This window comes from Brienomyrus brachyistius, chromosome 20, assembly GCF_023856365.1.
Source record: "Brienomyrus brachyistius isolate T26 chromosome 20, BBRACH_0.4, whole genome shotgun sequence".
Lineage (NCBI taxonomy): Eukaryota > Metazoa > Chordata > Actinopteri > Osteoglossiformes > Mormyridae > Brienomyrus > Brienomyrus brachyistius.
Genome location: NC_064552.1, coordinates 12,953,984 through 13,026,072, shown reverse-complemented (window position 1 = coordinate 13,026,072; position 72,089 = coordinate 12,953,984). Strand labels below are relative to the sequence as shown.

At 44.7% G+C, this 72,089-nt stretch overlaps 1 protein-coding gene and 1 long non-coding RNA gene across 3 annotated transcripts; one reads left to right on the top strand and one right to left on the bottom strand.

The window, feature by feature from the left end:
* Positions 1-25,932: 25,932 nt before the first annotated feature.
* Positions 25,933-64,507, top strand: chst15 (carbohydrate (N-acetylgalactosamine 4-sulfate 6-O) sulfotransferase 15). Of its 2 annotated transcripts, none has more exons than XM_048987739.1 (8): positions 25,933-26,252; positions 51,531-52,146; positions 53,843-54,176; positions 58,200-58,343; positions 60,833-60,989; positions 61,822-61,978; positions 63,563-63,710; positions 64,072-64,507. In XM_048987739.1, the coding sequence occupies exons 2-8, from the start codon at positions 51,709-51,711 to the stop codon at positions 64,272-64,274; spliced, it is 1,581 nt and encodes a 526-aa protein (XP_048843696.1). In that variant the 5' UTR covers positions 25,933-26,252; positions 51,531-51,708; the 3' UTR covers positions 64,275-64,507. The 2 variants fall into 2 exon arrangements, with proteins under 2 accessions (XP_048843696.1, XP_048843697.1); XM_048987740.1 differs by lacking the exon at positions 25,933-26,252 and adding an exon at positions 42,285-42,470.
* On the bottom strand, positions 62,889-64,075 carry LOC125715793 (uncharacterized). The gene is made up of 2 exons (XR_007384183.1): positions 63,972-64,075; positions 62,889-63,389 (listed from the first exon to the last, which is right to left on the bottom strand). It is a non-coding gene; the product is annotated as an uncharacterized LOC125715793 (long non-coding RNA).
* Positions 64,508-72,089: the final 7,582 nt, after the last annotated feature.

Sequence of the window (72,089 nt, the reverse complement as noted above, 5' to 3'; positions counted from 1 at the left end):
ATTGAGTGAACCTTTTCATACACTGGGGAGGATTTTAGAATAGCAGAACCCGGCAAAGGTGGGGGGGGTAATAAATATCTCAACACTTGCATCCCTGGAGGTTATTTCAGGGAGGAATAATGAGGTTCCTAAACTAATATAGGTGTGGGTTAGAGAAACTATATGAAAATGTATAGGTACATTCTTACCAGCTAGGGTCCCTTCCTAAACTAATTAGCCTGTTCCCCTAGTTCCCTTGTCAAGGTCTGGTACATTTGTGTGTGTCCCCTTAACTGCCCTTGCAGCAAAACTTCACTTATTACATCACCCCCCGCTCTCTGTTTGCAGATGGTATACCCCCATAAGCATTTCATGCCACTGTTTTGGACTGAACCAAATTACAGTATGTGGGGTAGAGGCCACAAGGCCTTGGCCTGAGAGCAACGCTCACTAACACAGATTCATGTCTGAAATCACTGAGGCCCGGGGCTGGTTATTCAGTTTTGCTAAAGCATTAATCATGAGGGTCTTCCGGATCATTTTTTCCCGGTCGCTCACCAAAAAAAAAGTCACTTATCAAGAAGAATAGCTTCTGGGTGACCTTAAGGCGCTCCACCTCCAAAGTCACAACCCTGTGAAAAAGTTAGTCTGTTTGGGAAGAGATATAAATTATTATTTTTTTTTGTTCTCGAAACTTCACTTGCTTTGAAAATGTTCATAAACGGAGAAACGCCTCATTGGTGGCAGCGCTTCTGCGTGTTTTTGGGAGACGTGCCGTCCGGTTAAGGTCGCGATCAGGAAGCAAAACATAGCACCTGTCTGACAGCATTTGTTTCTTTCTACCTTCCTTGTTTCCATATAATACATGAAATTAGCGGCTGCCGGCAGTCCAGCCAACCCCACGGGAATGTGTTACATAAAACGACACGCTTTCTTTGGATTTATGCAAACTTAGAAAGTCTGCGGAAAAAGATCTAGGGCAAGAGTTAACTGCTCTCCAGCAATGTGCTGAAATTCACTCAAACGAATGCGAGTGCGGATTGCAGTCTTTCTGTGCAATACGTTTTTGTGCAATGCATCGTGGAATGTGTTTTCCAATCAAAATGTCAAAGGCAAAACTCTCCATAGTTACCAACATCCTCTTTGGAGCTACAGTATTCATTATGTGGGGTTAGGTCCTTGCAGGATCCCATTCCAAAAATTTTGGGTGACGATAGGAAGAAAGGGAATTAAAGATAGGGGCATACATTGGGTAGGGGCCATAGGGGTATGGCTACAGCTGTAAGCTGATTGGCCTCCTGAATGGTCCCTCCCCTGTCACTCACCGATTCAAAACATATCATTGGCTAATAATAAGGTTGGCGCTTCTGTATGAATCCTGGCCCTGCTAATGCCCCAACCTCAAAAAAAAAAAAAATCCTAGAATTGCCCCTGATTTCAGTACTTGGGGGCCGTAACTACCCTGCCCAGAAGATATTCTCCTAAAATTTCTCTTGGAGCAAATTTTGCTCTCTCATTGGTGACATTTAATGCAGAGTACAGCTCTGGTGTGTGGTTTCGATTCATAACAAGATAACGCTGAATGTCATAAGACAATGGGCAAATTACGAGTGACGACAAACTGCCGCGGTGCAGTTGACTCATGCCATGTCTCACTGCCGTTGTCTCCGTCTCTGACAAGTCCAGCGACTGCATGAATACAAACAGAGTCGAACATCAAACAGAACATGGGGAACTTTCTTCTGGCGAACACTCTTCAGCTCGCAAGCTGTAATTAGCGCAGGGACACGTTGACAGCCACAACAACAAGCCTCTGCTGGGGGGGGGGGGGGGGGGCTCTGATTGGAGTGGAGGCCCATTCTGTGTCCTCTGCTCGACGTGAAACCATGGTGACCACACAAATCCTTTGCTCGTCTCCTGCGATAAACAATGCCTTGAGAAATGTGTGGAGTGGTATGCATTTTTGGGCTTAACTAGACCCTCCGTCTTGGAGCTTGAACAGAAGAGAAGGAGAATATCTGACAGACATCAATCCAGAAATGCTTTAAAAGCACCATGGTAAGACTCAAGCAGAAGGACGCAGGTGGTAATTCTGCCCACCGCTGCATTTTCGCCATTCATTTTGCCCCCCATTCTCTTGTCTTCCATTAGCTGCTATTTGAGATGCTCCCACTGCGTTGACCTCGTACAGAATTCTCAGCGCATCTCCGCTGCTGTCTTACGTTCGTCCATTAGCCCATTCATGCACCTTATTTTTGGCTGAATTCCTGCACAGTACATCATCCAGAGTATAATCCCTCCAGCCTTCCACACTGACTTACTGAGGGATGAAGTCGTCTCCAGTGAAATGAACACTGTTAGTTCTCTGGCTGAACTCCGATAACAACGCAACGAAAAGTAAGACCATTGACATGCAGCATGAATGGCAGAATTCATGCCCCAGTGGACGCCTCCGAAATGCCGTGGTCCAACCAGCCGGGTCTAACCAGCCAAGAAGAAGATACCTCTGTTATTTTTACTCTTTGTCAAATACTATTTTATGTATATCACTTCTCAGTGGTCAGCATTCGCTGAATTAGGTGATTGTACTTCTCCATCTCGCTTGTCTCCAGGCCTCCCTTTCTGGAAGTTTTTTGTGGCCCAACATCCCACCGTCTGACATCTGCCTCTCCCCCACAGCTAATTACGTTGTCATGGAGACAGCGGAGCGCAGTAATGCGCCCGAGCTGTGGGAGACGTTTCTGTCGGCAGCCGCACCTGTGAGGGCTTCCAGAGATAACACGTTACCGGCCTCTGAATCCACACGTGATGGGCTGGTCCCTCATTCTGTGTGTGTGTGTATGTGTGTGTGTGTGTGCGCGCATAGAAGTGAATGAGCGGGCCCCACAAGGATAGGTATACCCGACATGGGCGTGCGTGTGTGTGTGTATGGTGATCACCGTTATGCGGTGCAGTTTCATGAATCCCCGCGCCCCCCATCATACGAGTCCAGTTTATTACAGATGGTGCATCTCTCCTCCCTCCTGCCAAAGAGGCTTCCTGCCACAAATCCCATTTCAAGACACGCAACATGTGTGTCCCCACATTTAACTCTTAAACCTGTCAAATAGTTCTTCAACGATTCAATATTATGTCAGGCTTTGTACTTATTTTTTCCCTCCATTGCTTCTTGGACAGTGTTTGCGACTCCCCTTCCTCAATTAGCCTTTGCTCGTTCCGGCTACCTCCAATGGATCGCGGAAGAGCTCAGCAGTGAAACGTTCCATGAGTGACGGTAATTGTCACTAAACTTCACCGACCCGATGTTAGATATTAAAGACAACACTTTTACTTTTGTGTGTTCAAATTAAAAACTATGCGCCACACGCACAGAAACAGACACAGGCACACACCCACACTGAGACCCATAAATCACTTTTACTTAGTTGGGTAATTCATGGGATTCATCTCCAAAATTGCCCGTCCCCAACCCACAACTAAAAATTTATAATGTCACCCGTGGTTCAAAGCAGCTGATTATCTGAGTTTAGCCCTCACACCTGAGAACAAGAGTTAACAGTTTTGAGCAGGTATCTTGGCTCCTGTAGCTTAGATCATTGCCCTCATCGTGGGAGATTCAGTCACTCTTCTGGTGGGGATTCTGCAATATTTATAGATTAAACCTGTGTTTCAGGTATTAGTGCCTATGCTTCCCAAAGCTGTCATATGACAATAGCTGTTACTGATATGTATTCTCAGCAGAGGTGACAGTGTAGTGTTGGCTGTAACTAAATTACCCCAAGTTCAAGTAAGCGAGTAAATAAATCGGAGAGAGAGATTCGTAAGTGTGTCACTGTCTTATTACCAAGGTACATAAAACGCATCACGTAAAAGATGATGGAAAAAGGAGTCAAAAATGAAGTTGGGGTGACATCAGTGGAAGCGACAGGAGCAGAATATTACTGTCATGAAGGAAGAAGAGTCAGAGGAAGCAGAGCATATGGGCCCGGTTATCTGAGGAAGCCGCTGCTGGAATCAGCCACATGGGCGGCGCCGTTATCAAACGCAAACCGGCGGAAACCCAACAGCACGACGGTGAGATCTGCAGTGTCCCGCTCTCGTGACAGACCGGTATCGTGGTATCGCCGTTCGGATGTTACCCCCCACAGTCTGTGCCCTCCCCCGCCCCCCCAACCCCCCACCTGATTACCGGCATGGAAAAAAAAAAACGTTGCCTTTCCCTGGATGCCATATCTTGTGCTCGTTTTTGAAAATAGAACTCAAGGAATGCGGAGAAAAGCTCTCGGTCCTCGTTAGTAAGGATTCTTCCCCCGAATAACCCCACATTCTTTTTGCAAGGTTTTCTAAATGGATTAGCAGGCTATTCTTTTAATTGTTTACATTTATGGTAGTTTACGGTAGCAGACTTTTATCCAAAATGATGCGTAATTGGGAAAGCAGGGTGAGACAATCCCTGGAGCAGATAGACCAGGCTCTAGAGAACATCAGTGAAATCATTCTGTCTACCATGGATTTGATCCCACAGCTTTCCGCTCACAGACACAGCATCCAAACCATCTGAGCCATCCTGACCCACCCCTGCATGTGTTTTTCATTATGCTTCAATCAGGGCTAATTATAGTATATATTTTTTAGGGTGGGCAGCGTTAGAGGGAACATAATTCATTGCTAGCCAATGATATGTTTCGAATCGAAGAGTGAAGGGGAGGGAAAACTCCAGGGGCCAATAAGCTTTCAAACGGGGCCGGTGTCACTGTGGGCCCGTCCCTGTATACGCCTCTGATGTCAGTAGCGGTAGAGATGGCTGCAGCATTGCAGATCTTCGGATGGATTCTCCTAATGACCAGCCTGGCCCACTGTCAGCATCACATTGAGCAAACAGCTGTGGTCAGCAGCGGGTCACATTCCAGTGGCGGTGCGAGCCGACCTCAGCTCAGCCAGTCATTATTTCCCCGAAACATCCTGCCCCGGCATTTGGGCCTCGCATCGGTACAAGGAGCCAGTCATCAGTGATGAAGAAGCCTGCACATAGCACGGAATGCTCCGGAACTTAGGCTGCCCTCATGCCTTTATCGATGGCTCGGGGTGAATGACTTTCAGCAGTCGCTTCCTCAGAAGGACCAGAAACTACAGAAATGACAGTTTATTTTTTCATTCTTTCTCTTCATTGGTCTCTCATCTACGGCTCCTCTACCTGGAGGTTGGGGGGGGGGAGGGGGAGATGGCAACGCTCCAGGACTTTGCCATCATGCATATCCAAAAAGGTCTGACTGGCGCAAAAAAAGTCTACATTTCCATCTCTCGTCCCGCAGCGCCCTCGTGACTGAGCCCTCGGCGCTAGCGTTAGCCAGTTAGCCAGCCTGCTCGCATTACAGCGTGAGGAATTCCTACAGTGCTGTTTCACAGGGAGGCGAGTGTTTCGCGGAAGCAACCGGAGCCCAGACTCTCAGCCAAGCTTATATTTAGGTGCGCTTTGCTGCCACGGGTGGAGGGGTGGGGGGTGGGGGGGGTGGAGGATGTGCTGGAAATAATCCCCGCGAACGAGACTCCATAAGGTCGCCCTGCAGGAGTTCTTGATGTTTCAGTAGGTCGGGAGATCCGAACATCGGCGGCCGCTGTGTGCAAACCCTGGCCTGACTCGAGACGCAGAGACGCATACGCTACACGAATTACGGCGCCCTGGTGGCAGAAGGCTGGCCAAGTTTCATGGCAGATCATGTAACCAATCAATTTATTTATTGTGCTACTTGTATAGGCAGAACCTCGAGTGACGCTTGATGTCTGTCACACTCACACTACAGGCTTCCGTTGTTTATACAAGCGGAGATACGAAACCTCCCGCAACGTCAGATCGATGTTTGCGAGACGGGGAGCAGGCCGCCTCAGAGAGGCAGGTGTGCGATGGGCCTCTTTCTACATTTTAAATTAGACTTTACCGGAGAGATGCGGAATTCAAAGAGAATTCCGAAGTCCTTCCTTCCCGCCTGCCTGCACCCCCCCCCCCCCCCCCACCACGCTTTTCACACTCCTGGCCTGAGCAGCCCGGCTCACTCGCCGTCAACCTTGGGCGTAAAATGAATTCCGGCACGTTGCCATTGTGTCTCTGCACTCCTCTTTATGTAACTCAGATGGATGACTTTCCCGTCATTTAAAAAAAAACAAGATTTCAAATGTATTTTACTGAACAGGGAGAGTCTTGCATGGGTTGAGTGTTTGGTAATAAAGCCACCCCTGTGATGGCTATACCACATTCTCTGTATTTTTCTCTTACATTTATCCAGAGCAGCTTACAACAGAGGAAAGGGTTATAGGTTTTCTGAGCTCCCTGGGGTTTGAACCCACGACCATCATAGTTTAATGTCCTACTTCTTGTTCCCCCCCTGCTCCCCACCGCTCAGGCCTCTGTGTGAGATGCCACCAGCCCCATATTAAAAATTATGTAACACACGAAGACTGTGGGTGGACAGAAGTGCAGCACAGCCAATAATTAAAGTTGAAAGACAACAATTTTGGAAAGATCTAGATGTATTTAAAGCTGCTGGTCACATACTGTGCTCTCCAAGACAAAGACTTGAATCCACGCGTACTCATTATTTCTCAGAATCTCCGCACGATTATTCCGTCGTAAACAAGGTCATCGACGTTCAAAGAAAATGCCATGGGCCGGTATGAACCTGGCTGACACACTCTGCGCTCTAATGGCAGTAAATGGAGCTCGTCTTAATGCATCTCGCCGTCTGGAAGTAAACATAAAAACACCTGAGTGATAAATCACTACAGCGACCCTGTTTTGCAGCTTCAAGAGCCACATTATTATGAGGAGGATCGACGTCGCAATCAAAGCTACATTAATTCTCATAAGAGGCAGGAGAAAGGCGGAGAGAGCGAGAGAGTCTGCATGACTTGCACTTCTCTTCTGTCAGTAGAATAATAACAGGAAGCGATAATGACCCAGAAGGCTTAGCACCATATGCACGGTGCCGCCGTTACCATGTAGAGTTCCAGCATTTTCGACGTATGTAAGAATTTAATGAGCACCTGTGTTAGCTAGCCAAGCGCCCTTGGACGGTGGCGATGCAAAAACAAGAAGCAGAGATCCGTCTTGGAGGAGGGTTCGGCAGGATTGTCTGTCCTTCCTGTGGAACAGTCAGGGCAGCAAAAACATCTCCAGGGCCACCGGCGTAGATCCAAGGCAGGAAACGGAGACGTGTGTTTTTGTTACCTCACATTTTTTTCCTCAGAAGGGGCCCGCAGATTGAAACGCAAAGACGGAGAAAGAGAGCGAAGTTATACAGCGCTGGAGGCCTGTCCGCCGCTACCATCTGAGTGACAGGTTAGTGTCCACCGATTCTGGCACAGGGTGGAGTCTGGAGCCCAGCACAGGACACCCTGGATGGGTTACCGGGGCGTGCGATCTGCCCAGTGCAGAGACGGAAGTTCACTTAACCGGTTGGAGGAAACTGGAATACGAGGAGGAGATGTGGAGAGGAACTCCACACGGGCAGCCATGGGGACAGGAAGCGAACCACCAACTCTTGCACGTATGAGGCTTCGACGCTCCCCGCCAAGCCACTGCGGTGCCTGGCCTCATTTATAAATCACAAAGTAACCAGCGAAACAAGTCATATTATGCTCTGATGGAATGTTACTTATATAAGCTGGGAGTATTTTTGGCCAGTGTTTTTCCACAGATTCATTATCTAGTTTTTTTTCTCAGATTTTTCAGGGTAATAAGTAATTATGAGTACTTCAATCGGTCAACCTACTGCCAGGGTACGGAGATGGGGGCTAATAATGTTTTTCTGGTTTGCGGTGCACCTCCCACATGTGCTGTTTGTAAATGAGGAACACTGAAGTGCAGGATTGTCTGTAATTAGACATGCAGGCTCATGAATATGCATCTGCAAAGAAGGAATCAGTCTGAAATCAGCCATGATCTTGCCATTATCCCCCCCCTGGGAGTCTTCTTCTTCCTGCCACTTAAAGTCTGTTTGTCTCCTCGCAAAACGTTTGCCCGAGTTCCTCACACGAGTTGTCGCCTTCGGTGAACGGATGACAAAATTGCCCGCAGACGTCCACAGCTTCAGAATGAATCCCGGTCCAAAATCTTACCCGCCCGTCTTCCATAACTACGTATCCAGCTCAGGAGCCTGGAGCCGGTCATGGAAAGCTTAGCGCGCAAGGCAAGGAAGAGCCTGGATGGGATGCCAGTCCGTGGTACGTGACACACACAATGGGAAATCAGGAGACATCAGTTTCCTTCAGTGCTTGTTTTTGGATTCAGTACCTGGAAGAAGCCTGTCGGCACAACAAACAACAAACTCAACACACAAACACACACTCACAGAGGGGGGCTGGGGGAGGGGGTGGGATTTAACCAATCAATGCCGCCCACTGAGCCACCTCCCCCCGGCCTAAATTAACTGACCTATTTGTGAAATTTGCATTAGGTACATATTAAGGTCATAACCTATATCCATCTGATTTGGTTACATATTCATTAGAACAGCTATAATAGGCCTCTTTCGATGTCTGATCGAGATGAAGTGAATCTCTGGCTTGGGATCTATGGCGCAATCTGTTTGGCGAAACTGGCTGTGCCCCTCCCCGGGATGATGCCGGTATGGGAGCCCAGGGAGAGGACCTTTAAAGGGGTACTCACAGAATGGGGTGGGGGGAGAGGACAGTCAGTCCTTAATGACCGCTGGAACCGGGGCGGCCAAACAGAGTGCCATTTTCAGCACCACCTCCTCACATTTTCCGTGCCGGAGCCCGGCCTGAGAAGCCAGGGAGGGCTGATTTGAAAACGCCCTTCATCACGGGGCCTGGGAATTTTTTGTAAAACCGCAGAACATGAGGCCCCGGCGGAGCGGAGTCACTGAGGCCATTCATGGACGTGACGCTCGCGGTCTGCCGTCAGGGTCCGCCTCGACGGACAAGCGGCGGCCCGCTGGAGCAGCCCTCACGCAGCCCAGCTCGCGATTTACAAACAAATAAACGAAGAAGCCATCTAGGAAAGAGGTGATTTTCCTTAAGGTTCACCTGTAGGCGTATGGATTCTTTCCGTGGTCACTGGTGAGCGCAGCTCTACAAATAACACGATGAAGGAAGGTCCTTTCTGACTGACCGAACAGGAAAAACGAATCGCTTCCCACTTATGGGACACTTAACACGTGCTGTGAATACGCTCCTGTATGCTACCCTGTCAGTCATGGACAGCCTCATAAAAAAAGAGAAAGCATGAAGGATCAAGAGCAGGTAATAAATCTGCTGGCGTTTCTGCAGAGACACCGAAGGCCGACCTCTCTTACCGACTAATGCTGATCTTCACGGGCTTTGGGTCCCGGCCAGGACCAGCTGGCGTCTTTCATACCCAGCACATTGTTCGTAAGTTATTGCTGGTATTTGTGGCTGGATGTCTTTTATAGTTACACAGCTTTTATCCGCGCTGATACTGATGGGATGTCGGCCAAGTGCGGTGGACGGAGAGGTCGGCGGAGACAACCTGTGCGCCGGAACGTTCCGCACGCAGCGAGAGGCCGCTCTTATGTTCGGCCCCTGACCGTTATCTGCATGCCTGCGTAGAAATGCGTTACTCAATCTATCAAGAAGGATGGCTCCCCCAGTCGGCAAAATCTACCAAGGTGCCCCCCCCAAAAAAAAAAAAATAAAAACCCTGACTTTGTGTGACTGATGAAATTTTGGACCTTTGGAGAAAATAACTGAGGATCCTTGATGCTCCTCACATAAACTCTTATTGGACGACTGTGACTTCTCGCTTTAGTTAACCCAGCTAACTGAGAAATCCTGATTCGTGGAACCCCCCCCCCTGCCCCCCCCCCCGTTGGATTGTACTATGAGTGCCAGGATATTTAAATCTAGGCCATGAGGTTCAGTGAGGTTCAGTGTGAGGAGGCATGTGACAGCAGTAATGATTATGACAATAGCAGCAACAACAATAGCAGCAACAACAATAGCAGCAACAACAATAACGACAGTAATAAAAATAACAACAATACGAGGCTCTTTAGGGGACAGACCTATATAACTGACCTATGTCATCTTCTGCCCTACTGAAGAAAGCTATGTATATGCCCGGATCTGACATGCAAGACTCTTTTTGAGTATTTCCTCATTTGTCTTGGTGTTCCAAATCAGGTTATTCTCAGAATCCCTGCATTTCATTTTAAATATACAGTTAAGCATCAAGAAAAGGCAGTCTATGATCTGCATGAGCATAACATCGCAGCTAAAGGTAATCAGATGTGTCATTTGAGGCGGTAAGGTGGTCACCTGCCTCTGATGGAGTCTGCCTGGGATGGAACTGTCCATTCCACACTCCCATTTAACGCACACGGCCTGCATCAGCAGCGGCGAGTGAACATCTGCTCATTCTGCAGTTTGCTCTAGATGCTGGATGGAGGTAGCCTTCGGATGGGTGTTAGGCGCCCTCGTCAAGACGGTTACGAAAACGAATGGCTTCGTTGGCTGACAGCCACCAGCAGGACCCCCCCCCCTTCACCAGCACAGTGGTTTCTTCTCCTTTTAGGTCTACCTCTTCCAACTGACGCTGATACTAGGCGAGTGAGTCATGGCACCACAGCAGCCTTTGTATTGGAAGTAGGATAGTCGGTCCAAATGTGGACAGTCAGGTATGTGGAAGGAACTCCAGCCTTCATTTGAGAAATGGGCTGATGCCAGCCACCAGTACAGGCCAGAATGATGATGAGGATTACTTCCTTAAGACTGAGGATAATGAAGTGCGAGTAATACCCATTCAGCCAGTGAAAAGGCAGCGAAGAGTGCAGGCACGTCATGTCTTAAGGAACTTCTTTCCCATCGAGGCTGAATTCCACACCGTTGGAGCCTAAGGGCCTGCTCTCGGTAAGGACAGCATTGAAGGTTTGTGATGAAAATGCCCCCAGGTCTTCACAGCCATTTTCCACAGAGAGTCATTCTGCTTTAAAAACGCTGTTGAGATTGCTGTTGGAAATGGCACTGGAAAAACCATTAAGGACGCTGCTGGAATGTTTTTGAGAATTCTCTTGGAATTTTGTTGGGAATACTGCTGAGAATGCTATGGAGAATTTCTCTGGAATTGCCATTGGGAATGGCACTGGGAATTCTACTGATAATTATATTGGGAATGTTGTTGAGAATTCTGTTGGGAATGTTGTTTAGAAGTTTCCTGAAAAAGCCATTGGAAATGGCACTGAGAATTCCATTGATAATTCTGTGGGGAATGTTGTTTAGAAGTTTCTTGGAAAAGCCATTGGGAATGGCACTGGGAATTCTATTGATAATTCTGTTAGGAATGTCAATTGCATTGAGAATGCTGCTGAGAATAGTTTGACTAGCACAGCCCAGAGGAGCCCAATACTAGGATGCCATTGTGCCACTTCACCCCCCCAATATGAGGGGTAACTCGCAGAGTGAAATCCTGACTGTGAACTCATGTCCTACTTTCTCTCTCCCAGACTCTCTCTCTCTCTCTCTCTCTCTCTCTCTCTCCCCAGACTGGCAGATCTGCACGCTACCATCTGCAAGATGCTTGGTCACCCTCCCCCCGTCGAGTAAAGTGTTTTGTTACACAGCAGAGAGTGGTCCACTATCAAAGGAACAGAGCCGGCAAAGGCAATGAATGGAACCTTTTCTGCTGGTCCTGGTCCACAATGGCCTCCTTTGAAAAGTCCTGAAATTCAGGAGAACAGCTTTATCCTCAGTGGTATGTGGGAGTCCTTTTTCCTACAGTGGTAAGAAGGGAAGACGATTTAGCTCAATCGCTGGCTTTCCAACTATGTCTAATCCCCAATGATCACAAATAATCTGAAGATACAGGACAAAAATTACATTTACTTGCTTGGCTGTGGCATTTGTTCAGATCCACAAAAAATGCATCCATTCATACACATTTTGTTAGAGTTATAGTGTTTTCCAATCTGGTCCTAGGGGACCCACAGCAGTCCGCGTTTTCACTCATTCACAGTTCCAAACTGTGGACTGTCTGGCAAGGAGCAGAAACAGGGACCGACTGTAGGTCCCCGAAGACCAGATTGGAAAACACTGCGTTAGAATATACCTTGTTTAAGGGTATCACAACGGTGCCCATCTCGAGGCCCGAAGAAGCTGATTTTGCCCTACATGCTACAGATGCTTCACGTCCACACTACCTACTGGCCCCATTTTACTTCATTGACAGAAATGTGCTGCTCCTCAGTCCCAGTGCCAAACATGCTAAAAAACAAGAGAATAAAGGGCAGCCCAGGACACTTATTGAGCTGTCTGGGTGGGAAAAAAAGTCATCTGTCAGCGAAGGGGGTGGGCCAGCACTCAGCCAACGCTGGGAAAAACACCGTGTGCCGGTCAAATGAATCAGGAAGGTCAGAGCCCATTGTGTGTGGGGAGACCATCCCTGCTAAGAGGTACTGGGACAAGGTGACAAGTAGAATCTGTTGAATATCTACACAGCTAAGAGAGCTGCTGGGAATAGCACAGGATAGTCTATTGAGAATGCTTTGGGGATGTTTATAGGAATGGCATTCGGAATGCAGCTGATAATACTGTTGGGAATGTTGTTGAGAATTCTTTTGGGAGTGTTGTTAAGAATGCTGTTGGGAATGTTGTTGAAAATGCTGTTGGGAATGCTGCGGGTAAGGCTTGCTGAGAATGCTGTTGGGAATAGCATTGGGGATGCTGTTGGTAACAGCATTGGGAATGCTGCTGAGAATGCTGTTGGGAATAGCATTGGGAATGCCGTTGGTAATGGCATTGGGAATGCTGCTGAGAATGCTGTTGGGAATGGCATTGGGAATGCTGTTGGGAACGTTGTGGAGGAGGTGAAAAGCAGAATCTTCTGAATATGCACACAGCTATGAGAGCTCGGCAAGGAGAGGTCTGGCGGTCGGCACCTGCTTCCATCTTGGCAGATGAAAGAGGCCCAGTCATGGGAGGAAGTGCGCAAATGGATGGCAATTTGCACCATGCTCTAAGGAAGTGAGACTGAGGAGAGATTTAAATGCTGCGCCGCCTGACTCTTATTAAGAAGCCAAACATTGGGTTGATGTAACATGTTGCTTCAGATGTAGCAATCCAGCCCACTAAATAAACACAGCTCCGGAATACCACACCTGGACATGTTCAGCGATGCCTCTGTTCCTGTTTTCCAGTCCATGACATCTGCCCGTTTCCCTTCACCTGACTCCGGCTGTTTCCAATTATTTCCTGTCGCCTCCTGCCTTTTCCCGTTTCCCAAATCCAAGCTGTTTCGCTGAAGGTGGAAATAAAGTCAAGTCCGCTGGCACGGGAACCCTGGGAATAACACCTGGAGGGAATGCATCCATTGCAGGCACTTCCTCCCTGTTTCCTGGATTTAAATAGGAACAATGGGTGAGGAGAGATGACCTCCGCAAGCTAGACCCCAAGGCTGCGTGCAAAAGGCTGCATTTCTGATGTAACTCGGTCGGCTGATTTATTAAAGAGAGTCCGAAGTTCGCAAATATTAATGCTGTCAGCTGTCTGTGGTCAGATTTCTCTGAAAATCAGCCACGTAGGATCAGCTCTGCCACTTTGGCTCCGGGTTTGGAGAAGTCGCATGGAAATAACAATAGGAAGCTGGTTTAACAGATGAATAAGGGGTCGCCAATGCGGGGGGGCTCAGTTTGTTTGAGAACCATCAGTGCCAGGGGGCATGTACATTATCTGCAGTGCCTCATTGGTTATGCTGTGTGTGATATCTGAGATTCAAGAAGTAGATTGGGGGGGGGGGGGGGGGGGGCAGTTAGGGATCATCATGTAGGTCATTAATGCAAAGCGACTCCTGTTCAGTAAAATGTGAGATTTCCATTTGTTTGTCATTGTCATTCTGTATTTTTGGCTGTCAGTTACATTTGCGTGGACGGCTTGGTGCCTCACTTAGCAGCATGGTGGACTCCCTCCTCCAGGGTCATGGGGTCCTGGTCACAGGTCTGCGTGTGCGGCGATTACACGTCCTGCAGTGTTTGTCTGGGTTTTCTCCTGCACTCCAGTGTCCTCTCAAAGTCATGCCCTTTACACGTGCTCTATAATGACCCATACCTGTACTCAATGAAAAATGGTTTCATTGTGATTTCTGGGAAATGTTTTTCTCGCTCAATTCAAGAACTAACTAACCTTTGTGTTAGGAAAGCGAGGATCACAGCCCCAATATGGGGTGTCCTACTCCGGGACAATATACTGGGGGGGGGTGCCCTGTTCACAGTGATGCAAGTAAAAACATCACATAGACGTTCCCTATCCACTCACACAATCATCTCAGCTGTTGTGGATGGTCTGGGAGTCTCCCGCAAATTGACAGCAGGGGCCTGTATCATGAACCAGGCTTTCTCGCTTAGTCGGATAACTTGTCGGATTTAAGGTAGTTTGGGATACCGTAAGGGGACAGAGATGAATTCCATTTAAACTGGGGTATAGGCCCTGACAGTCGCTGCCGTTCCGCTATTCAGCGGCGGTAAAATTTGCTAGCAAATTTTTGTTCCCTTACCCTGTCCCACTAGGTCGACAAATTTAATTTTACCACCAGCAGCCCCCCCCCACCCCATCACACAAGCCAGATACTGCAGTTTACGGTATTTTAAAAAGCAACGCCATTCCGGAATTTTCTAATAAAATTTTCCTAGGGGGGTGGGGGGGTTATCATAATACCAGCGAAGCCTAGCCTGTGTCCCCGCAGTTGTCTCTCATCCTCCTCCATGACATCAGTGTGCCTCAGGTGGACCCACAAGATGTACTGGGGAGATGATTTTATACAGATAAAACTTCACCTAATCCCTGCTGGGGTGGCGCTTATCTCTGCGATGCGGCTGTGATGTGGGTTTTAAGCTGCTCTTCGCTAGGGAAATCCGCAGTCTGATCTACACGTTTATGAATACACCACGAACGGGAAGAAGAAACCGGCGATCTGTCATTATAAGCCGTAATTTAACAGTGCTACCCAGCAATAATGTTTAATAAAGGTAATTTAATCCAAAAATGTCAATTAAAAACCAAGCAAACCTAGGTTTCTCAGTATATATGTTGGTAGTTAAATTCAGTGTTTCCCAACCCGGTCCTCAGGGACCCCCAGACAGTCCACGTTTTTACTCTCTCCCAGGGTCGGGTGTGATGGGAGCTAGGAGGGAGCAAAAACGTGGGCTGTTTGGGGATCCGCGAGGACTGAACTGGGAAACACTGGTGTAATTAATTGGCAAAGAAGTAACACTCCTTAGTGTATATGCATGTTCTCCATGAGCCAGATTGGTTTCCAAAGACTGCAGATAGGCTAACTGGCTTCACTAATCTGCCCATAGACTGTGTGTATGTGTGTGTGTGTGTGTGTGTATCTGTCTGTCCAGTGTGAAGCCCAGCCTTCTGCCCTATGCTACCTAACCCTGGCCAGGATGGACAGTTAGAAGATGGATGTTTATTAAGGAGAACTGAATGTGAAATAAATTGGATTTCACCTTGTACTGATCTGCCCTGAATTTTAAATAAACCTCTGTCCTTCTTAGCCAGAGTTTCTCTGACGCCTTTGTCTGACTTAAATGTTGAATCTGCTCCTACGGTCCCACACTGGTCGTCCTTAACTACGCAGATGCCGCTTATCTGCTTCACTCCCTCGCTCTTTGTATTACATATTTCTGTAATTGGACTCTGGAAAAACAACCGCGTTCATATGAAGTCCTTTGCCATGAATAATATCCCAAAATGCCACTGTGGGGGGTAGTGGGGGCCACGGGGGGCATGGTGAGTTACCAACTATCTGCCAAATAAATGGTGGCGTTTTAATACATGCCCTGGCCTGCCTGTTATTACCCTCCAGAGACCGCTTGTGTGTCACATTACAGCATTTTTGTTGGACCACTACCTGACCTAGCATCAGATTTGCTGTTGTTGCTCAGAATGCTTTGTTTGGTTTCGCTTTGCTGGGAAACATAAGACCAGGGTGAGGTCTCTCTGATTCCATTGTCGTTTATTCTGGGCTCACTGCTTCAGAAACGAACGCAGCTCAAAACCTCACGGAAACGGTGGCAAAAATGTGCACGTGAAAAAGAATCACACAGACGCAGAATACATCCATCCATCCCTTTATCTTCCTGCAGCTTATTTAGTGCAACACTGCCGGCAGACGATACATGCATTTCAAGTAATTTTAAGATAAGCGCAATATTCTTTCAGCAAACGAAATAAAGGAGAAAAACGGTACTGACATATTTTATAGTCAGGACATGTTTTACACAACAATATACAGAATAATCTGCAAAGCAAAGGAACAAGGATATTCAGGAACAAGCTTCAAAATTGTAATAGACTCGGCACTCAAAAACAGAAGACAGGCCTCCTGAAAGGAGTGATTTTTCACAAACTGTGTACTGAAAATGTGACACAAAGCTAATTAAGTTTGAAATAAACATCCAAGGCCGGGCGCAGAAAAACTGCGGCAACCTGCTTATGAACTTGAGATGAAATGAGATGGTACTTTTTCATAGGAAATCCATAAATTTAAATTGTAATAATGGATGGTTTCCACCATGACTGCAGGAATATTACACATTATTTTGATTGTGTTTTTGTTTTTTCCAGTTTTCACAAGTTGTTCATGATAGGACTTATTTGGACTTTGCAATATAAGTCAGCATATATTAAGTTTGCATTATTGTGTTACATAGTTTTACCGTCTCTCTTAAACCTGCTACTGAAATTGTAATTCCCTACAGTCTTTTCTGAGATGTTCCCCGCCTGGGGAATCTCACTTGGGAAATTGTTTGAAAGGTTTGAAAACATGTTATCTGTCATGCCCGGCTCGTCCGCTCCTCCTGTGTGCCACGCCCCCTAATTACCCACGTGTGATTTCCTGATCCTGCCCAGTCGTGTCTTGTTTCCTGCTGTCTGGTTCCGTGTATTTAAGTCCTGGTCTCCCCAGTTTGCTTTGTCTGTCATTAATGTCAGTTGAAGTCAGTCTGCGTCCAGTGTTCCCGGCTCCCCGAAGCCAGAATAAACCCCCGTTTTCCCGTATACTGTTGCCTGCCTGCTCCTTTCCCGCACGATCGCCGCTCTGCTCGCGATCGCTCACCTCGTCCCGTGACATTACCAGCTGCAATTTTTACACGTTTATTATTTATTGTGACATAAAACAGCCACTATTTCCCATCGGGATTGGTAGAATAACACAGTGCAAACTGGGATTTTCGATGAATGTATCCGAGTTAGAAAACAAGGACACCAGGAATACCACAAAATGAATAACTTCCGAATAGGAATGAATTGCTTCAAATTAGGATTGTGGTGTGGCATGACATTTAGTCCTCTGTGGAATAGGCCTTCTGGCTTCTGGTAAAAAGCTAGACCACCTAAATTTAAGATTCTGACTGGTTATGTACATAGAAGAGCATTACTTAATTTGGAAAGAAATCACACATGAAATATTATACCATTGGTCTTTGAACCTTTTCACACTACTATTATAAAGTTTATAAAGCAAGTAATGTAGCTTTATGCACTCCCGCGGCAGAGTCAACCACGCAGCCTTGCAGAGTCTGACCAGGCATAGTAAATCTGAACCACATAAAAATGCCGAGTTTACTCAGTCATAATGGATTCTAGTGCTGCTTTCAATTTGGGCTCAGCACCCTAACCAATGCCCACATGTTTGTTTTTGTGACGGATGCATGAAGTAAAAAAAAAAATCTTCATGACATCGACTTACCCTCAGAAGTTTTTAAGGACTTTTATGTATTTCTGTGTCTGTACTTCCGTACACGGTGAAAAGGTGATGAAAAGGTGATGTGGAGATGCTTTGCGTTTCCCTGAACGTCACATCATGGGGCGTTAAAAAGTGGTTAATTTCAGTGGGATTTCACTTTTGAAAAGGGCACAAAAAATATGCCCTGCATGCTTTAACTACTTCTGAGGCCAGATAGGCGCTCGACATAGATGCAGAACAATGTCTGCATTTCAAGGGACTCGCAGATATCGTTAACAAGGAAGGAGACAAGTGCATTTCAAATCTGCACTCGCTGAAAGTCGCATTTCGCTGACACTCCTGAATCCTTTTGTGTCGACTTGTTGCGCACCATAGGGTGTGGAGTTACTTTCAGGCAGCGAGCTCCGATTCCATGTAAAATTCATCTCTACATTATCTGCGTGAAGAGCATCTCCGTCTCCAGACGTGGAAAATGAGCGATGACACGCTGACGTCCGTGGAATACCTAGCTGATGCATTCCTACTGCATCTGACTGGACGTTTCCTGTGGCTTCAGGTGTCAACTATTTATGGGTTTCTCCAGGAAAACTTACCATTAATTCACACTTGCACAGAGCTGGAGATTGACTGCTGTCAGGCAGCATTCCAGCTAGCCTGGAGGACAGTGGGAATGGAATCAAACAGTAGCAAAATGCGCAGCGATAAACAGACATAGAGACTACAATCAAGCAAAACAGGTACAAAGAGACTGACAGAGGAACAGAGATGGGTATATTTGAACCAGGCTTCCCAGGAAGCAAATAGCTATACATTTGTTAATCGGATGGGGCCTGTCTGTTATCCTGATAAGTCTTTCGCATTACTCTCCCATGGGGGCGAACTGTCTTCCAACTGAAGGGAAGGCGGCTATTAAGCCCACGAGCTGGTAAACAACGCCAGCTTTTCCAGTGGGGGTTCTGTAAAATGCGACAAGGAGGACCGCATTAATCAACTCTTGGATTCCTCATGTTAACAGTTGTTTAAACAAGCGCTTGCCTGAGAGGCAGATAGAGAACACCCCGCTAATGCTGCTGAGGTCCGGTCATCACAGCACACTGCCTACCTGTTCATAAGGAGAGAGAGCGTGTTAAACGCACCAAAGCCCTTCCAGGACTGATTGGTACGATGCCTCTGATGGGCAGAAGGAGGAAGTAAACAGACCAGGAAATTTAAAGTCCAGGAAGTAAAACTCTAGACTGTGATACTGTGTCAACCAAACAGTAACTAACTCTTACTCTTTATACTCAACTGTTGGCTGAAACAAAATCACGGTCTGGATTTTCATTTTCCGGACCTGAAATTTTCGCCTCTTGAAGTAAGTCACATATTTACCCAGTTCACCCGGAATATGTCCTCAGTGATTATTCATTTATTTTTTTATCGTATGCAGCCCGGCATGGTGGTTTGGTGGTTGCCTCATACTTGTACAACCAGGGTTCAACTTTCTGCAATGGCCGTATGTGCGTGGAGTTTGTATGTTTGCATGTTGTTCGGGGGTTTCCCCAGCCAAACCAAAAACATGCTAAGGTCAGTTGGAGTTCCCAACTTGCTCTTATGTTAGGACTCCATTCTAGGGCACCAACAAGTACATGCGGGACCCAGACCCTGGCGACTGTGTGGAGGACAGACCCATCTGTCAATTACCCACTTGTCCCATGTGGGGTCATTCCGGAGTCTATCCCAGAAGCAATAGATGTGGGGAAAGTGTCGCAGAATTTGCAATCCCACAGGGTATTCTGGGTTAATACTGAGCTCAGGGAGCAACCACCATTCCAGCGAAAGTTACCGCGGATATGTTCACCAAACGTTTACATCCTTTTTATAGTGGTACACAGACAGCTTGCGTCCCCTCAAACCAGCTGGGGGAGGCATATGTACCTTCTACAGCCTGCAACTCATGCGTCTGACCACCTGCAAGCAGCCCCCACTCTACTGTAACTTTCTGCGGTTTTCGTATCCTGTCTGACAAGCGCTTCAAACTTACACTTCTGCTCAGTCTTATGAGCACAAAGTTCAAGCGTTTTGCTACACCAAGATTAACCCTTAATCCTCCTAAGCTTATATTCCTGAGTGTTAGCTGCCTGACGCACAGGTGCTCTTGCATCAGTTGCACAAAGTTAAATGTTAAAAGTTGATTACAGGACACCCCTTTAAGCAATTTTTCCTCCCAGACAAGGAATAACCCAGGATGGCACCAACCCACTGCAGATGCACAACCATCGTGATTTCAACTAATCTTTAAAACATGTGATTTCCATGTTTTTCGCAAAATCAAAAGAATCCTCCCTTCGCTGGAAGATCTCTCACAAAAACCCGGCTCCTTTGTCCCGAAATTCCCTGAGCCATTTGCTTCTGTCCTCGAGCTGAGCTGGCCATCGCACAGCAACATAAATTAATTTTAATATACATCCAAACCCTTAGGTTCCGCTTCTTTGCTAGAAGAAAATAAAATATAGTATATTAACTGCATATAAAAATTGAGTGCACTATTAAAACTTTGAAGTCAGCAGTTAAATTAACATTTTTTCGACACAAAGCAGAAATTAGTGATATTGAATGGCGGACAGGGTAATGCTGTTTGGCTTTGATTTATCCCGCAACAAAACACAGGGGACCAGCAGGGAGGTGCCCTATCACCCCACTGGGGATTTTTAAGCACAATCAAGGCTATACATTATTAATGATTATCTGATGTATGTCAAAACGCCTTATGGTGACATGCTCAGTACGGTCAGACTACGAGGGACTTTAAGTGCCTCTTGGTTTGCAATTGAGATCCCCGGAATCACCCCAGGAGATCATGTGGGAGCGTCCCATCGTGCAAACGTGACCGACCCGAGGAGGAGATGGCCCGGATTTCCGGATGGGAGATGAACCTTCTTCTTCCATCATGGAAAATCGAGCAACGGAATCTGCAGCATAAAGGCACTTATGCCGGATATTGAGGCTCAGGCAAACAAGGGGTCTTTATTACAGGACAAAAAAAATGACATAGAGACCCATTAAAATGTTGAACCCAAATCCGTGCAAAAGTAAAAGCATTTAAAGAGCCACAGCTAAGTGAAAACAGGAGATCTCACTCACCCAACCATCACCAGCAAAAAACGCCATACATTCTCTTACTAGTCTCCAGAATCCACCAGGCTGACCTTGTTTATCCTAAATTAGTATAATCTACACCAGCTGAAGTTCCTTAAATAAGGCAATTGTCAGCATGGGGCTTATGATCAATCACTATTATAAGGCTTGAGGTCAACAAGGCCTAGCACTGTGTCATTACTGTGGCTCCCACCAGCCCAGAAACAGCAAAACAAGGCATGGATGATGGGCCACACGGAGGATACAATGATGACCAGATGTTACTGTATAGAAGACGAGAAAACATCAAGCGAGCCTCTGACCTTTTTCAGACACTCAACTTAGTGTTCAGACTGCAGATCAGTGTCATAAACCACTCAACCAAATCGACCACAAGAGCGGACCGGTAAGAACGTCATCAACTCCTGTAATTTCAGCCTTAAAACTTGATGTTCGTCCAGCAACACTTTGTTGGCGAGAGAGAACCTCCTACACCAGTTCAGACGAGAAACCACAGGGGAGCCAGAGGAAAGTAAATAACTCTCCATCAAGCTCGGCGGAAGTTTTAGGAGACAACATGCGAGGAATTACAAAGGACTCCAGTCTATGGTTTTTTTCAATAATCAGGGCACAATTCTCTCACCTTGTGTCATGGAGTGGACACATTTATCATCCTGACAAGCCAGGCTTTCTTATATTAACGGCTGAGAGTTCATGGGAGTTCATTCACTCCTGCAAAGCCTTAAAAGAGACCGCCCTCCTGCCTCCCACGTCATTTTTTTGATTTGTAACAGGTACTGGGCCTCGAGCACGGCTCTGCATGCTCTCGGTACAGGACGCCTGGGAATGGTGACCCGCTGGTCTGAGCTCTTTCAATGCCAGTGCTGAAAAAACCTGTCCATTTGCAGCACTTCACCCCCTGCAACCCCGAGCCAAGCCTGCGACTCAAACATTGGCACCCGTTCAGTCAAAGTGTGTTTTTAAAATACGCTGAACTTTGCAGTGGCGAGTAACAGACCCGAGGGGAAAGTGGCTGGCATGGCAAAAAAATATATGTTTATATTTATGATGTTTTAGGTTATTGTAGAAAGCTGAGGCTGAGAACATTAAGATTTAATCAAGCATCCTGGTTCTGGCTATATTTAAACATTAAAGAAACAAAAGATGGTCTAAAATTACACCAGAGACACGGCTGAAAGTTCAGACGTATGAAGATTTTCCACCCTCACCAGCTATCGTTGAAATGGCACCCAGACACGCCAATTGTACTAGACTGACGATATATTTGCCTTTCAACACCTAGCTGCTTTTTAAATTAATTACGCTGACACTGTCTTCAGCTGCTCCATCGCTGATTGCTGCCTTTGAGTGCTTTTCATCCCTTGCCACTGTGTCAGGCACTATTTTATTTTCGTCAAGTCCAGATTCACAGGTCTGACTAACGTCTGAGGAACAAACTGGTCAGTCATCATAGCCCAACTCAACTATTTCACATTGGTGTCCCATGAAATGGACACTGAAAACAAATGTCCCATGAGTGGACACTGAAAGTGAATGTCCCACAAAATGGACACTGAAAACAAATGTCCCATGAAATGGTCACTAAAACAAATGTCCCATGAAATGGACACTGAAAACAAATGTCCCATGAAATGGACACTGAAAGTGAATGTCCCATGAAATGGTCACTAAAACAAATGTCCCATGAAATGGACACTGAAAACAAATGTCCCATGAAATGGACACTGAAAACAAATGTCCCATGAGTGGACACTGAAAACAAATGTCCCATGAAATGGACACTGAAAACAAATGTCCCATGAGTGGACACTGAAAACAAATGTCCCATGAAATGGACACTGAAAACAATAACCTGCAGAATCAGATAACCTTAAACAAAAGATTTCTTGGATATGGGATTTTGATAAGTCAAGGCTGTGGCAAAACAAAATCTCCATCACTCGGAAGTCATTCTGACATGAACAAATCGGACACCAGCTTGTCAAACCCGCAAAGATTTTTTAAAATGGGCGCATATAGATTTTTTCATTTACAATACTGACAATGGGCATCATTACCCTGTCATAAGCCCGAGTATCATCTGGAAACTAAAGACAAAGATATATCTCTGATAGCTTTACAAGCTTACTTGTAATTCTGTAAAATTCCCCCCCCCCCCCCCCCCCACAAACACACACAAGCCTCACTGACCAAGATTAATATCACAATGTCATACTTCTCCTCGGGTGTACAAGAACATAAATAGGCATCGCAAATATCTGATGCATAGCCTTTTATATTGCATTCCTCCTTTCACATATGTTAATGTAACATTGCAAAATACTAAGTATTTGTTGCCATAATGCCAAAGAACCCAACCAGCACTACAATGGCGCCTGTTAAGATGAAGAACACTGGCTTGCTGAGGATAATCTCGTAATTGCACCAGATGCGGGTCGTGGATATGTCATCGCCTCAGGCTGTTCTCTCTGTCACCATGATAGGTTCCCCCCTCCACCCCCCCCCCTCCAATTCAAACAGCTTGAGGGGTCAATAGAATGACAAGATTGCGCTTTGCATCCTTGAGAAAGCACATGCTGTAGACAAACATATACAGCCACCGGAGTATTTACCAGAAGTCTTTGTGAGATGGAGCAACGCACGATATCATCTGGCAATCACTAAGGCAGAAAGAAGACAGCCATTAAGAAAACATCATCCTTCACTCTAAATGGACTCTAATTAGCCGGAACATCACATCAGTCAGGATACATAAGTTCACACCAGTGCGATCGCGTTTACGTCCCCGGGAAATTGACATATAGCCCCGTTTTCTTCCCCCGCATACAGGACTGACTGTGAAAAAAAAGAGCTTCATCACTCATATTCAGTCCTACCTGCCTGCTTCTGTGTTTTAATCTTTCTCTTCTGCTTCTCAGTTATGAATGTTAGCAGTATAGTTTGCTATTTTAAACATGGATGCTGCACAGTAGCCAATTACAAAGAAGATTACCAGCTGAGTACTTCGGTGAACCTTCAGTAAACCATTCAGGTAGTATTTATTAAAAACACAATATACAATATAACAATTCACTTTAAAAACTACAATATGATACATAGGTGTTCCCATTTCAAATCAGAGAATAACGGTGATACACAATCGTTTTCGGCAAGCTTAATCTGCAGCAGGGTACACACTGCGCGAGACATCGTCTACTTCTTGATGCACACAAACTCTACTGGCACTGCGCGGATGACTGTCAATCACCAGTATCTGAACGTCTTTCACATTGAAAAGACATGTACACTCTACACACACCCACCAGTGCTAACAGTGCGTACAGAGACGACTACAGTTAACAGGACACAGTGCCAACAGGAATAAAGGACAATAGGGTTTAATAAAAAAAATAAAAAATAAAAAAAATAAGAACAGAGAAACATACAGTGCAAACAGGCAATTTTCTTTTCAATACTTGGAAATGCTGAAAACTGTAGATTATGAATAACGAGATCAGGTAATTAAAAAAAGCAGCTCTGTCACCCAAAGTTCGTTGCATTCTCATTCTTGGCAATAGCTGCACTGGTCTTTCCGGTTCTATGGTTGTGAAGCAAAACAGATTAGAACACCTTCTTAAGTAATGGTATTGGGAAGCTACATCACAGCTAAGACAATCCTGCACGTCCCCCCCCCCCCTCCCAAACTCAATTTTCAGCTTGTGCCCGGTTTGTAAGATAGATTTGGACTTTTTTGACCTCTTCTGGAGTTTCCATCTTTTATTTCTGTCCAAACAGTGAAAAAAATTAAATGATATAGACCATGTGGAATCAAACAAATAGAACAAAATATTGATTAAAAGGTGAAAAAGTAATTACGATCCATTGCCATCACGGATTCAGAAATATTTCTCTGGCTTATGAAGATGGAACTGAGTCAAGCAGCATCAATAATGAAACATTTCCCGCCAGAATTAATAATAACTCTGAGGTGAATTTTGTCCTCCAGACCGGGGTGTCCTGTTGAGGCTACACGGTCTGCGGGTTTTCATTTTGCTCCAGCAATGAATTGATGAAAGTCGTTGTTTTGACAGATGTTGGCTTTTATAGATATGAATCGAGCGCGGACTGTTAAGTGGGCCGATTAGCAAATTATTCCCATAGACAGTGAAAAGACAAACGTGAAAACTCAATTCGCAGCATTTTCAGGTGAGAATATATTATGTTGATAGGACAACTATTAAATTATTGTGCGCAAAAAGAATGAGGTCGTTGCATCTTATCCGAAAAATGACATTATGCATTGAATAACTGAATTAATCATTTCAGCACTTGGGCACGGTCACAGCGAACAATTTAGCAACGGATCGATTGTGGGATCTCTCACATTTGCTCTCAATTGTTTTACAATTATGCATATCACCCAAAACATAGGAGTTCTAACAGTCAATGGTGACGTTTAAAACTTTTATTCATTTAGGCCTAGTCAATAGATTTGTTAGATTTGTTTTAGATCTTTTTGAAACTAAATATAAATCTAAATATAAATCCTAAATATATTACAAAACGCATTTTACTTTGCTACTGTTACTACAACAACTTGGATTTAGGCCTACATCAAATATCATTCATTCTGTTGTTTTGTACGTATTTTAAAGAAAAACAATTGAATTAGTGTGTTACGTGCAGGTTGCGCGGAAAGTGTCAAACTTCGGCCAGTAATGGAACTAAAAGCTGCATAAGCACACTACAGATACTAGTAGATATATTTTTAAAACGTCAAGCAATTATAACGGGCGAGAGTAAATTAAAGTACTGCAGTGGTTTAATCATGCTGTTACTTAAATAGAAATCGTAAAACTTTAAAAAATGTCTACAGTCCAAATATGTGTCAGCGCCTAAATGACACATATAAGCGCTTCTTCTTTACTCTTTCGTAAATCCCAACTCGGCTCGGTGCATGAATTGTTTAGTATTGGTCTGCGTTCAGAAAGAGACGTGAATGACCTTTTTTTACATATGTGAAGTTATGAAACATTCAAGGTGACGGGAGACTTAAGTCTGTGTCAGTGATCGGTCTTTTTGTCCCGTACCGTCCCACCCCCATCCCATACCATCCCATCCCATCCCAACCCATCCCATCCCTTTTCCCTCCACGGGCGCAGTTTAAAATATCACCTCAAGAAAAACCGTGTCGGATCCGTCGCTTTAGCTCCGAGGGAAATGGACTGAGATGGCAAAGCGCCGCTAATAGACCCCAACAGAGTCTTCAGCCTTTCGCTTTTTATCAGCAGAATAAAGTTACACCACCAGTCGGACTGGCTACACGCTTCCCCGTCTTTTGTTTAAACTGGATGCGGATTAATTGCGATCGGGAAGAAAGTTATTAAAGGTTTCGTCAAATCCGATGCTGGGGACTGATGGACAGAACCCACCCTCGGAGGTATGTATTTTATATTTATTAAAATCTTATTCCGATGCGATTTATCCGTGCCTTTATTTCTGTTGTGCTTAGGAGGCTGAGTGCGGGGATGGTTGCCGGCTGCCTTCCGCTGTTGTATTGCAAGTTCAGATCCGACGTATATCGAAAACGCACAATGCTTAATATTCCCTCCACGTGTTTCTGCACGAACAGTTAAATGTCACCCAGTAAACCGGCATATTAACCTTAATTTCGTTGCGCGGTTAATCGTGCGCGTTTCGTGCGTAGCCCGTATAACAGCCTTTGAGAGGCTCGTTGTCTCCGGCGTGGGATGAAGGGCTCAGTTATACGTATCTGGAATAACTCCGAAAAATGTTGGATTGACCCGGCGAGCACAGGGATCGTTTTAACAAGGGCGACGGGGAGAGAGAAGTGGAGGCGAACTACACGTGTGGATTGTTTCTGTGTGGAGGAAGTGTCTGCTGATCTGAGCCGGGACTTCGGGCTTTGTTTGACCGGGATTCTCCGTATATACTTCCGATTTCAGCTGATGCCGGTGGTCCTCGGTATGTGAAACAGTTGCGGGTGAATAAAAATAGTACCGGTGTCCCCCCTGATAAAATAATTTCAAAGGGAGTGCGCTCTTACGGAAGTAATTATATAATAGAAATGAATCGGCACCATTGTCTAGCACTGTGCGACTTTATAAGGCGCTGGGTAGGTGGCCAAGATATCCTGACTTCACCTGTGCGCTGAGCTGCCAACTTTGTTCAGCTGGCTGCCGTGGGATTTTCAATTCAAGACAAGTCTCCACATACATTTACATGTATGCAAGAGTATTATTGCCTTGTATTTAGCCTGTAGATTTTGCAAACAACCCCAAGGCTTTTAATGCAGCTAATTTTAGGTTTATAATGGAATGATATAGATTTTACGTAAGTCTGAAAGCGTGAGTGTCAGGCCAGATGCGCGAGAGCTGGCATCCCTGTGTACTTCGCTTCCAGTACAACCTGTGTAACTTGCAATGGTCGGTCTTGAAAGTATCGGGGGTTTATCCCCTAACACCAACTCCTAACCCCCCCCCCCCCCCAATATAATCTCTGCACGCCCTTTTCCTGCAAAACATCAATTTTGCATGAGGTGAAAAGAACTGGAAGGCAAACCAGGAGAAAGAGACTAACATTTACTTACAGGACATTGGCATCCGAACTACTTTTTCCCCTAGTTAAATGTGAAATATCTCAAGGAACTTCCAGAAGTCAGACAATCAAACTTCATTGAGGGATTTCTCATAATTAATCCACCTGAATAGATGACTTACATTAGTAATACGTTTTACATGTTATCTAAGGACACATTTAAAATGTATTTTATTTATGTATTTATAATTTGAGAAGTTTGTCAAGTAAGTGATCATTCGGAACTATGAATATGCAAAATGTCCGGCCCCTGTATGACAGACTGGTGACTATCACGCTGGACCTAATTTGAACGTGCATTTAATGGCTGAAGGTCGAGCACCATTGTTCCGGTCTTGCAGGAATCTTTCCCCGAATGTGTGTTCGTGAAACGTTTTCACCTTGCCGGCACACGCCAGAGGTAATGAGGCCAAGGGGGGAATTAAAGCAGGGCAAGTTCAAGGCTGACCTTTCTTTGGTTGCAGTGAATGCTGATTGGCTCCCTGGAGTCGATGTGTTAATCTGCGTATGGGTCGATGTGAAAGGTCCGCTGACCCCTGCGTGCCGCCTGGCTATCCCTATCTTATTCATGCTGCTTCTGACAGACCTTCTTGTGTACTTGTGTTGAAAATTGGCCCCTTAGAACGACACGTCGTCCCTCTCCAGCATCTGGAAGGGTTGGGGGGGGGGAGGGGGGCACACAGAGGAGATTCAGTGAAAGGTTAAAATAATTATGCAAGTAGAACCACCGGATAATGGCTCCAATTTACGCCTGCTGTATGCGGGCTCTTCCGTCTCCCACCACCGCTCACTTTGGTGGGCCTTCCACGCTATACTGCTTTTCTGTGCTCAGGTAATGCTTTTATCCAAAGCCGCTTACAATTTATTTATTTCTCAGCTGTTTTGTTATTCTGCCGGATTTTCAGGGTAAGTACTTGGCTGTACAGCAGGGGCCCGCAGGACTTGAAACTGAAAAGTTCAGGTGCTGAGTTCACAAGATGAACTGCTCACCAGTGTCCCCGCCGGCCCCGTGTTTTACGTCGGCGATGCGTCAGTTCGTTTTCAGTTCATTCCCGTCTCCTTAATTCCTTAGTTCCTTAACAGAACTCCTAACGATGCTTGGTGCTGTCAGGAAACGGGTGATGTAACTGAGGAGGCCCGCCCCCTGGTCATAGCCCCTCAGAAACAGGCAGGTGGGCACCGTAGAGGTCATACCTGAGGCATGGGCTTAGCCAATCATGTGTGGCTCATAAGGACCGCCCCCAGTACTCAAAGCACATTTACTTACAGGACATTGGCATCAGAAGGACTTTTTCCCCTATTCCTGGTATTTACCCAAAAACAGGTGTGGCTCATCAGAAGCCAGGTAGGACTGAAAACCTACCGGACAGTAGTTCTCCAGGACCGGAGTTGGAGAGCCCTGGTTTAGAAGGTTTAGTAGGAGAACGAAACACAGACGTTGTCCTCCCCAACCTGGCAGTGTCTTTCCCTCCCTCCCTCTCTTCTCCTATCGCTTCCTCCACATCTCCTAGTCGTAATAAAGCAGGACACTTTTGGAAAATAAATGATTATAGGCTAGATCATTATGCAATGGAACAATGTGGCCCGGGCTGTATTACAGAGCGTGCTGTTTCTGAGTGCGAAGGGCAGAGTGGCAAGATGGATTTCTAAATGACAATTTGCCATTTCACGCTTTCCATCTGTTATTGATCTTTTTGTATGCGGTTCCTCCGTCGTTCAGACTGCATCAGCATTAACTCATTTTTCTTCCACGTGTGGTTGCTTACTTTTATACTCGTCAGCCGCAGGAGATGTTAAGCTGGATTGCGAGAGGGGGCACCTTGGGATGATCATTTTTAAAGGGTGCCCTTTTTTTAGTTTCACCGGTTCCGAAGGAGCAGGGGCTAAGGGAGATTTGTTGAGCGGTTGTGCTCACCTTTGCATAGGGACGCCCTTCCAGAAATTTCCACAGAAGCAAACTGGACCACAGAGTACGAAAACACTGCATGCTGCTCATCAGGAGCAGAGCACTTGGCAGTTCCCTTACAGCAATTTAATATGCTTGTTGTTATTGTTAAATATATAAATATAAATAAATTGTTCACTGTATGTTCAACAGCATGTGGACACCCCTATTAGTTATAGAAATTAAGCAATTAAGTTGCACTTATTAAAGCCACAGTCACGCAGTTTCCTGCAGCAAACATTAGCGGCAAAGTGGGTGGTTGTACAGCAGAGGTTAGTGACTTTCCACTTCGTATCATCGCTGGAGGCCATCTTTCCAACAAGTCAGTTCGTCACATTTCTGCACTGCTAAAGCTGACCTGGTCAACCGCCACTGATGTGATTGTGAAGGTCGAAACGTCCGGGAGCAAGTTCAGCTGTGAAGTACTCGGCCACACGTGCTCAGAGAAAAGGACCTGACTCAGTGTCAGTACCCAACCTGAACGGCAGCAAATCTCACCAGCAATGTCCCAGTATCTAATAGAGACCCTTCCCAGAAGAAAGCATGCTATTATAGCAACAGTGAGCCAATTAATTTAATATTAAAACCCTTGGTTTCGGAATGAGATGTCAGACAAGCTGGTGCCCATGTACTTTCGGCCATGTAGTGTAATCCTACAGCATGTATTTATGTTGAAAGTTTGGCAACCATTAATATTTGACTTCATGTCGAGGTTGAGACGTGTCTTCGAAAGTCGGGCTCTCAGTACTTTCATTTTGTATTGTAATATTAAATGAAATGATTAATTTAGTGTTTTTTTGTGCGTCGAGTGAGTGTTGTGAGAAATAGTTAAAAATGGGAAATTTGTTTTGGAGCTTGTTTTTGTTCCTGACATAGTGCTTTGGGTTTTAGTTTTTAGTCTCATTAGGAACGAGGAAAAAAATTAGTCAAAAAACACGAGGAACGCCTGACGCATTACCACGGGTCCGTGGTCCGAGTTCACAGACGTCTGCTGACAGACCGCCTCTCAATAAGGGCTCTTTACTGCTATCCGTCTCACTTCCCGGCCGGAGGTATTAATAATTAAAGGAACTTCAGGTTTTCTTTAAGGTCATTCTTTTGCTCTCAGAAGTGACCTCAAAGCCAAGAAACGAAACCAGCGTATGAATGGATAAAATACTTACTGTGATCCACTTCATGTCATGGAAATAATGATATGTTTGGTTATGGCTCCTGTTTTGTTTCTAGTTGTGCTTGTGGCGTTGTTCCCAATTAGTTTCTGCCTGACCTCTAAAAATCTTTTGAGAAACGCAACAGCAACATTGGTTGTTCAGTGCAAAGCACTTTAAGCCACTCTGTTACCACACTGTTATGCTGGAACGGGCTGCCAAACTCTGTCTTCACTGCCCCAAGTCTGCCTTTCCAGTAAACATTGCACGGCCCGCTTTTCCTCGGAATGGCCTTGGGAGGTGGTGGGGGTGTTTGCGGGGGTGGTGGGGGAGAGGGTGTAGCTGGTTGCCAAGGTCCTCTCCAGGGTCAGCCTTGTGTTTTGCAACCGGCATGCTTGGAGATTACTCACGCCCATCCTGAAGGATTCCTAACCCCCCAGTTTCTCTGAGTACAACCCCCCCACGCATGGAGATACTGTCCATGAGTCTGAGACTCTTCCCCAACCCGTAAGTTCCAGTGACCCTTTACGATCCTTGGCTTTCAATTAGGACATCTTCACGACCTATTTTGGTGCGCTTGTGGTTGAGCGTAGAAGCTCTCAGCATGACGCAAACTGTATCGATTTCACCCCAATGCCTGTCGTAGATGCGTAAAATGCAGTGCATATTGGATCGACACTTTACTGCATCTTCTCGAAGTGGACTTGCCTCATTTCTCTTGCTTTTGTACTAGTGTCCCTATTTCCTGAAACACACTACATGGAGTCAGCTCCTTAGGCCTTTGTTGTGGCACTGTCAAGGTCCCCATCAGGCTACGTATTAGGCGGTAGCCGGTAGACCCTTGGGAGGGCGGAAACGGACCCTGCCTGGATGTCCCGGTCCTGGGGTTGCCGCTTCTCCGCATGGAGAGAAAAATTGATAGCGAAGCAAGCTCTCCAGGGGGGCTAAGCCATCCGTCATCACGGCATATCTCTGGAGTACCATTTCCATCAGCCATTATACGGGCCCTTTGATAAGATTTGTGCTGTGTGTAGAGAGGCTGAGCGCGCCAAACTTACAGTTTACTGTCAGTGAAGACCTCGGGAAAGTGTTTCATCCACTAGTGCATCACTCAGAACCCAGAAATGGCAATATATTTTTTTTAAAATGCAACACTGTTCACAAACAGGGGACTATTTAAGTAAACAATTACCAATTAATAAGGTGTATTAGAAGAATTGTTGAGAAGACACTCTTTAATTTTGTTACGTGTATAATAAATTGACATATTTACACACAACCTCCGAATTTCTCTTTTGAAGGACCACACAAGTCATTGACCACTGATGTAATATATGCTGATGAGATGTCTCTGGAAGATGCTTGAGAAGCACATCTCCTGTGCTTTGATTGCTCAATGACGTCAGTGGAACAATTGAGAAGTGGTAGCTAAGCATATGTTCAGATATGTTGTGTCCGTACTTCTGGCTGTGTCTGTGTTGGGGGTCCTTACATCGGTACCCTTGTCTAGTCAGTATTCTGGCAGTTCCAAGCCCCCTGCCCCCCCAAATTTCGTTATCCAAAGCTCAACCAGTTTCATTCGCTAGAATTGCAAACCGTAGGCAACTTTCCCGATGGCTGTGGAATGGAGTCACGCTACGTGGAAACTGGCTGCTTCAGGAACAGAGGGGAGTCTCAGGTCAACTGGTAACAGAAAGTTAACGCTCTGTGGATTCGTATATATACACTCCAGTTAATTTCCGCTATCTGTTCCACACACGTGTCTCACATGGACACCGCAAGCTGTTGTGACCCTCAGTTGGAATGGAAAAGGAATGAATCTGTAAACGCATGGAAACCACCGTGGCCCCCAGGAAGATTGCATGTGGCGCAGAACTGCACTGGACTGCGGTTGCGGGTGGAATATGGGCGGCGGAGATGGTGCAGATGTGTGATGTCTGCTGCCGGCCGCGTTGTGCGCTGAGGTCTGGTTCCTGGCTTCCTGGTCGCCGCCCAACCCCACCTGCCTGCCTTGTTGGTTGATTGAGCGGCATCTGACCAAGCTGAAGGACACTGAAGGCGAGGTCTTCTTTGAAGGTGTTGCTTTTGATCTACTCCAAGCTCAGACTGAGGCAACAATCCAATTGAAATCTACAGCGATACAACACATGAAAAAGAAATAGTTTTTTTTTTTCTCAGCATTTTCAAAATTAAAAGTAGATTAGAGGTACTTCATTAATTCCCTGGGGAAGTAGGGAATTTCCCACATATACCCTCTTGATGTCCTTTCACTGTGCTGAGAAATGGGATGCATGTAATTAGTAAGAAGGAAATTGTAGTGACTAAATACTAAAGACACAGTAATTACTCTGTAAACTGTGATTTTTATGCATCTCCCTTAACAGGACTGGAACTCTGGGTTACATTCTCATAATTGCTGTGTCAACCACAGTGTTTGCTTTGCCTCTTTTTTTGTACATTTGCATAAACTGTAAATCGCTTCAGCTTTTAGGGCGTTTTCCTCCCCCAGCGAAAGTCTCCACCAGACAGCTAGTTAGTCGTCACCTGAGCCTCAATGCCGCGTCGTTTCACTGTTGTCTGACAAACAGCAAACCTGAGAGTAGCCCTCGGCTGCCGGCGTTCTCCATTTCAACTCGCCTTCTGGAACTTTCCGGCAATCTATGCGACCTACGTGCAGACGTTGATTATCAGCTGCCACGTGTTCCGCCCCTGGCTTCACAAGCTCCCCGAAGCGGGGGAAAGTTCTTTTTGCGGTTTTGGTGGTGGTGGGCGGGTGGGGGGGGAGTCGTGGGGGTTAGTATCGAAAGTGGTTGTTGGTTAAGCTGTCATCCGGAGACATTCGTCTGATATTTTGACACCCTCTTGCGATTTTTCTTTCTTTTAGGCCAACTTTGTATGCCTTGGATCAGTCTGCTCTTCAGAGCACTTGACAGATCTAAATCCCACTAATTGACCACAAATGTGCCTGAAATCTTCACCACTGAGCACTCTGCTTCGAGCTACTTTAATATTATTCTTTGTCTGTGCTGTGTTTTTTTTAATCCATCAAAGGTTGCCTGGCGAACCCCTGTCTTGATTGTGAACTAACATTAACTTTTATTTAATCTAGTTAAGCGGGGCCTCCTGAAACAGTGAGTAGGGAAGAGGCATTAATCTGGTCCAGTGCCCTATTGGCATGTGGCTGCACAAAAACATGCCCTGCTTTTCAAAGCTGAATTAGTGAGTAACTGGGAAGATCAAATGAAACCTGACAGGAGGACTTAGACCTACAACAATTAACAGGAGCTCTTGTGCTCGGGGTTGCCTCTGATCATGAAGCTAATGGTTATTGTCCCTAACGGGCAATGTGTGTTGTGGTGGGTAATTAGGTCTATTCTGCGGGGGAATTAAGGGGAGTTTCCCATAGCATGAGGTTCTTTGAGGATCACAAAACCATAAAACAAATGTATCTCAGACTTTCTCAGTGACCAGTCAGACCTGCGTCGCAAGGATAGAGGGACTGTGTGTTGCCACATATGGGCAAAAGCTGGTGGAAACCACAATTAATCAGAGTATTTGAATAATTAAGCCACACCCACTGCTGATACAGGTGAATAATTAAACACACAGTCACATGACCTCCTGCAGCAAACAGCAGCAGGGTGGCTGGTTGTACAGGAGGCCTTAGTGACTTTCCACTTGGCGTCATCGTAGGAGGCCATCATGGGGCACCTCATCTTTCCAACAAGTCAGATCTCCTCATTTCTGTCCTGCTAAAGTGATGTGAAGGTCAAAATGTCTGGCGGCAGGTTCAGCTACGCAGTGATTGGCCACACAAGCTCCCAGGAAGGGACCTGATCACCCAGTATCAACACCCAACGTGAATGGCAGCAAACCCCACCAGCAATGTCCCAATATCTAATGGAAAGCCTTCCCAGAAGGCTATTACAGCAACAGTGGGCTGATTAATTTCATATTAATACAATTGGTTTCGGAATTAGATGTCAGAAAGCCTGGTGTCCATGTACTTTTGGCCATGTGGTGTAGCTTGTCTAAGGAGATGAATCTGCAGGCTGCCTCTGAGCAGAGAGATGGAGCTTCCGAGAACTTCCAGCGATAAGAGCTGAAGAAGCATCTCACTCTGCTGTGCCGGTCAGGCAATCGAGCGCTGGCCTCCTCAGCAGCCCACCGACCAGGGGAGCACAGAACCGCTGAACGTCCCCTCCAGCTGGTCGCCACGCTTTTGAGAAATAAAAGCAAAGGCAGCAAAGCGGTGAAAATCGGATGCCGAATTTGGGAGGTGATTTTGATGGGTCCTTGGTCTTTTTTATGGAGCGTGTAAAATCAACTGGCTGTCATCTTTCCTTTTTTTGTTCCCCGCTTCCTCTTGTTTCCTGTGGATTGGTTCCACAACAAAAGATGAAGACGGCTGACTGAAAGTATTGTTTTATCAACGGCAGAAGCACTTTTAATCACTGGAGAGGCTCGTTAATTTGCTGAGAAGCAGGAGAGAACAAAAATAAGTGTGAAAAATTACAACCGGCTTCTGGCTGTATTTATGTTCCTTTCATTTGAAAAATTAATTCCTCCGCGGTTAAAAAGTATCTATACACTATACCAATAAATATTTTTCATCATAGTGGAATTCTGTAGTGGAAAAAAACTTAAACAACTTATACAGGTATTTGTTTTTAAAACATCACAGACATCATTCGTTGCAAAATTAACAAGAACATAAGGATTATTATTCTGTTAATAAACTTTCTGATGACTTTTATTTGTCTGTTGGATCTGAGAGGATTTTCCGTATGTTGCAGGTTTCTGCTCGGACCGTGTTCTACAACCAGTGAAATGTCTCCAAAGAGGAACATTAAAAAATGTATCTGGAAAACAACGGGAAGAGTTGAGAGAAATATGATTTCATTTGCTGCGAATCCTCTGTTTTTCCACAGAGCTATAACACTACAGTGACCTACTGTGTGTTAATATTTAAAGGCGGAATCTGGAATACTCTGCTTGGGTTCTTCTGGGAATTCCACAGAAAATGACTTTTTTTATCACTTTCCTGTAAGTTTGTCTGTCTGTCTGGAAATGCATTCCACTCATCTTACGGGGCAGCGACTCATTAAAGATCATGCCAGTGTTTGTATTCCTGTGGTTTTAGGTTTTATTTGTCCCTCATGGACTTTCTCGAGTGCTTTTTTTTTTTTGCAAGCGAAGGCCCGAAGTTAGCTCTGCTTGGTATTCTGCGTCTCGCCACATCTTCCCCTTTAATTAGAATATCTCAGACCCGTTTCTTGGTTGTAGGAATTCTCGAGAAGTAAAAACCGTCCAATGTGTAATCTTCAACTGTGAAAAAAAAAAAAAAATGAATGCCTCACCAATTAACTCACCCCAAGCAGTCGTCTACTTTGAATCAGCTGTTTAAATACAATCAGCACTGCCTAGCATAAAACTCACTGATTTGATTTAAAGTTGTCAGCATAAAGGTTCCAGAGACGTGCTACCATCAGAATAACGTCTTGAAGACTCTTTGAAAAAAAGTTTTCTGATGCTCCTCGGATCATTCTGGAATGGGTTACAAAGACATTTCTAGGGATCCTAGAGCTCCAGGAAGCCACAGTCAGCTTCATATTTTGGGAAAAGCAGTGAATCATTGCTCAAGTTCTCATCCTGCAAAAGTCTTTGTAAGATGAATAAATAATGAATCTTAGGAACTCAAAAGGAAAGCTATAGCAGCGAAGATCTTTGGGCCTCTTTCGGTAACTTGGGCTCCATTATCTTGGGCAGTAATGAAACCTTGTGTTCCATAACAACTTTAATAATGATTATTAATACTTCATTGATCCCCTTGCAGACACCTCCCCCAACTTGCTCTGCATAGGTGAGAGGGCCATGAAGGGCAGCCACCTGTAGCGAGTTAAATGCATTGCTCAAAGGCCCTTAAACATGCTGAGGTTAGGCTTGAACCGAATGGCCTTCTGATTACACCCACAGAGGCTTAAGCTCACTGAGCCACACGCTGTCGTTTTTCGAAGGAGCTTCGAATCCAGCAAAACAATGAGTCAGTAGCAGATCTATAAAGTTGAAGAAGTTAGATCCATTTAAAGTCCACAACTACCATGGCAGGACCTGAAATGAGCTGATAAACTCACGAAAGTGAAAAGTCAAAGCATTTCTGCATGGGGGGGCGGAGCCCTTAATGGTTCTGTAAGGCATTGATCCATAACTGTAAGAAGCATTTAGCAAGAGTCATTGCTGTTATAGGTAATGTAACTGGTTCTGTGTGAATGTATATTTACTTTTTTTTTTTTTACAAAATGGGTATCCATTGGGTATTTGTCTCTGTTAAAAGAAAAATTATAGTATGAAAAATTGTGTTATTGGTTCGCTGATTTTCTCTTGTATCTAATCAGCAGCCGAAGGTCTGATTATGTGCGTCTTATCATGCAGAAAATCAGACCGATTAATATTTTCCTCTGTCCATTGGAGGAGAGCCCCTGTTTCTGAACCCGTCAGTGCCGTCCCATCTCGTGAGGTGAAAGGTCGATTCTGCAGCCTGCTCCAGAGGAAGAACCCCAGGTTTCTGGGCTGTGTGTTGCTTTCCCAGCAGGCTGTGGGCAGAATCTGCGCCGTGACGCTTATGGATCGCCCGTCACGTCCAGAGTTATTTGTATGTCGTCCGTAAAGCCGAGCGACTCATGGAGAGCCGGAGATATGCAGGGTTTAAATGGAGAAGATGGATGTACTGCCACTGTCATAGCTACTGGCTCAACCTCCATTTGTTATGACTTGGCCCGGCAGATTCAGTGGTGATTAAATTGCCTCTGGAACCATCTACTTTCTCGGCTGCAAAAGAAAGAATGAATTATGGTGATTTATTCTCAATAGAGTGACTGTCACATTCTGCAGTCTGAAGGCTGCTTTCGGAGTGAGTGCTTATTTGAGACGTCCAAAAGAAGATTATTAGTGGGCAAATACAAATTTTCAGAGTGGGGCTTACCTATTAATTTCCTTTGATTTTGCTGCCCTCATTCCTTCTTGGCTTTAAACACAAACGGTTCCTTTTTTCCTTGGCTCCGTCAACGTTCTCCGTGAATAATTCCCAAAGCATGAGCTGGATTAAACATGATGGCTCGAATCGGACACCGACTTTGGCATAAAGGAAGGAAGTGTCAGAACCCAGACAAAATACCTGGGCAGACATTCTAAATTCCTATGACCTCCCATGTTTACTGTTCTACCTGCTCGGTGACGTTTAGCTGCCGCTAACAGATAATCAACTGGGGCTAAACAGAATCATTAGGATTCCATTACATCCTGATACCATTTCGGTTAGCAAGACTGAATGAACCATCAAATCAGCCTCTGTTGTCTGGGTTACATGAAGTGTGGCCAGTTCCGAAAGGAGCTTCTGGATGCTGTATGCGGCCATTTTGGTTCACTTGGCTGGGAAAGCCTTTGCTAGCTTGCTGTCCCTGCTATCAGCCAAACGATAACACGGTGTTGTGCATGTCTTTCCTGGCCTCATGTTTCCATTTGGGATGACTGTGTTCCCAGAGATGTTTCCATATCTTTTCGCATTAATAAACAAAGTAAAGCAGCTGTTTCTTGTTTCTCAGTAACAAATCTTGGATTTCAAGATAGCTATAAATCTGTCCATTTTCCACTTGGACGTTTGCTTTCCGTTGCCTACGGATCCGTAATGCGCTGCATACTTTGCGACATCACTGGGCCACTTATCAAGGCTTTAGGATGCCGATTTTAATTCTCATCGCAAAATGTCACTTAGACGCATGCTTACCACTGTGTCGATTCTTTGATCAATGTTGTGTGTTAGAGCATTCGTGTATGGAACATTATTTCACGTTATCGATTATGGATGCTTTGTACCGTCTGTATTAAATGTCATGTCTGGATCAAGCCAGGCGTCAGTTCCCGCCACACCCAGTCAGTTCCCATTTTACCTCACACCTGTGGCTCATCGTCCTGATTAATTAGCATTTTATAATAAGCCCTGGTTTCCAGTTACCTAGTTGTGAAGTATTGAGTGTTCCACTACACTGGCTGCTTGTGTCATTGTCTGGTTTCTCCATATGAATCCAGCTGGTTTTCCCAGTTTCTCTAACTGTCTTGCAATTTCCAGTGTACTGCCCGTATCGCCTTCATGTATTTCTGCCTGTGTTTGGACTATGGGTTTGGATCGCAGTTTATATTTGTTTTCATTTTCTTCTACCTGCTTTTCGACCCCCTCACCAGTTTGGGGACGGCAGTTCTGGAAATGAGCTTGTTCCCACACTTGATCCTCGCCCCTTTGAGTTATTGCTTTGGAAAAATCGGGATGAAAAATATTTCACGCGGGTGTGCCGATATCCGTTAAAGCCTCCACTTCTACTCTGAACTGGGAGTAGAAAGAAAAGCACAGAAGGAGCAGTGTGCTTGTGCTTTAAATAAATCACTCCCGCAAAACGAAAAACACAACAAAGCCAAAATTCTTTCATACACTTGTCAAAATTGTTTCCCTTTTCTCATTTTTTTCCCATTAATTAATCCCTGAATGTAAATATACTTTTTTTTGGGCCAGATTCAGCAGCAGAACAGTGTGTTCTGGGACATTCTTCTGGAAACCGTAAACAGTCAGAGTCGAGTAATTATACGCTGCGTTCTTCAGCCTGGGTGGATATCAAGCCAGATACCAGATTAAGGAAGGGGGGCTTTCCTCCAGTTCACCCGTGCGACTGGTTCAGGACCGTCCCAAGGTCCGTCTCCAAGCGATCACACCAGACACATTTTTGACTTGCGTGCTTGAACATTTGGCCCCTTTTGCCCCAGTGATTGAAAGTGGCCCCCCTTTTGATATTTGAACTGCTTCTTTCCGATGACCAATGATCACCCAAATTATACTGAGGGTACTTCTCCCCCCCTGAGCTTTCTCCAAAGGAAAACCCCTACCGCCAGGTCAAATGTATTGGCCTGTCACGCCCCCCCCCCCCCCTATATCCAAGCACCTGCCCCTCAAAAATTCTGTGCATGTCACTGGGCAGGACAGTGTGCTTTGCCAGGAATATTTTGTTTCCAGAACATGCGTCTCGCATATGCATCATTCAGTTATGAACGAAAGCACTATTTAACAATTCAAAGTTGATAACTAACCTGCATTTCATTGTAAAATAGTAAAATTGCAAAATCAAGGGTTATCTAGATTAAAATAAACAAAAAAGATAGAAAATGAGTCATACAACTGATATTTTATGCTGGAATTTTACTGAAAGGGACCCAATTTTCATCCATTCCCGGGGGTGTCTCTGTCCTCTGCCCAGTGCTGCCTGTGATGGGTTCCAGCTACCTCACGACCCTGGATGGATGGATGGAACCCATCTTTTTGCCTGCCCTTGTAGGAATGATGACGTTTTACTGAAAAGTTCTATGAGATGAGAAGATACTGGAGGTGAGCTGTCCTCTTCAAACAGCTTTTAAGTGTGGTTCAAAGAGATGACACTTGTAAAATGTAATTTTAGAGGTCGCTGAAACATTTCTTTTTGCCTTTTTCCTTACGTGCGGTTTGAGTCAGTGTCTTGCAGGAAGATCTTTCTTGGGCTTTAGACTCCAGAAAGAGTCAAACAAGTTCTCGGCTAAAATACACTAGTACCCTGACATCCCGTCCAGGGCGTACCCCTGCCTTGTGCCCTATGCTGCCTAGGATAGGCTCCGGACTCCTGTGGCCCTTCTCAGCATTTGCTTAAAGATGGATGGATGGATTATCCTGGTAATTAGTAGTGAGCTGTATTTTCAAAATCCAGTTTCAGTATATTGCAGTCATGACCTCAGATCAGTCTTAACCACAAAGGGCCAGTGTGTATGCAGCTTTATGGAATGACATTTAGGTCACTTAGTTTCAGTTCAAACCCGGGCGTGAGGATTCTTCAGCCAGTCAGTCCTCTGACTGGTAATCTAAGTAGGGAGTTGCAGTGAAAACCCGCAGACACTGCAGCCCTAGATAAAGTTAACCTGAGTTAACATAGTCAGGTTGAGCAGAATATCACAATCATTTCATTCAGTCAGATTTAAAAGTGAAACTTTCTTTCACACAGATGACTTGTAATGAATTCTGAACTCAACTGCATTCTTGTCACTGCTCTCTGGTTTTGTTACACCCCAGTCCACTGGATTCCTGTTATATAGGCCTGTTTAACATCAGTCTATCTGAGGTTTTATGGGAAGCTTTTTTTTTCCTGGAACAATTGAGTGTTTTGTTAAAGGGGCCAAAAGTGGGTCCTTTTCAAGAGACATTAATCAGCTGCCATTCAGTAACAAATATGTACCCTTATGTACAGTGCCACCCTTGTTACTGGTATTACATTTCTTGTCACTTTGATCGCTTACATCCAACCCTGTTTAGACAGCTGGCCAGTTTACTAAAGGGTCTGGGTAATATGGCACAATTTATGGTCTATTGGCATATTATAGTCTTTTTGGTTCCAAATACATTAGCGTGTCTTGCTATCTTATCGTATTCAGAACCAGCAGCCACGGCCGCTCCTGGTTCCCGTTTGAACCTCGCTGACCGGTGGAGTCCGCACACGTGACATTTTCGGTTTCTCGGCGCCGTCAGTAAGTCCTCTTCTGGCCGCGGTAGCGAGAGCTGGAAGCCGCGCTGCCGATGTATGCAATGTCGCTAGGAGTAAGAATGCGGTCAGAATTGTTTTGAAAGACCTTTGATCTAGTCTGGTAGATGGCTGAGCAGTGAATATAAATGTTGGGAAGCAGATTAAAAAATGCAGTAGGAGATAAAAGGAAAAATTGGAGAGAATGAGTTGGAAGGGAACATGACAGAGATGAGTTCCCGTGACCAACTTTTGACTTTTCGTTGACGACGTTATGGTAGTTTCACCGTGAAGCGATACAGGCTTCATGGTAACTGTCCTTTGACAGTCTTGTGTTACACACAAGTCTGTTACCCAAAGGTGTTTTTTTTTATCCGCAGAAAAAGGATGAAGATAAAAGCCATTGTTGGGGTGTCTCTTTGATATGAGGTCTTTGAAAGAGTACCAGCTAGTAGAGATCGCATCGGCGACGATAGTTGGAGTGTTGGGGGGTTGAGGTGGGGTTGGGTGGGGCAGGAGGCGTGGGGGTAAAAGCAGTATGTTTTCTCTTTAAGAGTCAACTGTCGACTGAAATTACACTGAGAATCATTTCCCTTAAATTATGTATAAAGTTACACCATTGTGGGTATTTTTAGCTAGTCACAACGGGTGTGCCCAGAATCGCATACATGTACGCTACGTAGTTCCACAATTTTTGTGGAAATGGCAGAGGAAGTGCAATCTCTGTGCAAATTTAAGTAGAAAACAATACAATACTTGAATATGTTTATAGTTTTAAATATTTTTTTACTTTCATGGAGGTCAAGCTATATTGCTGGTAAACAGTGACATACAGTATGGCCAAATACATACATACTCTTCTCTTGCATACTTATAGTACATACTGAATTACTGGTTTAGTAGTAGGCTTTGGACAAAATTCAGTATCTAATGTGTATGCAGGCAATTTTGGATGCACCCAATATTTATGTGATAAGCATTGGTGGGTACTGGGACCGTCAGCCTATCTGTGTACGGTCAAACATGTCCATGGAAAAATGTTTTGATTGAGGGAAAAAGAAACACATAGAAGAGCTGATTCATATTAACGATATACCGACTCGTCTGCCAATCACATCCCAGAAACGAACGCAATTCCCACCAATTATATGATAGTCTTTTTAGAACGGACAATCTACACTCAGCATATGCGCAGCAAAGTTGACCGCATATGAGTTAGTGGAGTGTGTCACATACTACCGTTTTGGTAATATATTGGAAGAGAGAAACACTCTGTCAGAGGAAACTTAAAGAGTTGGCGATGAAAGCGACAGCCTAGCCGCCACAGTGGCTTGTAAAAAAAGGCGATATTGTGGATGAACAAGGTAAGGCGTTGGTAGTGCGGCGATGCTTTTAACAGTTTAAAGTCTGACATGCGACCGACTCGTGCTTGTGTACTGTAAACTCTGCCGAATACTTGTGCCAACTAAAACTGGAAATACTACTAACTTATTTAACCAACCGAATTGTTGGTTAAATTGCTATCCAGTAAAACAATGAGAATGCAGGTGCTTACTGTCACGAACACCATGCAGCCCATTAAGATTTCTGCTTTCAGTCGGAAGATATACGGGACAAATTACATCCCATATTGGTTAAAAATACGACGCAGCATTTAATCTTATTGGACGGGTGACAATTCGATCAGCAATGTCAAACCCATTCCCTGTAACGAACAGCGAGGCAGTCAGAGGAGACGCCTAACAACGAACTGTACTGTCAGTGGTTTCTAGTTTTACGACCAAAAAGTTGATTTTCTGATGATTTACTTACTAAAATTAGATTTCAGATCCCAGTTTATTCAATCTTTCTCCTCCGTTCACGTTTTTAATCTGTTATTGGGCATTTCTAAGGGAATTTAAGGAAAAATGGCACATTGGAGTAAAGCTGTGTTGACTTGAGTTTACATTTGGAACCGGGATCAATGAAAACAAGTCAGTTTGGCATATCTCAATATTGTAGCTGTCTGTCACTTACAAATTAATGTATGCGTACTGCATTACAAGTTAGATATGGACAGTGGATCATTATACGGCTGGCAGTGCTGCCCATTTTCCTGCCTGTTACACTAAATGATACACCCCCTAATGTCCTGTTACATAAGCCTTTAGGCATCTCTCGATCAGTGTTTATTGTCTGTCTGTTTGTTTAATCACTGTATATTATTTACTGTGAACATAAATGCGATTAGTCATGACTCAATCAGGCGTGTCTCGACATAAGACTGTATATTGTGATAATTCTTGATATTACGTGATATGAAAAAAAAAAATGTGATAATGTATTTTGTCATATCGCCCAGATTACATTTTTAAATACCGAGTATGTGGTAAAAAAATGCATTTTGATCAAAATGTCCTGCACAATTTGTTGGGGTGATGACCCCTGGGAGGGCGAGAAATGCTGCTTTCTGGACCAAACCAATTACGGGAGAGATGGTGGCAGTCACCCCGAGTACTTCCACAACGTGCTGATTGTTGGACACGTGGCTTTAAGTCTACTGGTATAAGTCTCTTGTGGATCAACGACAGAAACAACAGTCTGAGGTCCAAGCAAAGCCTTTAGATCTCTCAATTTAATGGTTGTGGTATTTTCACGTACCTGCTTACCTTTATATCCTGCATTTTGAGCCATCTGGTGGCCCACAGAATCTACCGTCTACCTTTCACGCTAATAAATCACCAGTCCAGGCATCTGCAGTTTGGTGACAACGGCTGTCACCCTTAAAAGTTCAGCACCTCACTTAAATTATGCAGCACGCGCTCGATGGCTCGAATAAGTGGTCTTTTGTGGCCGGGGAGTCTTCGGGGAGGAGGGGTATTTGGTTTCAAAACGTCACAGTCGTTTTAACCACTTTGGAAATTGCATGCAAGCTCCTCTGCCACAAGAGTAATCTGACATTTGGTTTTGACAGCCCTTTAAATCTAATTACATCTGACAGCGTGTGTTTTTCTCTGAACCAAGTGCTAGCACACACACTGGGAGCGTGAGGGTCCATCAGCTTTTCTCTTCTTAAGTCATCCTCATTCCTCGCCCTGCTCACCCCAAACTCCGCAAGCGTCCGGCCCCTAAAACAAATGAATAACAAAAAGTCTTCCCAAGCTGAGAGAGGCGACAGTGGGCAGTAATGAGCCTCCTTATTCCTGAGGATTTGTGGACGAAGAAAACCGGATCGTGTAATAGCGGTAATGCTACGCTTAATCAAGACACACAAAAAGAATCACAGGAACAAAACCTTAGACTAGGAGTTTGTATGCAATTTATCAGTAGAAACAACAGCGATTTAGTGAGCACTACCTGCTTCCGGCAAAACGGGTTTTAAGGACTTCAGCTGGAAAGAGCTGACGAAGCAGCTAGCCAAAGGAAACCGGCACTCAGATATTAAGATAAAAAATTACAGTTAAGAGTCCAGGAAGACACTGCGACCTACTGAGATCTAAAAGGCAGAGGAAACGAAGTTTATTTGGGTTTGCCTCTTGAAATAAAAACACTAAGAAAAATAGCTATTTATAGTTTCAGTTGATTAATAATTAGTTGAACAGCCTTTTTAAAATGCAGTTGTTTGTTATCAGACAGCTTTGCCACATTTAACAACGAGAGAATAAGCTGCTGGAGAATAATGATGTTTTACTAGCGCTGAATATTAATTAACCCCATTTAAAAAGATAGTTTTAGGTAAAACCGACTCGCTTAACTTCAAATGGACCTAATCCAAAGTACCCTAAAATGCGACTTTTTTTTTGCAGTGTCAACATTTTTTGCACCATTATTGCTTATTCATACGCTTCCATGAGCTGTAAGGTAGGCTATACGCCGCTTACTGTTAGAAATGTAATATTCAGACTTTGTTTTGCTCACTTTTTTTTAATGACACCATTATGAGCCATTACCCACCGCAGATTGGCCACGGCTACGGGAGTCTGCTGGCGCAATTACGATAATGAATAAAAGATAAGTCCCGAAAACGCTGAAGCCGCCTTCCTCCTCCGATTCCCCTCCGGGACGCTGACACGGTGGGGAGGGGGTGTTTCCTGACTACTAACAGGAATGCGCGTGACGGGACCCCCTCCCCACCGGGGACCCGATACGGACTCAAGGTCGGAGTATTTATTTATTTTTGGCCCTTTTTTTCGGGGGGGGGATTGTTCGCCAGACCAGCAGATCTTCCGCTATGTCGAAAGAGATTGATGGTGCATTTACAAGAAATGAAGATACGCATGAGTCGGGCATGATTCTCGCAGGATATTTCCTTTTATTCATATGAACTTACTGATTATTTATTCTATACCGTTTTCTCACATTGCATGTAATTAAACATTAGTATCTTGCTCCAGGGTGACCCGGCATGTTCCTAAAGCACTGCACGACCTGGCCCGAAGCTATTATTCACATCCAGCGAGTAATTCCACGCGTGTTTAAGGTGTGTTACATTCAGTGTGCGCCGGGAGGCATGTTACTCAGTTGACATTTTAGCGAATAATTACTTTTGTTATTCTAAACTCGGCAGCAGTGCAAGTAAAGGAATTAATTCTGTGCAAGCAGATAATTACTGGAATGCAGTATTTTGCTTTTGTAAAGTATTCTCGGGTGGCTTCTCTTTCCTGTAAATGCTGACTTTACAGAGTGTACAGTGTCTATGGAGTTATAAATAACTAGTTAGCGGTGTGACTGCTGGGTGAATCGTGACAGGTGAGCAGATAGGGCACGATGTGGGTGATGCCACCGGTGTCCAATTTGCCTGGAGGTTCCGCGAGAGGGTTGCCGCGGAGATCTGTGACCGAGGCTCCCTCTTCAGGGGTCTGTGTCGGTGGCAGATGAGGAGAGAGGGGGGGGGGGACAGTGGGTGTGTCTCTGCCGTCTTTGAAGGCCATGGGCAGACAGGCTTTAGGAAATCAAGCTGGCCTCAGGTGGTTCTTCTCCCGGTGATTCTGTACTGATGTGTCTGACGCAGGACCTGTTTGCGATTGCCAGTGGCGGTTAGTAAATGAATTTTTATTTTTTAATAAAATGCTTCAGGAAATATGTGGTGGATTTTTGCTGAGATATTTCCATGTGTGGATATATATCTTTGTTTGAGACTGAGCAGTAAGAGCTTCATTGGATGCTTTTTGTAAGAAGGGGGTGAATTGCTGGTTTTGGGGGTGGGGGGGGGTGTAAGCTTCTGGCAAATTCCTGACACAGATAGCATCACCCCACCCTGCCGACCCCCCCCCCCCCACACACACAAGCCCAGGTTGATGTTGTCACCAGGCAGACGAGATGAATGACTCGCACTCATGTGGCGAATGCACTGTTGCTATCGGTTTGTTCCTCTGCATAATGGCTGATGTCTCACCCTCCTGCAGTTCATTCCCGGAGACCTGCGTGACACAGCATTACAGCAACACATCCTGGACTGATTTTTATTTAATTCCCATCGGAAGTTTCGGCAGCATTGAAGATGGCTTCCCAGGCTTATCGGCCTGCCTCGGTGAAACCTCAAACAGCATTCTGTTCCATTTCAGCCATCAAAGTGTCCTTTAATCTCCGTTACTCCTCGGGGGGTAAATAATGCTTAATCTTTCACATACACAAATAATAAAAACAAATAAATTTGGCGTGAGTTTTAACGACGTATTGCCTGGGCAGGCACAGAAATGGTGACTGTGAAAGATTAAGAAAGACGACAGATTTTTCTGTAAGTAAGTCGAACGGATTCTTAAAAACAGATGTTTGCACTTGCCGTATCAGCAATAAGCAAGATGAGAAACGCCCTCAACATGAGTTTCATCATTCCCCCCCCCCCACATGTACGGCCCCCAAGCCCCTGCCTAACAGTTCCTTAAAGAACAGAAGCAAGCGGATTATCCTTATTGCGGACCTCTGTCCATATGACTCACTGCCGTGTCAAGACAGGCTGCGGCGAGGTCCCACAATGCCTCACTCCGGGTTAAAACGACCGCCTGGCAAGAAAACAATCCGTTCCTCTTTTCACATCTTGGCCCGAGCTGCGTGAGAGGTTCCGCAGCCTCGTGATAAACTCAGTAACGGCTCCCAGTGCGCTTCTTTTCAGAACACAGGTTGGGCAGAAACAGGAAATAGCGATGTTCTTAAATTCCTTCAGACACTGCGCCTTTAATGTACGAAGGGCTCTGCAGAAATATTCTGGCTAAGAGTGAAAGTCTTAAGAAAAGCAAAATATTGTTCGTCCGTGTTTATAAAAAAAGGCCCTTGAAGGTATTATGTGGATGACATGAAAAAACTATTACTGTGACTGCTAAGCACCTTTTGGGAGAACGTTTCCATCGTATTCCTGGCTGGCTGAGAGATCTGAAGGCTTTAAAAGCCTCCAAAAGTCACAAATCTTTCGTTATTCAAAATTATGTAATAAACATAGCAGGACTTATGGAAAAATAAGGTTGGGGCAAAACACACAAAAAACCCAACCAAACCATTAATCATTATGGTCAAAAACGAGATCAGGCTTGTCCTTTCTGCATTAATGCTTTTCTTTTACGTTCAACGCTGGAAATCTCACCAGTACACTTCTCACAGTCTTGTTTACCTGCAGTTCTGTGAAAGTCAGCACTTCCACCGCGAATCACATCAGCTGAGTATTGAGTATATTTTGCCACGGACTGGCAGGTGCAGGCGTGTTACCCTCTGGCATAAAGCATGTATGTGCTGGAGACACAATCATGTATAAATCGACAAGAGAATCACCTTGGTTATTAATCCCCTACTTATGCATCGCATATGAGCAAATACTCATTTTATAAACACAGCACTTGGGGAAGAACATCCAAACTGTTATATACTTACAGTATTTGCATCACATGTGGGTGTAGTTAACTGGCTCCCCATGACTGTCTCCCTGAGGTAATGTGACTTGAAATCCGAGGCAGCGATCCTGATATCAGGTTACTTCCAGAGTATGACATTTTGGTATGACACAGGATGCAGACGGAGGAGGGACATGCAGACACCAGAGCTTCTCGCGTCCGACATGTAAACACGGCCGCTGATGTTCTCGGTCTGTTTGCCCCGATGACACTATCGGTGCAAATAGATCCAACCTTTGAGTCTTGACTTGCTGCCTTGAGCAACATTACCAGCATTGGTCCTACTAGGGAGTCAGTCTAATATTGTAAAATTGCACTATACAAATAAAACTGAGTTGCATTTAATCAGTCATTTGCATCTTTTCTGTGTTAGCTCTATACCCAAGCAACTGGGGAACTTCCATGTTAATTTTTTTTTGGGGGTGGTGGGGGGGTTGTTACATTTTGCTAGCCCACAGGAACATGCCCAGATGACCAGTCCAGCCCTGCCAAGCTATATCATCAGTTAGGGCTGGTTCATGGGTGCAGTGTGAGCGCAGAGATGCTTAGATTAGGTCAAGAAAGTAAAATTCCAGACCAAGATTTATGTCAACCAACCAGTATAAAGAGTCACAGCGTATACTCAACTGGTTGGTTGGAAAAAAAAAAATCCTGGTCCGGATTTTTACTTTCTGGACCTGGACTATCCCCTTCTGTACCACTTCCTCTACGTCACTTCCTCTACGTCACTTCCTCTCCGGTATGAGGCTTTACTGTGTTGTTGCCTGCAGCCTCATTAGGGGACAAACTGATCGTCTGCTTATCACAGTAATTAGGACCTGGAGCTGAGTTTGTCTCATTGACATAATCCGCTAAAAATAGGTCATGTCATGCTTCACTTAAAGAGAGTGTTTGTTATCGATATCTGATTTCTCACTGTTGTAGAAGTATCCCAGATTCCCTGTTTTAAATAGTGGATATCCCAGTTGTGCTGTCGCAGTAGAAAAAATACCAATGTACAAAATTACAACACCATTCAGTTACAAAACAAGCTTAAATGTTTACCAGCAAAGCTGGTGTTCAAAACATGTCATTATGAGGTCAGTGTTTGGTTGAAATTCTGAAAGCATTCTGGGATGCAGCACAATCGTGAAAGAAAAAAAAAAATACACAAAACCAGACATGCCGTTTCAATGCTTCGAAACGCGAGAATAGTTTTGGATTTTATTCTGAAATGGTTTTGCATTGCAAGTGTGTTTAGTGGAAGCTGCTAGAAAGCTCTTAGAGGTAATGGTTTATGTTTTGGAAAGCTTTCGGGGATGGATGGCAGGGAGTCGAAAGTGCACGTTGCGGTTTGCACCGGCCTTTGGGTGCAAAGTCACGCTCTGGCCAAAGTATGCGTTACAGAGACCTTATCACTGTGAGAAATGCGGCGGCCTTCCCATTTAGCAGATCGCAGAAGCTGGCTGGGGGGGGACGAGCGAATTCCGTAACGAGCTCGTGATGTCGCCGCCTTGCTTTTCGCCGGTGGCCTGCGGCGATCCAGCCAACGCCTGACCGCGATGCACCCGGGCAAGTAGAAATACCGGCGGCTTCATGGCAGCTGCTGGGGAGGAAGGAAATTCCTGGTTTTTCATTTATGAAATCAAATGACGTGCAAAAATAAAAACGAGAAGTTAATCTGAACCCTTGTTTTTTGAGCCCGGAACGGCAAGAAGAAATGCCTGGAGACACAAACGGACTGTAATTTTTGTGTCACCGAATACTTGCGCTTTCTCAACACAGATGGATGGTTTGGGCTTTATCGGGTCAGTGAGGAATGTCATTTTCTGATCATTTAATCCTCCCCCCCTGCCGGACACCTGATCTCTCCCACATCCTTCTGTCTGCCAGGGGGGGGTGACGAGTACACAGACACAGCGCTCTGCCCCCGTCCTTATCGCAGAGCTCCACATTGTCACACGGCCTGCAGGAACGGTGGGCTGCAGTCTGCACCTTAATGAAGAATCGGAATCGGGCGACCAGCGGAGTTTAAGTCAGTCGTCAGGGAAAAAAAAAAACAAAACAGTTTTAACCCCCTAAGATGGACTTTACCGCATTAAGCCATCTGTATGCTACACCATGTCACAGGGGCGATTCGGGGATTTTTCTTATAGGTGGGAGGTTTAAGAGGGGCGATAATTCATACAGAAGAGACTGCCAATCTTTAGCCAATGATATGCTTTGAATCGGTGAGTGACAGGAGAGGGGGCACTCTGGGGGCCAATCAACTTTCTCCTGGAGCCTGTTTCCCTGTGGCCCCACCCCTGTATACACACCTGCCATGTCATGTTTACATTTACATTTCACATATTTAGAATTTTGCCCAAAGCAACGTACAAGTGAGTGAAATAGCATATTACGCTACTGGGCATAAGTGCGGCTAGACTGAGCTTCCAGTTACAGCTCAGATGTGAGCAGTATTAGAGCAGGAGGTACACAAAGCAATAACTTAATAAGGCTAGAAGTACAACATACGAAGATTTGGGGAATGTAAAAAGGGGTCAGGTTAGTACAAGAATTCATGGCACAGAAGGTGGAGGCAGAGTCTGAAGAGTGGATTTTCCAGTTATGTGGAAAATGCAACAATGCCATTTGCAGTGTGTGTTGCACAGACTTGTATTCTGTTGGCTGCCCTGAAACCGGACATCGCAAACCTCGAAGATGAATGTCATCCGACAGGACGCGGTTCAGAACGCTTCTGCTGATTACGCATAGCTATGTCCCTTCGTTGAATGAATTTTAAATATACATCTACCTCGTTCTACATAGCTTAGCCTGCTTTCGCTTTTAATCGTGCTGTGTTTTATGGTTTGTGGCTTTAGAATAAGAAGAAAAATATAGATTTTGTATTGCGAGGACAACATCTGTTCAAACTGAACCTAAACGTTCCCCATTCAATGAAGAGTTTCTGACAAAGTGAGATATTCTCACTGCAATTTAAGCATTTGTTCTGTTGCAGACGGCTGGCTAATTCTTCCAGGTACTAAAAGGGGTATTTTACAGGATTGGTTCCTTTGAATTTATAGTTTATAGCTGCAGCCTGCAGATTTCTGAACTAGCATTTATGAAGATACCTTCCTGTGTGAAGTAACTCGTCCAGAACTTCTAACGATTCCTTCAACATTGTTGTCACTTCAAAGAAAGTGGACAGAAGACATTTCTTCTGCGATTTCTGTTGGACATACCGATTTCCCTCTGTGCCTAAGAGGATTTGACTGCACTGCAGTGGGATTCCACTTCAAAGCTTTCGAAAAGACTGGGTTTTGAGACTTTGGACCACGCGGCGGCTGAATTGCTCCGAGCACTGGCCCAGCTGTACTTTCCCTGCCATGTGACCCGGCCGGGCGGCATGAAGGAGCGATATTGTCGTTGTGGTTGAGATGCATCACTGCATCCAGATGAAGGCAGTTGTCATGCTTAAACGTTGCCTTTGATGAGTTAGATTCGTGTCACTTATGAGTCTTTTGTTTCTGGTTTTTTGCAAAATGCATGAGAAGGACCCCAGTTCCTAAGTAAAACACCTTCTCTGCCACCTCATTACAGGAAAAACCGCCCAGTGCAGAATGAGGACCCTTCTCCTCGCGTACGTTAAGAAGCTCCCTGGGGGAGCCAGCGTGGATGGAGGTCGTGACCTTCTTCCACAAACCTCCCATCTCTCTGCCTTTGTACCCGGAGCCCAACTCCGAGTCTGAGCTGCCAGAAAGCTCTCGCCACTGGTGCCATGAGCAGGACAGGCTGCAGGTACGGCCTTCTGGCTCCCGCTGTGGAAGAGCACAGGAGGAAGCCGGGGCGGTTGCAGGTGGATGATATCCCCGCAGGCCTGATCGCCATGATGGGGGTGAGGAGGGAACCTCATCGATGGTGGCGGTCCCTCGGCAGCTTCCGGAAGGTGAAGCTCTACGGCTTTGTCTTCGGCTTGGCTCTGACCTTCCTGATCATGACCTCCTACGTCCTCTCGGGCGACAGGAATAGTCTCCTCCTGACAGCATCCCCGTACCATTTGCCCAGCTTGGTGAGTCAGGGACCTTTTCCATTTAACATCACCACATCTAAGGACTACGCCGGCATCAAGCTCGTGGTGAAATCCATAACTTCCAAAGTGCACTTCAGTGCCAGGCAGCTTCCGGACCCGAAGGATCTGATCCAGAGTGAACCGCACGTAAGTAACTGAGTCTGAGTCTTAATTCCTCAAATGTGCTAGAAAATCCTCGCTGAAAAGTATCCTGAAAATCCATTTAATTAGGATAAAACATTATGGGGCATTGGAGGGGCATGGGTACACTGGTAGGTTAAGGGGGGGGGGGCAACAATTTATGGGTCCTTTGAATATGAAAAATTATACATCATACCTCTGCCCATCAAATTCTCACATGCCCCCCCCCCCCCCAGCTCATACCTGTATTTCCTTTAGATTAAAAGTGCCAACCGTAGCGGGGCCGAAGGTGACGTTTTGTCAGGGGGGTGTAGAATATCTAGCTATGCCCCTGACAACATTATACCGAAATTTAAACACAGAGAGCTTCTGCTTCTTTTTATTATGTCTGATTTTATTATATATGTTTTGTTCAGCTAAATAATGATGATATGTTAGGCAGGAGCAGAAATATTCAAAGAGGGCGGTGAGTAAAATATGTGTGGCTGGTACTGAATTGTGACATAAATGAGTAGAGAGCAATAAACTCCAAGGATTTTAACGGGGCTGCATAATTGTGTGAAATAGCTGGAAGTCAGCTCACAGCTTTCAGACAAAGATCCGTTACATTCTAGCTGATCAGAGGCCACCAGGACTCTCTGCTGACCTGCGGGCTCGTCTCTCCCGGGAAAGACGCCGAGAATGACTCACCTTCACACCTCTGCACGGGATGGCGGTGCGAGATTCCTGGCCGTCTGTCATGTGGCTGAATCTCTACGCCCAGATGGCAATTTTGGCCATTTGCTCCTCGAAAATAAAACGGCCACTCTGAAGGCTGGCTTCAGATGCCGAGACTGGGTCAAGGACAGAAGATAGTTACAACTAGACGTGAAACATAGTGGAGACTGACAGACCATGCAGTTTCACTTTTAGGAAGATGATGGAGATGTATTCCCGTTAGGGCAGTCTGTTCCGTGGTTCAGTGGGTAGCGCCGTGGCCTTGATTCCTGTCTGTGTGTGTGGGGGCTGCATGTGTTCCCCGTATCTCCCCATGTCATTCCGGTTTCCTCCTGTGGATCCAAAGAACATGCAGTTAGGCAGATTTGGCATCTCGAAAATTCCCGTAGTGATTCCGTGGGCAATGCCTGAGCATGACCTGCTATGGACTGGCATCCCATCCTGGGTGTCCTCTACCTCATGACCTGTGTTTCCTAGGATGGGCTCTGATAAATATGTATACAGCTTCCCCCCCCCCCCCCCGCCCCCATCAACTAGTTATACATTATAGTCATCAACACATTGTATTGCACAAGTACATTGGTATGTTCCTTTTCACATTCATAACTTATTTTCCTTTCAGGCTAATTCTGACCTGTTTTGACGGGTTTTGACCACAAAAAAATAATGTTTATTACCAATCAGACACCGTAGCCAGGTGGTAAAAGTATGAGTCTGGGCTTATATTAACGTTTGATCAGTGAATCAATGTGGGGGGGGGCACCCCAGGCAAAATTGAAATGCATAATGTAAGTTTCTCTGGCACATTTCGGGGTGGTTAATGGAATTCGAACCTGTGACCTTCTGATGATGGGCCCGGCAGCCTAACCCGCTGAGCCACATTATTTATGTCATGATTTTTTATATTTTACAGGTAGATCGTATTGATTTTACATATTTTGTTGAGTATGATGAGCTTCACAGTGTGATCTCATTAACATCGCAGATGTTTTCCGTCATCCCCCGGAAATTCCTGCCCGACGTTAAAAACCCCTGCTGGTATGAAGAGCACTCTGGCAACGTCACCTGGTACGGGAGCAACTTGTACGCTCACTACTCCAGGCGCTTTCGCATCGTTTTCGACTACCTGAGGCGTTCCTTCTGGGAACACCTGCATCGCCACGGCGACAAGCACTACCGCATGCGGTGCCTGCCATACTTCTACATCATTGGGCAGCCGAAATGCGGCACGACGGACCTGTATGACAGGCTGAGGCTGCACCCTGACGTCAGGTTCGCCACGCTCAAGGAGCCGCACTGGTGGACTAGGAAACGTTTCGGTAAGCAGGCAAATTCTTTTCCAATACATGTTTGCAAATTAAATCTGGCTGATTATAGATAATTATTAAAACATGAAATAAACATGTTTTTTTGTTGTTGTCGGGGCACTCTGATCTAAGGCTTGATGCTGAATATTGATAAATCGGGTATATTTTAAGGATACAAGTTTCTAAAAAGCCAAATATTTTTTAATGAAGTAATGCACATCATTTCCAAGAAAGAAGATAACAGTACAGAGTGAAAAGGACAAGTGTCTGATAAAGCATGTTTAGCTTGCTGCAACATTGTAACATCTATTGCTTTGAGGGTCTGTTCAAAGAAAATGTTACAGGCTTTTTTCTATACATTAGTATGCCTTTCGGACTGAGCATTTCAGTATCCCCCTAATGTCCGGCCCAATGAGTGTCGGGGAAAAGGAAGCTACAACACAGACTATACAAGTTGCTGGAGCTTTACAGAGGCTGTCCCTCTGAGTCCAGCTAAGCAGAACCTAGAAAAAACTGTAACAGCCCCTCTAGCATGGCGGATCACCGTTTATTAATTCATTTTGTTGGGGCAGCATTCCAGGCGCACAGCAAAGCAATTTCTTGTCAATGAGAGACCAGGGTTTTGCCTGTACTGGTGCAGTGTGCAGGAGAATAAAGATTTTCAGTAACTACGGCTTCCCCGTTCTTAGCGTATCTGTCAGTCCGGCAGCAGCTGAGCACTGCTGTGCCAGACAACAGTGTAATCAGATATTAGCACGTATGGGAAAGGAACCTTGGGTTTTCAAAGTCTTCTGACTTTGTTAGTCTTTAGTTCAACTACTTCACACGCTGCAAAATGTAGCTTTAACGTTGAAGTCGGATTTAAAGGGGTTAAACTGTATCATAAGTACAGATGTTTAATTTTTTTGAACGTTTGTATTAAAGTGCAGATGGGACCTTCAGTCTCGAACCTTATCTCACGTGGCTGAGATCACTGTAAAGGAGCCAATGTTGTATCCATTCATGCCCTTTTGATCGCCACTTATCCAGAACAGCATCTGGAGCCCATTCCAGGAAGCCATTAGTAAGGAGATACCCCCGGACAAGATGTCTCTCTATTGCAGGGTACATAGTCACACACAAACACATGCGATGGACAATCTATTTATATGTACATTACATTTACCTTACACATGCTTTTATTCAAAGCGACATGACGTTTCTTGAGAAAGCAGAGTCAGATGATCCCAGAAGCATTTGGGGGCTTAAGGGTCTTGCCCAAAATCCCAGTGGTGAAACCACTTTGCAGAGTCTGGGATTTGAATCAGCGACATTCTGGTCACAAGCACAGCGTGTTAACCCGCGCTGCTCCTGCGACATAAGTACACCTCATAGCATGGTTTTGGAGTAAGAGAGGAGGCGAGGGGACGCTAAGTAAACCCATACTAACACTGCGAAAAATGCACAAACCATAGCTGGGGTCAGAAACCGAACCAACATCCTTGCTGGAAACATGCTATCCACCGAGCAATCATGCTTTCCTTATTTCGTATTAATCATTCCAAAAAAGAATTAAAAGAATGAAGCGTAACACGATGAATTATTAATGAAACAATAATCACCAGCGGAGATGATGGGATCTTGTCAGAGAAGGGAATATTCTTCTGCTCTGTACGTTCTTATTTCAGAATAGCGCAGTTAAGGGACATTAAAATGAGTTTGCTCGAGGCCTGGCACATTTATCGGTAAGTGTTCAATAATCATTTTCCCCGTAATTGTTTTCATAATCTCGCCGGATGAAATTGTTGATTCATATGAGCACTGTTCAGAATGCAGAGTAGTTCTTTCGCTATGGGGGGTTACCCCTGACCTCCCTTTGGGAGGGGGGGGAGGGAGAGCTCAACCCTAACCCCGAGCTTCTGATAAGACGCAGGCGGCTTTGATGGAGCCCATCTGCGCTGCCCCATATCTCACTCCAGTTCTGCTACATTTATTTTATGTAGCAGTTTTCACTGGGAGACCACCTTCACCTCCGTAACAAAGGTTTGACGACAGCAATAGCAGCATGGATGAAAATAACAGCAGACAATGTGAATGTAAAGGAAGGGAATAAAAAAAAACTAACAGTTATAGACATGCTAATTTAATACGAATCAGAACAAAGTGTTTTCATTCATTGACATTATCTTCCCCAGACCTGTAATAGTAATAGATATAATTTCTATTTGTGTTACAATATCTGTGAAGAATACAGCAGAATATGTCAGTACTGATATTTAATAATATTGGAAAAGTGACAGATATAGGATATAATTGTAAAATATGCTTGTAAATTGAATACAGACACACATTCAACTTGAAACTAGTGTTCAGGTCTCAAGGTCGCGTCAACTGTCATTGCTGTACAGAAGACTTACAGGTTTAATTCCTTAATATCACTACAAACACTAAACAAGCATGTTTATCTGCCTGTAAGACTTCTTATTTATGGAACGGGTGTCTGATTGTGTTCGAGAAATTTATAAATATTGGTGGCGTTTCCCAGGGAGGTCAAACGATGCCGGCTTTGCTGTCAGCGAAATTCAGCACCCTTACGATAAACCGAGACTGACTTGGGCACATTTTCCGACTTCAGCCCTGGTTGCATTATAGTGCTTCTCAGATAACATGGATACAGAGCAACGCAGACTGTTTTGAAATCACAACGCATTATAGCCAAAGACTTACGTTTAAAGAATCCTAACAGCGGGTTAATAAAATTATAATTTCTGGGCTGAAAGAATGTCAGCTGTTATGGTGAAGTTAGTTTATAGCAAACTATAAAAGCAGTGAGAGATGTGATTAGGGTATATATAGGGTATATAATATTTTTAAATGAATGTTTGAAATAGGGGCTTTAATTAAGAGAAACTCAGGGATAGTTTTGCTACAATTCTGCTTAGCTTGCATTTACCTTGTGGCGCGCGCGTGTGAGAGAGACGCCATTTTCAGACTTTGCTTTCATGGCTGCTGAGGAATTCTGCTCCCCCAGGACTGACTTTCCAGCTCAGGGTCGCTGTCTTTTTATCTTCTTTCATCCACCTCCTGTCCTAAGGGACGTGACAAGCTCTTTCATTGGAAATTCCTCCAGAGTTGCGATGTTCTTGTTGGCCTGTTTGCACATTCACCCAGTGCTGCGGGTTTAGTCGGCATTAACGCACTGTAACTTGACGGGTGGGCGTCCACATCCCGTGTGGCACGTTTCCTCATTAACGGTCCGAAAACCTTTTAAGTTGAGGTGATGAAAGGACCGATGCTGTTATACCTACAATCTCATGCTGTCTATCAGCTCTTACTGCCCCCCCCACTGTGGGTCCCAATCCCCGTTTCTCCCATCACCCTCCTCCCAAGTGCCTCTGAACATCTTGAGCCAAGCCTCGACGTCTATGAGGCCCGCAGTGCAGACTCTCTTGCGTCTTCTGCCGCACGCCTTCTAGAGGAGATGCACCTTGCAGTCCCAGTCACACAGCAGCCTCACGGCACATTAGCATCCGATAGACCGTGTGCGATTACTACTTTCGGAATCATCACTCCATCATTGCACGTTCTCCCAAGCGTTGCGTATCACTGCGTAGACCAGATGACGAGCCCCCCCTCTCCCGGCTCGGTTTATTCTACTGAATCAAAGTCAAAGCAATTGTGTTTCCTTCTTGCATTGCTACAGATACTGATTTGCAGGGAAGGGTTTTTCACCTTGTGAACACTTGAGAAACAATACACTCAACTACACTGCAGGCCAGGAGCATTGCAGGGGTCAAAAGACATCCACAGCTTAGCCCTGGTTCTCAAACTGAGAGCCTGCTTGTTACAGCATCTTAGCCCAACGAATCATTCGGGACTCATTTGGATTGAATTGCAGCGGCACACTTCAGTCACAGGGAGAGATGAGATGTTGAAACCAGCGGTGGGCGGGATTATCGCACTGAATGGCTTCAGCCCAGACCTTGTAACACGGAAGATCCCATAACAGCAAACAAACATGAATGATTATCAACCTGGCCAATGTGCACCTTGCAGGGATCATCCGGCTGAGCGAAGGATTCCACGAACGCTACCCTGTGGATGATTACCTGGATCTCTTCGACATGGCCACTTACCAGATCCACGACTACTTGCGGTGGAACCAGACCGGGGATCCCGATCAGCGCAAAATCATCATAGGTAACTCCTGCACTCAACTGGGAAGCCACTTGATCTGGGTTGAAGTCCAGCTGGAATTCATGCCAGCAAAGTGCCCATTATTCTAGTTCAAGTGTGAAAATTGATGTGAAACACAAGTTGAGAATTGAGCTTAGAGACTAAACTGTGAGGAAAAGGAAAAACATTTCCTGGAAATAACATCTTTTCAACGCCAAGTCTGAATTCCACCATTAAGAACAATTGTACTGCTGCAAAATTGTATTACTGTGAAAATATCAATACGAAACATTTCACCAAACTTGCTACTTGTTTTTGTTCACTCTCTGTTTCCATAAAGTTCAGTGTTGTCATGGATTTAAAGGCTTTTGATCGTCGCCTCCATGATTTATTCTCAAATATGTAAAAAAAAGTTTCTGAAAATGAATTTTAATGGAGAAGAAACTTAACTGTGTTTGCAAACCTTACAACTACTGTCAGCTCTCTTGTCTTCTTATAAGGTGAAGCGAGGCAAGACAGGTCCCCCGTGTCTCACAACCCCATTTTGCTTAGCATCTGTGGTCCTGATTAGCATTAGCGACACGTTATATCCCGTGTGCCCTCCTTGCATTCCGCATGGGCCAAGCTTTTAATTTCGTTTGGTTTTGTTTCATTTCATTATTAAAATTAAAAGATTTAATAGCTCCTCACCAATCCGGGAAACTTTTCCATCAGTTTGATTGGTGCAATATAATGTTTACTGTTGCACTTTTACTTGGCCATGTGCGTCATTTCCCGGCGTTGACCTGAGCAGAATATAAAGTGTAGCGTTGAACGGTGCATTTCAGCTCAAAGCTACATAACATGCTAACTCTCACCCAACTGCAGCACTTTCTAATGGAGGGGGACGTGCGTGACTATGTCAGATATTACATGGCAGGCCTCTCCGATTTAACAGTCAATGTCTACAACTCGTGACCACGAGACTAAACCGACAACAAACCATTGAGCGCCGCCCGTCTGCATAGCTTTTGAAGAACTCTGGGACTCGCTTTGTTTTGCTTTTCGTTTTCGTCATCCTTTCGTTTTTAACGTTTGCTTCTGTGTTTTTAGTCATTTGCTCCTGCCCTGCATCACCAGTGTCACTAAATGACACGGAGCTTCCCAAAATCCGATCTTCATGAGAACGTGATTTCTCGTACGGCACGACAGCTCGTGCCGCACTCCAGAAGGCCTCCGATTCGCTCACTCCTGCTGCTTCTTCTAATCCTTGTACTACGACCTGGTGCTCGGAGTCAGCGGGAAATGCAGTGTGTACCTCACCTCCCCGCTACTCTTAATAAACGTCGTCTTAACAGCTCAGGCGGCTGATCCTGTCTTGGGCGAGTCGCGACGTATGATTGAAGAAGATGGGCTGATTGTGTTTAATCAAGCATAATTGAGTTCATATAAAAGAACACCACAGTTAATTAGCCAGTGCCTAAAAGCTCTGTCGCTTGGCTTAGACCCTTGCCCTTCCCTGATGCCAGTTACAGTCTAGGGAATGTTTGGACACCCTTGGCAAACAGTCTGTATCTCAGATAGGATCCACCGTCTGAGCTTTTAATACTGCATTTATTACATTTATTAAGAGGACAGTCTATGCTTACAGCCTGGAAAAATATGAGACCGATTGTCCTTTACGTATTACATTAGACCCTCTTGAGTATGTTAATTGAATATTAATTTGTTCAGGCATCCATTGATTGGAGCTGTAATCAGTTTTTAAAAAGACATTAATGAACTACCGAAGACCATTAAATAGCACTCAGATATGAGGATTTACTATAGATTATTAAGTCAGAAGATCTAGTGTAGATATTTTCACAACCCAAGACTTTTAAAAGAAAGTGATTCAGCTGAAATGTTTTTTTTTCCTGTGGACTTTAATACTCTAGCCACAGTAACACAGTAATCCTTTGTGAATATTCGTATATATTCCATATAACTGATGCAAACTGGACTGTGATTTTCCTGGTGGATGCCCTGTGACTGTGATTGGTGTTTTGTGCTGTGGTGGGCAGGCTGTGATTGCCATTCATCGTTTTGGTTGACTGTGATTGGTGCTTCATATTGTATGGGCAGGTTGTGATTGTCACTCATTATTTCAGTTGACTGTGATTGGTGTTTCATACTTTATGGGCAGGTTGTGATTGTCACTCATCATTTCAGTTGACTGTGATTGGTGTTTCATACTTTATGGGCAGGTTGTGATTGTCACTCATCATTTCAGTTGATTGTGATTGGTGTTTCATACTTTATGGGCAGGTTGTGATTGTCACTCATCATTTCAGTTGATTGTGATTGGCGCTTCATATTTTATGGGCAGGTTGTGATTGTCACTCATCATTTCAGTTGACTGTGATTGGTGTTTCATATTTTATGGGCAGGTTGTAATTGTCACTCATCATTTCAGTTGACTGTTATTGGTGTTTTGTCTCTGGTGGGCAGGCTGTGACTATTTCAGTTGACTGCGATCGGCATTTGTCCAACAGGCGAGGCCAGCGCATCCACCATGTGGGACAATAATGCCTGGGTCTATTTCTACGAGAATGCCACAGATGGAGAGCCCCCGTTCCTGGTCCAGGACTTTGTCCACGCTGTGCAGCCAGATGCCAGGCTCATTGTGATGCTGAGGGACCCTGTGGAGAGGTGGGTTATGGGTGTTTACTGCCCAGCTTGTTGTACCAGGAAGAGAAAGCGTTATACTTTCAAATGCCTATAGGTGTGTTTCACATTATAATGTAGTTACCTGGGTCTCCCTCTCTCTCTCTCTCTCTCTCTCTCTCTCTCAAATATATATACACACACACGTTTAATGCTTATGTTACTATGAGTTCTACAGTCTGATTTTTTCCATTACAAAATACCCAGTATTCAAAATCAATATGGATTTCCTAAGTTTTTTTTTCCAGTTCAGTCATTCTTATGCTCTGAGGATATTTCCTATAAAAAAAAGAACATGCATCATGTTTCAGATTATTTTGCATTTTGCTAATTATCCTGTTTATTTGACAGACATAATTCCATTATGTGACAGAGCACAAATGATGCAGCAATATCCTATTACTTATGTATTAATTGACCACAAGCTAAGTCTTAGTTACATACTAATGTCATGTTAGTTCGTCATTAATGAATCGCGATGCAGGTTATATCTCAAGCATTCGCTATATTTGTTATTGTATCTGTTAATTCTGTAAACCTTTGTGAACTGCTGAAGGAACAAATGATGAATAACACAAGTGAAATTCTGATCTCATCATTAACAAATCGTGACATCTCATCACGAATAGCGATTATATTTGTTCATGATTTGTACTTCAGTAGTAACTGAGTTATTACTGAGTATTTGTACCCCATCAAGTAAACTGGTACCGGAAAATCTGAAGAACAAAGGTTTCATTTGATTTGATAGGCACAGAAAGGATGGTGCTGATTGGTGGAATGGTGACTAACTAAAGACGCGCTCTCTGGCTGATAGGTTATACTCCGACTATTTGTACTTTGGCATCGCCAACAAATCGGTGGAGGATTTCCACGAGAAGGTATCGGAGTCCCTGCATCTGTTCGAGGGCTGCCTGATGGAGTTCTCCATGCGTTCCTGCGTCTACAACACCACCCTCAACAACGCCATGCCTGTAAGCTAAGAAACGGACTCATCCTGTCGTTCATGGCATCTAATGTATGCAGCTGTTTTAGCGTTCAAGATGGTGGTGGGGTAGTGGGAGGGCGGGGGGGGGCTAGAGGCATGTGTTTATCCTTTTAATGATAAAGAAAAAAACCCAGAGGAGCCACAGTCTCTGTTCTGAATTGGGAGATGGGGGGGGGGGGGGGGCTACCGCATGTGCTACACTGCAGTACACATTCGACTGACTCAGCAGGATAAGTGCCACCATTTTTGTGGTCAGTATCCCTAAGTAAGAGGAGCAGAGCGGATGTAAGTAAAGCTGAGGGTGTCCGCCTGGGCCAGGATTCAAAATGTGTCCATTTTATTATGTCCTGGACCCCAGGGCTCTGTTGTTGTTAGTCTGTCCTCCTTCTGTAGTGGGAGAGTGCAAAGATCCTGGGAAAGCCTGCTGCCGTTTCCTGCCGGCAGAATTTTGAGTATCGTAATACCTTAAGACCCACTGTGCATTCCTTGTCCAGTGCTCGCATAAGGCTGCAGAAGAGCAATGGTGCTTCAAAGTAAATGGAGGGTAGGGATATACTATTCTGTCAATCTGCCTGGTTTAGTCCGAAGGGCACCAGCGAAGCGGCCAATGGGAAGTGAGGAAAATGATTGGCGTTGTGCGATAATCCCGCCCACCGCTGGTTTCAGCATCTCATCTCTCCCTGTGACTGAAGTGTGCCGCTGCAAACTCGTGACGTCTGATTGGAAGAGATGGTCTGATTGTGTTTAATCAAGCATAACTGAGTTCACATAAAAGAGCACCACAGTCAATTAGCCAGTGCAATTTACTTTATGCAACACAGACTAGCTAGAGAAAATATAATTAGGTTATTTAACATGCTGACAGTCGGTGATAATCATTCTGACGATCACTGAGAAACAGGTGAGAGCATATTTAATTGTCTCTGAAATAGCTGCATGGACGATAGACACAACAGCTGCCAGTTTCCCATTTTGCACCGTCTTGCTGATGTACCGGTGTCATGCGATCGAGGTTGCCAGTAATCCAAAACATGGCAACCGATGCAGAGCGAAGTAGAAGCGTGGCAGTTAGACAATGTAATGAAACACAGGACAAAGATATGATCCATGTTGAAAGGAACCCTGTTTGACTGGGAGGTGGGGGTTGAATACAGCCTAGGGTGGCATCTCCATCTGTCCACTGTTGCACGGGCTACAGCCAGCCTGTGAGTCCAGACGTTCGTCTTGGTGAGGGGGGGGCTGGGGTGTGAGAGGCTGAGAGCCCGGTGCTGGTAGACGGGGAGTCTGTGAAATGAGTCGTCCTCACTCTCCGGATGGGCCGGCTATATCCTGCTGTTACCGCTACAGGAACTTGTTACAAACGACACCCCCCCATCCATTCTACGGGAGAAAAATGCCTGGGGAGACAAAATAAGGAACCACATAAGTTACCCAGAAGAAGTAGCTCCAGTTACCAGCCCTGGCTCTGACATCCACCGAAGCGAATCTCCGTGCCAATGCAACTAGGCCGTATTAAAATGTAATATCAAGGCTTCATTCTGAAATGTCTGCTCTCTGCTTCCGCCTACAGGTCAGATTACAAGTTGGACTGTATATAGTTTACATACTCGACTGGCTGACAGTCTTCCGCAAGGATCAGATTTTGGTTCTTCGACTGGAAGATCACGCCTCGAACCGAAAATATACCATGCACAAGGTCTTCGATTTCCTCAGTCTGGGTATGTGACGGTGATCTCGGCAATCGCTATGATGTCAGTGAATGAACGCAAGCTACATTCATCTGTCGAACACTGTGTGTAGAAAGTACACAAGCTCAGTTTAAAGGCCTGGGCTTCTTTCCGGATGCCAGCCCGTCAAGAGAACGTGTTGGGCGAACCCTTCATTCCCCCTACAAAGACGCGTCGATGTCCTCACTTAGCATTAAAGACCCGTGGGCTAAAGACGGCAGGTACTTAGATCTAAGGAATCAAAGCTCGTACCCTGTCGAAACTCCCCAGTGAGGTTCTCATTGTTACAAAAATGGGATAAACATTGCGTCTTGCCCTCACAACCGCCGGCTCGCCTGTCTCCTTTCCCCAGGGCCCTTGACGGAGCAGCTAGAGGCAGAGATCACTAGAAGCCCGGCATCCAACACCAGGCGGCCCGCAGACAAGAGCCTGGGACCCATGCTGTCCCTAACCAAGCAGATCCTACAAGAGTTCTACTCACCATTCAACGAGAAGCTGGCCAAAGTGCTGCGCAATGACTCATTCCTGTGGGGAGGCGGCGAGAAGATCGCGTGAACGACCCCCACTCAGATTACCGCCACACGCGGCTTTTCTACGAGACTGACAGGGCTCTTTGCATTTTTATTTAAATTATTATAAATCGTCAGAGAGAATATCTCATACAGAATGGCACAATGCATATTAATCAGTCATTATGACCTTATTTTATATGATTAAAGGGAGCACTTTTCCATTTTTTTGTCCTGAATTGTTTTTAACGGCTCTTCATTAAAGGAAATATTACATAAGGAGTTTGTCTATGCGCTTCTGTCACGGAGAAGAAATGTTCTACAGGCTGTCATCCTAGGGCATTGAAGAACGATCCAATTCCATACACATGGCAGCGTTCCTGCCTTGTCTTAAAAAGGTACGTAATAAAATCGTGCTGCATTTAAGAACGACTCAAACACTTCAGATCTCCGTCACGTTCTAAATTCAAGCAGATATGTTACAATACCACCCCCTAGTGGCAAACTTCAGAAATGCAGACGTAGGACTACTGCGGCCGGCATGTGACCCACGTCACTGATATTATAAATTCAAGCCTCATTCGGCATCTGTTACAGCTATTTATATGTATCCCTTCGGCCGCGAAACGAAAGCTTGATATGAGATGACACTTTCTTCCCGTACATCATGGCGTTAGGTCATCGATGCTCGTAAGCTGGTCCAAAAGTATCAGCATTAAAAGGGAAATTTCGCCCTGCTTGCCTTATGCTGTCTATGACATTTATATTTCTGCAGTTCATTCGCTAATGTTTCTCAGCTGTATAAACAAATGCATGAAAAATGATACGATCAGACCCGTTGACGTCGTATTAATGTTACATACCGATGTGACTTTTGGGATGAACTATTAATTATTTGCTATATTTTGCATTATTGCGTATTGTTCTGTACATTGCTCTGGGGTGTTAGCTAAATGTGTCGTGTGCTTTCATGCCTTAAGATTCAATCTGCACAGCGTGTTTTGATAGAATTCTGCCTTCCAGAACAGTGTTTCCTTTCTGTTCTTTCCATTCTGCAATCTGCCAACACGTCCTGGCCCAGTGGCCCAGTGAGGCAGTCAAGTCAATACAATGCTTCCCTTACTACCTCACAGGGTTTATTTCAGATTGCTGGACTCCTGTGCCAATCTGATTGCACGTTGGCGGATGGCCGTGTAGAACGGCTCAGCTTGGGTATGTCATATTACCATAACCTTTATGTCACGGGACGCGTTCGGCGAAGCGGCGATCGTGAGGGCAAGCGGGGAATCAGGAAGCGGGATAAGGGGAAAACGGGGTTTTATTTGGGGAAACCGGAGCAGGACGGGAAACAGGCATTGACAACATCAATGACGGACAAAGGACTCGGGTAAGACACGGACTGAAATGCACAGGACTGATTGAAAATAAGCAGACACAGCTGGGTACAATCCGGGAAACACACGTGGGTAAGCAGGGGGCGTGGCACACAGGAGGAGCCGACGAGCAGGGCATGACACTTTACAGCACCGTTTAATTTCTTCATATAGCATCCTCACTCGTGATGGTGATTTTGTGTTTTTTTTAAAAAAATTGTATCAGCGGTCCAGTTAAACCTGTTCAATTCATATTCATAAATTCGTAAGTACGGAGTTGCACTGAAGGTGTTTTCTCGCCCTCTGCTGGTTAAGTAAGGTACACAACAAGATCTCCTGGCTCCATGTAATTGAGGCACAAACGGCCCGAGTTTTCACCTTGAGTCAACCCACATTGACTCATAAATTGTCTCTTCTTACCCTAGCCCCAGCAATACTGAGTTAGGAGTTAGCAAAGACGCCGTCATTATGCATAATAGTAGTTTGCGACAGGTTAAAGGCAGAGGTATGAAGCAGAAATGACAATACAGTAAATCCGCATCCCAGGGTCTCTGCAGTGAGCAACTGTCTTTCCTCAGTGGCTTTCTGCAAAAGCTATTCGATTGAGGCATTATAGATGTTTTAAGTTAGCAAATCTCAGCTGATTTCATTCGCAAAAAACCACACCATCACATTCGTCTGTTATATTACTCAGTAGGAGAGAATATGAGTTACCAGATGCTACGTAACTCAGCTAATTAAATCAACACAATTTTCCCTGCTTCACACACACTTCCCCTGAGAAGACAGCAAGTTCAAATTTCACTAAATTTAATCTTCAAAACTTTAAATAGGGGTCTGTTCTTGAAGTAGCTATAAGTAATTAAAAGGGGAAATGTGTGTGTTTTCTGACTGAGAACTAAACAGTTATGCACAACTACAATAGTATGCTACTTCTGATTAAAATAAAACAAAATAAGCAAAACACACCCATTATTATTATTATGAGCCTGGAACCTTTTAATTCATAAAACAAAAGAACTTAAACACGGACTCCATTTAGCTCTCTCCTGGCCCAGTTGGGTTTAAAAGAAAATAATGTAGTTGTTTACATAAAGCTGTATACATTCATATAAATAATAGTGAAGTGCCTATTATAAATATTTTTTAAAAATAACTCTGAAGAATACTGATGTGATACAGTTGTATTATTTCAAAGTTTAAATGGTTTAAAGGTAAAGGAAACTGATTTTTTTTTTTACACAAGTACATTGGAATGTGCTTCTTTTAAGATTTCCCATCATGCTCTGCTTTGAGACACACTCACATGTCCACGCCTGGGCAAAAACAGAGGCCAAACCCAAACAGGATCATTGGGGGTGACCCTTATTTTTTAATCTCTCATTGCATATCAAACAGTTTTTTTTAATTGTTTTAAAAAATTTTATGGAAACGGACAGTATTACCCTCCTCTGGCACTAGGGGGCAGGAAGTCACTTCAGATAAACAGTATTTCATTCTGACCCAGTATAAATTACACGCATCATTATTACTATCCATCAGCTAGCCACTTAATTTGGACTGGGTTATGGGGCCTTGGAGCCCATCCCAGGCAGTCTAAGGAAAGACACCGCGGGGTCCCGAGAGGAGATGTCAGTCTATCAACAGCTGTATTTCTCAGACCTTTACCAGCAAAAGGTGTTAAGAGATTAATGGATTATTATTATTTAATCTCTATTCATCTGGGCCGCAGAGTTTTCTGTTTAATAAACAAATAAACTACAGAAAAACAGACAGGTAGATTAATCATTTGGGTACAATTTCAGCAGCAAGTCAAAGGAAAAACATGAGCACTACAGTTTTTAGGTTCAAGTTCCAGGGATGTCGGTCAGGCCATCAAAAAAAGTTAACTTCATGTGAATCAGAGTTAACAATCCATAATTATATTATAACACAGGTCTAATCCTTTGTTATTGCGTCACAATCGGTCTCTTTCAGGTTCAAAAGGGTGATTCCAGACATCTTAAAAAGAAGACGATTTTTCCGATTGGGACCGTTTATTGGGCAACTGAAATGATCTGTCCCCAACCTACGCAGGCCACTTTGAAAAAGGCATGCCGACGTCTGGGCAATAAGGTTGTAATGACTTTGGACGAATGTTTCTTGAAAGCACTACCTCACCTATACCGCTGTCCCGCTTAAGATCCTCTAGACTGACTTCCGGCCGCTAAAATTCCAGCTTCCAAGTTCAAGAGGCAATTTCAAATTTAAAGTTTTATTTTCACGTCTTCCAAGGAAAACAGTAAGCTTACTGCGCCACAGTGTAGGGCAGAGAGCAGATGCATGGAGGGACAATAGGACAAACGACAATGCAACACAGGACAATTAAGACAGTGCAGGACAAAGAGTCCAATAACAATGAATAAACAATTAGTAATAAATATATGCAATGACGATTCTAGCAGGATGCGTTCTAGAATGTGAGGACTAGAAGAGGCTTCGCTCCTGCTCACTCACGCGCAAGTTCTGCTTATTTTCCTCCTAAACAGGGGAACATGTCGGCTTGGTCAGGCAGATGGGAACACACATGATAGCTAGGCAAGCACATGGCAAAAATAAATAAATAAAATATACCCTTCATTCCAAAAACTTTAGGTCGTCTGAGATGACTTCATTTTATTTGCATAGTCCAATTTCGGCCAGCTGCAGGATTTAGGACTTTTGCTTTTTGTTAGAATCATCTCCGAAGGGACGTGAACCTCTTCGCAGCGGTCATCGTTAAAAAGCTCTTAGGCTGATTTGTGCAGAAACCACTTTCTATCCCCACAATGGCATGAAAGTAGTCTGTCCAGCTATACTCAGAATACTTATGGTGATTTTTGGAAGCCGCACAGAGTCCTCGGTGATAATCTAGCCTGCGGTATTGCTTTTTTTTCATCTGCACATTTATTTATCCCCTAAACCCATTCATTAATCTTACAAATTGCCGTTTTTCAGTCCACGTGAAGGATGACTGTCGGTGTGCTTTACACTCCAGAATGTTATTTATGACTTACCAATACGGCCCCGCACGGTTTAATGAGGCTCCCAGAACTCTTGCAGAAAGGTGATACTGGAACAACGTTCTGTTACGGTGAAGCTGAAGCCAATGTGATTTTTTTTCACACTAACTGTCTGACTGTTCTTACGACTGACGTTTACCCACGTGGGCAGGAAGAAGACGTCTGTCTTAAAGAATTGAAAATGTTTTATTCAGGTGTAATAAAATATACAAAAGGCTGATGAAAGTGAGTCCATAGAATTGCCACAGCACTGCCATAATAAAAAAAAGAATCTGTTAATCACTCGGCATTGATTGGTATTGAATGACCATTTAAAATAATCATTATTTTAATATTTAAAATAATTTATTAGAAAGCCAAACTCATAGGCAAAGCAAGCGAGAACATCGAAATTATTTGTTAAAAAAATATTATTTTCTTGACGAACCACTTACAAAGTTTGTTTGCAAACGCTGAACGTTTGTTTGGTAAAATACACACAGAGAAGGACAAAAATGAAATATGTGGAACGTTTTATGAGAATTGTGAGATTAATGAGTAGGTGGGAGAGGCACGAAGAGGGAAGGGTTTCTGGTGGGGGCTGGGGGGACGCTTGGAGACTACCCCCTCTTCAGAGCGAAAAAAACACTCTAAAAAGTAAAAGTACTGGGAGAACATTAATCATTCCTGGCAGTTTAGCAAGTGCAAGAGATTGGAAGGAGTTCTCTGTCTCCCTAATTGGAGTCTGTGGAAATAACAGATCGTAAAAGAAAAAAATCCACTTCGCTTAGACCGAGTGGTGAATCTCTGGGGTGCAGCGGCTCCCCACCCACCCCCGTAAAAAGCCCAGAGCAAGCATAAGGCAGGTGGTGAATCGGAGGCTTCCCTGCGCACGTGTGATTCACTGGAAGGGAACAAGTCAGCCTCGGTGCTAATAACTGCCCCCCCAAGCCGTGACATAACTCACTGAAGTCCTCCGGCTGTCTCAGTGCGTTCAAGCTGCTGCTCTCTCTTTGCATAGCTAAGGTGACCGAAAGGGGGGGGGAGCTTTGCTTGCGACAAGACTATTACTGACGTCATCATTTCCCACAAAGCATCCCCCCCCATGCAGGGAGCCTCCTGTCCACCTCTGCTATACTCATACTTGGCGGTTCAACATCTGTTCAAGTTAATCACACTCTTAGCTAATTAGGCCAATAATAATAATAATAATAAACTGTTATATATATATATATATATATATATATATATATATATATATATATATATATATATATATATATATATATATATATATATATATATATATACACACACACACACACACACACACACACATATATATATATATATATATATATATATACATTTCCACCGCAAGTGAAGAAGTGCTTACGTAAAATACACCAATATATGGGTTAATAAGAAAAATGGCCTCACCAGAGACCTTTATTTTCCTAAAAGGACCTGCAACTTGTAACCATTGATAGATGACACTAAAATTACTGTTTTGCAGAAACCCAATCAAGCCTTGGTAATTAAGTATAGGCTGAGAGGGAAAACGTGTGCACTCTCCTTCCAGAAGCGGGGTCGAGGAACAGTGACCTGCCTTGCAGAGCTGTCAAATTAAACTTTAATGTAATTCCAAAGCAGCAAGCCTCTCCGTGACATCCTGAAGTGGGTGTCACTGCCCTTCCAGGTCCTTTTTATGCAAACTGTTCAAAGAACTGCAGGGAAACAGGTGGCGTAATGATTAAAACACTCGCCTTATATCTGAAAGGTTGCGGGATCAAGTCTGACCCCCTCTTGTGCCCTTTAACTAAAGGAAAATTAATATGAATATCCTGCTGTGAACCAAAAATCACGCAGCTGGTACACGTATGAGGGCTTTCATACAGAAGGAGCCGGATGGGGGTGCTAAACGCACCCCGCTGCCCGCGGCAGGTTCTGCAGTACCTGCTCTTACTAAAGCCCCAATGGGGAGTAATAGGGCGAAATCTCATCACTCCATACGCGATGTTATGCACCAAAGCAAGTGAACTGGCATCTGAATAACGAAAATCTCACCTTGATTTTCTTCGTCTTTTTGTCTATACGACAAATTTGCGTTTCATCTATGCGACCTCATTCATGTCCTAATTATTAAATTTGAACGTTATATCGCACTTGTGAAGTCTGACGTGTTCAGAGTAAAAGAAAAGCTTCAAGACTCAGAGATAACTTTGATCTGATTATTTGAACGTAATGTTTAATCGTTTGTTTTAGAGCGTCTTCTCCAACCCTCTTTTTTAAGCCCCATTACTCTCATTGCGTGATTTTGCACAGCAGGAGAATCGCATGTATCGAAAGGTCTTAAATCACCGATGAACCTTTCACTAATTTACCCTCCATCCCGGTGTTTAATGACAGTCTAAAGTAAATACGAAAGTAGAAAAAAAATCTTAGAAACTCAGGCTGCAAACATCATTTGTAGGCTGCAGGGTTGCGGCTGACTTGCGTGCGTCGTCTGTAAACGCTGCCAGCAACATCTGGGAGCGACTCCGCAGTGGGTATTGATGTTGGACGTGGCTGAGCTGACAACTGTTTTTGTGATTGTCTCATCTGTGCGGCAGAAAGGAGATGATGCTGTTGCCACACTGGCGTCAAATTAACCGTACGGCCGTTTTCTAAGCATCTCCTGGAGTATATTTCTGAAGTGTATACTTCTGATATGATATTTCTAATTATTTTAGTGTAGCCCCTTGTATATTACTGTGTACATGTGCAGAGGATCAGATACCACCCACACGGCCTGACGGCATCTGGAAGACGTTGACACATCAGCGGACGGGTAAATTGTGTGGGGAAATATCAAAACAGGAAAAGGGTGTGCACGTCTGTGCACGAGGCACTTATTTTTGAAAGAAGAAGTGCATTCTGAATGGAGATATATTTGGATTCGAAATGACGAAGGCAAATTTCGTAAGAGAAAATAATCATCGGTGCTCAGTCATTAAATATCTGCTAAATCATTGGCTGACAGTGGCTGTTAAAGAGGGCGGGAACTTTATTTTAAGGGTGATTGTGTGGAGGACGCACGGAGATCTCGGCAGATGCTACAGATGAGGTCGCAGTTGCATCTGGCAGAAACGGGGATAACGCTGCCCAACGGTGTGGCCAGTTTGCTCGCCGACAGCTGCCGAGACATTACAAAATTCAACTGCAGACCATTACAAACACATGGACGAACAAACGGCAGTGTTACAGCTGCAGGCAGCCATCGGGGACACACCCTTTCCCTCCTCGGAGGGCGCGGACAATCTGAGAAACAGACCTCTTTTAGCTTGAGAGGACTATATTCCTTTTCACTTCCAAAAGCATTATTTTCTCAGTTGCTCATTGTAGCTCAGTTATGGGCCAGACATGCCAACCTACTGCTGATGCCTCAACTGAAAATCTGTCGACTTACTCTTTGTTAGCGTTAAGAAG

What these genes read in the sequence shown, in the direction of transcription:
- chst15 (XM_048987739.1), top strand. Translation starts at nt 51,709, where the DNA reads ATGAGCAGGACAGGCTGCAGGTACGGCCTTCTGGCTCCCGCTGTGGAA. An exon ending in GTGGACTAGGAAACGTTTCG is followed by an intron (nt 54,177 to 58,199) that starts GTAAGCAGGCAA and finishes TGCACCTTGCAG; the next exon opens with GGATCATCCGGCTGAGCGAA. An exon ending in CCCTCAACAACGCCATGCCT is followed by an intron (nt 61,979 to 63,562) that starts GTAAGCTAAGAA and finishes TTCCGCCTACAG; the next exon opens with GTCAGATTACAAGTTGGACT.